At 36.0% G+C, this 72089-nt stretch overlaps 2 protein-coding genes and 1 long non-coding RNA gene across 5 annotated transcripts; 1 reads left to right on the top strand and 2 right to left on the bottom strand.

Moving 5' to 3' along the window:
* Positions 1–36560: 36560 nt before the first annotated feature.
* On the top strand, positions 36561–48202 carry LOC140822986 (ABC transporter G family member 36-like). Of its 2 annotated transcripts, XM_073184035.1 has the most exons (23): positions 36561–36790; positions 36972–37381; positions 39066–39275; positions 39368–39452; positions 39983–40142; positions 40400–40476; positions 40566–40619; positions 41302–41392; positions 42702–43003; positions 43227–43825; positions 44088–44248; positions 44359–44468; positions 44550–44703; positions 44792–44947; positions 45030–45205; positions 45317–45649; positions 45747–46037; positions 46171–46254; positions 46349–46482; positions 46568–46795; positions 46887–47058; positions 47544–47798; positions 47877–48202. In XM_073184035.1, exons 2-23 carry the CDS (start codon positions 36993–36995, stop codon positions 48147–48149), a joined length of 4494 nt encoding a protein of 1497 aa, XP_073040136.1. In that variant the 5' UTR covers positions 36561–36790; positions 36972–36992; the 3' UTR covers positions 48150–48202. The 2 variants fall into 2 exon arrangements, with proteins under 2 accessions (XP_073040136.1, XP_073040135.1); XM_073184034.1 differs by having other exon boundaries at positions 47544–48202.
* On the bottom strand, positions 42950–48839 carry LOC140822988 (uncharacterized). 2 transcript variants are annotated; one of them, XR_012116086.1, is made up of 8 exons: positions 48722–48839; positions 48200–48309; positions 47975–48128; positions 47560–47796; positions 46881–46975; positions 46334–46458; positions 43628–43818; positions 42950–43087 (listed from the first exon to the last, which is right to left on the bottom strand). It is a non-coding gene; the product is annotated as an uncharacterized lncRNA (long non-coding RNA). The 2 variants fall into 2 exon arrangements; XR_012116085.1 differs by lacking the exons at positions 46334–46458; positions 46881–46975 and having other exon boundaries at positions 48200–48306; positions 48722–48832.
* Positions 48840–53232: 4393 nt separating this feature from the next.
* LOC140824139 (uncharacterized mitochondrial protein AtMg00310-like) lies at positions 53233–54030 on the bottom strand. Its single transcript, XM_073185738.1, has one exon. The coding sequence runs from the start codon at positions 54028–54030 to the stop codon at positions 53233–53235; it is 798 nt and encodes a 265-aa protein (XP_073041839.1).
* Positions 54031–72089: the final 18059 nt, after the last annotated feature.

Below are 72089 nucleotides of genomic sequence, written 5' to 3' on the forward strand. Positions count from 1 at the left end.
AACTGGTTGAACAAATGACTTTTCAAGAAAATCAGTTGAGGTTTTCTGAATAGTAGAAATATAGGTAGATTGAAAAGTAAATAAAAAAAATTTTGTTTCTGAATATTCGGAGATTTCAAAACTCTTACGTCACATCTACTTTCTCACAGAAGGTTTGTACTAAATGACTTTGGTAATTACAAATAATTTGAAAGCACCCACTTCCATAGGAGTTAAAATAGTTGTTAGGATCGATTAGGTGAGTGACAGTGTTTAGAAGGGGGAGGGGGTTGAATAAACACTGATAGGATCGATTAACGTATCAAGAGTGTTTAAAAGGGGGGGGGGGGGGGGTTGAATAAACAATCACAATTAAAATTGATCTTTTCGAATTTTGAGTTCAGTTTGGTGACAAACTGATTCTCGGAATCTTGTTGGTCGATGACAATCAGTTAAACTAAAGTAGTTGCGAAAAGTAACTGACTGAAAGATAGAATACAAAACTGAAATGAAATGCACAAGGATTGTTTCTGGATGTTCGGAGATTTCAATTACTCCTATGTCACCCCTTCTATCTCAAGGATAGGATTTCCACTAAAAGACTTTGATCGAATACCAGATTGTACTGAACCACTTCAGTTTGGACTTATCACTGCCAAAAGCTGAAACTCTTAGTATTACAAAATGTTCTCAGTGCGTAACTTATTTTAGCACTATCGAATTTAATGATTATTACAAAGTGCTAGTGAGCTCAAATTGTAGCCTTGACTGCTACGAATAAATCAAGTAAGAGTGAGCTCAGATTTTGGCAGAGTAACAACAAGCTTTGAATAGAGTGATCTTGTTGTCCTTCAGCTGTTCTTCTGTCATATTTATAAGCTTCCCTTCCAACGGTAACTTGAGATATATTTGAATCTTTGTATCTGTTGATTGCCACTTCATTATTCCTTGGTAATTGTTTGATTCATTTATTGTAATGCGGCGTCTTAATTGCTTCAGCCGAAATGCGTTGTTCTAAGCTTTATTGATTTAAGTGCGGCGTTTCATATTCAGTTGCAGTCTTCCATGTCTCTTTGTCGGTTGAATGTTCTTTCCCGAGACATGTTTAGTTGAGGGATGCTTAGCTTAAAAGCATACGGCTGAATGTATTATCTGTCGGTTGACGTGTTCCGGATTTGCTTGGGAGGAGAATAACTGAATTGCGTTTCAGTTGCGTAGATTAGTTTATTAGATTAAGTTGCTGAGTTCAGTTTACTTGATCAGTTACTGAGTTCAGTTTACTCGATCAGTTGCTGAGTTCAGTTTACTCTATCAGTTGGTTCGTATTTTCAGTTGGTTCATATTTTGTCAAACGCCGGAATTTAGTTTCCAACAATTTCCCCCTTTATGGTGTTTGACAAAACTAAGTAAATAATAACTGAACGTCTGAACTCATTGTAGATAAAATAAGAGATTGATCAACTGAATAATGGACTACACGAATCTGTAGATATTTTTCTTCAACGAGAAGATTTCTTTTGTTGTTCTAGAATCTCTTTGATCTCTTCCCCCTTTTTGTCAAACAACTCCATCTTCATAGATAATTTTCGAACGTCAGTGGAAAGAATTTTGACATCTGAGGAGATACTTGAGACAGCAGATTGTAAAGAAGTCTGCAGCAATTCCATTTGATTAGAAACAGAAGTTTCCAATCGCTCAACTCGTTGACTAATTATATCCTGAGTTGTAAAGAGACTTTGAGCTAGACCTTTGTTATTCTTCATCTCATCCACAATTCGGGTAAGAGACTCCATGTTTGCTTGAATGGCTCTCAGTTTTGCTGAATCATATTCGATTGAAGAATCCAATTTGACAATATGAGAAAATTGTGTGGATTGAATTTTCTTGATTTCAGTAATCATCTGCTGCATATTGTGCTGCATATTCTGGATTTCTTCAAGGAAAAAGATCCATTTCTTTGGATTGAAGAGGAGGTGGCTGATCAGATGTTCTTGGTTCATGTGAGACTTGATCAAAGACCACCATGGTCCTATCATATAATATCGTTTCAGAAACAGTCTGTGCTTGAACATCTGTTTCAGTTATTGCTACTTGGACTGGAGGAGATGAGGATTGATGTTGATCAGCAATTGGGATTTCCTGCTGAATAAGATCTTCAGTGAGAGGGTCATGAACTGATACATCTATTTGATAGTCCTATGATATTCGTGCTGGTTCATCAGTTGGTAGTTTTTCAGAAGAAATTAATAATGCCTCCATATTTTCAGTAATCTGTTGATTTGATGATTGAGTAGGCATCACTGTTTGCTCCTTTAGTTCAGAAACAGCAGGCTGAACTGGTGCTTCTGTTGAGATGGGAACCTCTTGAGTGATTTGATCAGTTGAGTGATCAACTTCTTCAGAAATGGGTTCACTAATCATAGATTCTGTCACCACTGATTGAATAATTTCATCAATGTTGGCAAAATTCAACTCGGCTTCAGAGTACAGCTGATGTTCCACAGCAGATGATTGTGGCACATCCTGAACTGTTTCTTCAGTTGTAACAATACTTTGTTCTGAGGGGGGCTCTTTCTGCTGAGAGGAGGGTTCTTCTTCTTCTTCTTCTTCAGAGGCTTCCTCAGGAAGAACTAACTCCTGATCCATTTCCCACACTTTTATCTGAGCTTGCAAGCTATTGAGATCTGTATCTAGCTGAGTGATCACAGCTCGATCATTATAAGCAGTTGAATTGGTGGGAATGTAGTTTGCCTTCAATTTTTCAAGCAGTTGAGATAGCTTCTTAGCTCGAATTTGGTCAAAAAAAATAGGTTTTCCTTTCCAAAGCCTGAACAATTGTGGCAGCTTTGACCATCTTGAGGACAATTGCTTCCGGTTTGATAAACTTGTTCAGCTGGGATTTTTTTTTCAGCTGCTTAGAAAAAATCTGAGTTCTGTAAGCGGTCCAGGCATCATAGGATTGAAGTTTTGATGCTGCAAAATTATTAACATGTTCCCAAACAAGGTCAATATGAGTTTGAATGGAATTGGATGGCCTGGGCTCTTCAATAAATTTGCCCTTGACTTTTTCAATACTGAGGATGTGTTGAATTTCTAATCCAGTACGGGTAGTATCCACCAGTTCTGTAATCTTTAGACCTTTGGGTCTGGCAGGTGCTAGAACAATAGGACGATTGATATGGATTAGAGGAGCTTTGATCCTAACTGTTTCCTTTGTTGCATCGGCTGAGATTTCTGGTGGGATGATCTTCAGAGGAACTGCTTTGATAGGCTGTTGGGCATTCGAAGATTTCAGCCTTTCAGTAGGAATAGATTCTACTATGGTTGGTAACTTTGTCCTTTGTGTTCTTGGTTTCTTGGCAACTTTTGGAGAGGGCGTCTTCTCGGAATCAGATTCACTGATAATCAGTTTTCTTTTAACTGTCTTCAGTTGAGCCAATGTCTTGGCCTGTTTAACTGATTTGGGAGCAGCCTGTTGCATCCCAATCTCCTTCTTGATCTTCACTGATCAGGAGAGATATCTAATTTAGTCTTGGGTGGCAGAACATTCTTCCCATTGAAAATTTTGAATTTAGATAATCGCTCCGAATCATCAGCCACCAACCCTTTGACTTTCAACAAATAGCTCAGCGGCACTGTAAATCCTTTGGATTGCTTGGTGGAGGAAAACATATTCTTCAAGATACTGAAAATAAATTGCTTCCAGTTGAATTTTCTTCCAGCCATAATAACTGTAATAGCTTGAAACTTTTCCAAAGTCAGGGCAGCATACGATCCTGCCTTAGCCAATAGCCCTTTGGCTACGATATCAGCAAGCAACTGAACCTCGTGCTTCAGTTCCTTCTTAGGATCGGAAACTTTGATTTTCCATCCATCAGCAGAGAGTGCAGTTTGCATTCTTCAATATCTGATGCTTTAACATCAGCAAGGTGTACCAGTCCATCAGAAGGTAATGAAAAGATTTCTCCGAAAGAATCTTCAGAAATGGTCACCAACTGACCATTAATAGTGGAAATGATGTTTCCTGGAGTTCTTTTGGGTAAATCTCCTGCGAGTTTTGCCCCAAGAATATCCTCAGCCCAGCTGATTCAAGCTTCAGAAATACATTTTTCACATCGACTTCTTTGACTGATAAAGCTGATTCAAAGTTGATTGCCATAGAGTTCAATATATGAGCAGGGATCTGATTTGCCATTGCTGAGAGTAAGGAAACCTGAAATTTTGCGAAATACAAGCTCTGAGTGTATGAGTTTGCTCTGAGAGATGATGTACGCGTAAGAAAGAAAACTGAATTGAAGCGGAGAATTATTTATATGTATCTGACTGTTTAAATTCTGGACATGTGTCAGTCCATCAAAATTTTGAATAAAAAAAACGTGTGTACGTGTGCTGTAAGCGTGTGTACAATTTAAACGGTTCAAATGCTTCCACGTTTTTAAAATAAGATACATCATTAGATAGCAGACAGTCAAGTCACTTGATTTGGAATATAATATGGTTAATTAGTTAACTTATATGAGAAGATTAGTGAAATACCCAACTGAACGATCAGTTGTAAGACTGTGTCCTTTCAGTTGAGAGTTTACTAACATTTGTCTTCTCAGTTAACCTCTTCAAACCATTATTCCCCCTTAATACATGCATATGATAATTAAATTGACGATATAAAATAAATTTAAAGGTCAGAAAGATTATCGTTTGCTGAAACGTTGACGGCCCTTCAGCTTCCATGATTTTCGGCTATAAATAGAAGTAACACGGTTAGTTTCAGTCATAGTGGTGAAAATATTCAAGACAAAAAGAATGGCAGATACGAGTAGCTCGAGTGCTTCGCCGTTTGCTCTGGAGACCAGGAAGGCTGTGATAGAAGATGAAGTCTTCTATGAGAGTCTTCACTACTAGGAGAAGTTACAGAAGTTTGAGTTCCTGTATAATACTGGAGAGGCTACCACTCCCGAATTGGTGGCACAGTTGAAAAAAATGAGGGAGCACTTGAACATAGCTGTGTGGGTGGACATCTTTAAGGATGGTCATATCTATCAGCTAATGCTTCGAAAGGAACTGAAAATCCTTAAGCGCATAGTTGTTTCTCACAGCTTTGTCAAGACATCTACCGCACCTTTATCCTCTTGGTTGAAAATGTGGATAATTATTGTAGAGAAAAAATATGATGAAGTAATCCGTGCAAATGTTTATGGTTGAATGAAGTATTTATATTAGCTTAACTTTGTTCTTCTCTTTCCTGCAAATGATAAATTTCATCAGTTGTTATATATGAATTGCGAACTTAAACAGATGAACTGATGAAAGACTAACTTATAGAAGTTGACTATGAACTGAAATCAGTTAAGCATTAAGTAATAAATGACAAACTGATATCAATTGATAATGAACAACTGATAAATAAGAAGCCTGCGTAAATGAGAAAAACACTTCGGTTGACTTGAGACTCTTTGGTTTCTTCAACATTTAATGTCATCTGTCTATAAATAATATGAGAGAGATAAAATGTGAGACAATAACAGTTCAATATGTCGGATTCAAGTAATTCTGATGCATGCAGCAGTACACATATTCAAGTTATTGAACAATTAACTCCTTATTTAGAAGAGTTGAAGAAAACGATGGAGGAATATGTCTTGACGAAAGTGATGTCAACATTGTTCAAAATTCATGATTTGCAGAGGGTAAGTAGTAGTGGTGCTTCTCCTTCTCGTGCTCAAGCAGCAACAGCAAGAAAATACATTAATCGCTTTGAAGTCAGGCATGTTACAGACCTGGTTGATGACAATGTTCTGTTACATGCAATGCTATGGAAGGAATGACATGTGATTGAGAAGATTTCTACAACTGGATCATTTTCTAGAATCCGAATTTATGAGCTGAATAATTGGATTACAGAATGACAAGATTCAGTTGGTTCTAAGTTATCTTCTGTAAGATGGAATCGATTTTATTCTAAATAAAGTATCATTTCCAATTTGTTTTTATGTTCTTGTTTTCTGCAAATAAATTTATTAGTAAAACATTATCAATAATAATTTTAAGACAAGTCAATTAAACCAAGAATATTGCGAAAGTAAGAAAACTTAGTCTCGGGTAATGGTTTGTTGAAGATGTCAGCTGCTTGTTGCTCAGTTGAAATATACTCCAGTCTAATGTTTTTCTTCAAAGCATGATCTCTAATGAAGTGGTGCCTGACATCTATATGATTGGTCCTTGAATGAAGAACTGGATTATAGGTGATGACAATTGTGCTCGTATTGTCACAAAATATGGGTGATTCATTTGTAAATACTCCATAATCTCTGAGTTGTTTCAGGATCCAGATCAGTTGTGCACAACAACTGCCAGCAGCAAGGTATTCTGCTTCAGTTGTTGAGGTAGCTATGGATGTCTGCTTTTTGCTGAACCAAGAGATCAGTCTGTCTCCTAGAAACTGACAAGATCCACTTGTACTTTTACGATCAAGCTTACATCCTGCATAATCTGCATCTGAATATCCAACTAAATTGAAAGTAGAGTCTTTAGAATAACATAGCCCAACATTTTTTGTACCCTTAAGATATTTCAAAATTCTTTTAGCAGCTGAAAATGTGATTGCTTAGGATTTGCTTGAAATCTAGCACACATACAGACATCAAATACAATATCAGGACAACTGGCAGTTAAGTACAACAATGAACCTATTAAACCTTGATATAACGTCGCCTCAACTGATATTCCCCCTTGATCAGTGTCCAATTTTACTGGTGAGCTCATGGGAGTATTTGCAGCTGAACATGATTCCATGCCAAATTTCTTCAGCAGCTCCTTTGTATATTTAGTTTGACTGATGAATATACCAGTCTCCAGTTGCTTCACTTGCAGTCCAAGAAAGAATGTCAGTTCACTCATCATGCTCATTTCAAACTTATCCTGCATTAGCTTAGCAAACTTTTCGCATAATTTGGGATTAGTTGACCCAAATATGATATCATCAACATAAATTTGAACTAATAAAATGTGATTATTCTTAGAAAATTTGAACAAGGTCTTATCAACTGATCCAACAGAAAAATCATGATCAGTTAGAAATTTTTAAATAGTTTCGTACCAAGCTCTGAGAGCTTGTTTAAGACCATATAAGGCTTTGTTCAAATGATATACATGATCGGGAAAGTTGTGATTTTCAAAACCTGGGGGTTGTTCAACATATACTTCCTCTTGTAGTTGACCGTTTAGGAATGCACTCTTTACATGCATCTGATAGACCTTGAAGTTCTTGTGTGATGCATAAGCAAGAAAAATTCTGTTTGCTTCCAGTCTTGCAACTGGAGCATACGTCTCATCATAGTCAATTCCTTCTTCTTTCCTATATCCTTGTGCCACTAATATTGCTTTGTTGCGTCCAACTGAACCATCCTCGTTCAGTTTATTTCTGTATACCCATTTTGTACTTATAATAGTTTTTGAAATTGGTCTTGGAACTAAGTTCCAGACATTGTTATAAGTGAACTGATTTAGCTATTCTTGCATTGCATTTACCCAGTTAGGATCAACAAGAGCTTCATCAATTTTCTTCGGTTCTAGTTGTGAAACAAAGGCTGAATAGATAAATAAATTTAGCATTTGATTGCGATTTCTTACTGGATCAGATGGATTTCCTATTACCAGTTTAGGTGGATGTGATTTTCTCCATCTGTACTCAGTATTTGTTGTATCAGAATTTCTTCAGTTGGTAACTGAACACAATTTTCAGTCTCAGTTGGTGCTTCTCAACTGGTATTTGAATGTTATCATTATGCTCTATCAACTGATCATCAGCAATGACTTCCTACACATCTGATTGGTCCAGTACTTCTGGTTCAAGTGTTTGAAGTATGTTTTGATTGCCATGACTTTCATTTGTGTCATCATCTTCCAAACTGATATCTGTAAATCGATCAACTAGCTCAACTTGATCTGTTGGCTTATCAGTTAGTTCAGTTTCATCGAAATCAACATGAGCAGATTCTTCAACATTTAGGGTTTTCTTGTTGAAGACTCTATAAGCTATACTAACTGATGAGTATCCAAGAAATATTCCTTCTGCAGATTTAACATCAAACACTTTTAAAGAATTTTCATCATTATCAAGAATAAAACATCTGCAGCCGAATATTTTGAAATAAGTAATTATACTTTTTCTTCCATGCCAGATCTCATATGGTGTTTTCATATGATTTTTATTAATCATTGATCTGTTCTGAGTGTAACACGCAGTGTTTACTGCCTCTGCCCAAAATCTTTGAGAAATACCAGAATCAGCAAGCATTGTTCTAGCAGCTTCTTTAAGAGTCCGATTTCTTCTCTCAGCTACACCATTTTGCTGAGGAGTTCTGGCTGCTGAGAGCTCATGCTTAATTCCAACATTTTTTAGGAAATTTGAAAGAGTTTGATTGATGAATTCAGTTCCTCGATCAGATCTGATTCAATCAATTCCAACTGATTTTTCATTTAAAAGTCTTTTGAAGAGCTTTATTAGTTGCGAAGCAGTATGGTCTTTAGATTTGAGAAAAATAACCCAAGTAAATCTTGAAAAATCATCTACGACTACCAAGTTGTATTTCATTCCTCCTAAGCTCATGACTGGTATAGGACCAAAGAGATCCATGTGCAACAGTTCTAAGCATCGGGATGAAGATTTACAGCCCTTGTTTTTAAAAGAGGATCGTATTTGTTTACCATAGTGACATGCTGAGCAAAGTTTTTCTTTTGAAAAGTCTATTTTGGGCAAACCAATTACAAGTTAATGTTTACTCAGATAGGCAATGGATTTGAAGTTTAAATGATTGAGTCTCTTATGCCACAACCAGTTTTTAGATGATTTGGAAGCAATAAAACAAACTGGTGCATAAGTTTGATCATTCCAACTGACTTTATATGTAATTTTACAACGTTTGCCAGTTTGTATGATTTCATCAGTTGAAGTTTTGACTGAACATGAGTTTTTGTCAAATTGTACTAAGAATCCACTGTCGCATAACTGACTGATGCTAATCAAGTTATACTTCGGGTTTTCTACTAATAGAACATCTTTAAAATAAAGTTACCATGGATAATCTTACCTTTACCCACAGTTCTACCTTTGGAATTGTCCCCGAAACTGATGTTTGGACCACTGTATTTGATCAGTTGAGATAACGTACTTGCATCTCCTGTCATATGTCGCGAACATCCACTATCCAAATACCCTATTGAGTTCTTGTTTGTACCTGTTACCTGCAATCACACACATAATATAATTTGTTACCCATATCTATTTGGGTCCTGAGCTGATTAGTCCCTTAGGAACCCACACTTGAATTAGTCTAACATACTTTCCAGTAGCTGTACTCCAAATGGTTTTTCTCTTGGCTTTTGTGTGCTTGGTGTGTAGTGTACAGATGATACAATATTTGTTTTTGCTTTATTCAACTTATTGTTCAGTCTATATCTCTTCTGAACTGGCTTGCAGTTATAGTAATTGAAATAGCTATTCGAATAGTTCTTCTGAAACCTCTTTGATGACTGACTTTGTGAATCAGTTGAGAATTTTTGACTATAACCAATCCCATATCTTCTAGCCTTACTCATATTCTTAGTAGTTTGCTCAATCAGTCTACTGGGCTCAATTTGTTCTTGTACCACTGCTGCTTTGACAAAGTGAATGTATTTCTCTTTGTCTATTTTTAGCTTTCATTGAGTATCATTTGGATACATTTCTCCTTGAGTGTTGAACCCTAAACAAGTTTTATAAGAAACTGATTTTTGTGAATTCTGCATCTCATTCAGTGCAGTAGATGACTTGTTCCAAGACTGAATGAGCTCAGTCTGTTTTGAGTTTTCAAGAATCAACTTTTGGATTAATGACTGATTTTTGTCTCTCTCTGCTTTTAACTCAGCAATTTATCTTTTTAGACTCAACCCATCAACTGATTCATTAGTTTTGGTTTTATTGTCTGTGGGATCAGTTTGCTTTGCTTTGATTTTTTCAAATGATGATGCAAGCTTTTGATACTCATTTACCATGTCATGTAGTGTTAGAATGAGTTATTCTCGTGTGAAATCAGTTGAGTTGAAATCAAATACATGTTGGCTAGATGATTCTTCTTCTGCATTATTAGCCATCAAGCACTTGACTTCCTCATCATCACTAGAGCTGCATGAGCTTTCTGGTTCTGACTCCTCACTGTCAGTTTCTGCCCATTTAGATTTGTTTTCTTCAGCTAAGAGTACCTCATGTTTCTTTCTGAAAGACTTCTTATCTTCCTTGGGTCTTCTTTTGTGTTCATATGATTTATTTCTTCTATCAGTTGAGCCTTGACTGTCCTTCTTGGGTTTAGGACAATCATCAATAAAGTGACCTGATTTGCCACAGTTGTAGCAGGCATTTGATTCATCTTTGGAGCTGTTCTTTTGGTATGGCTTCTAGAAGTTTCCTTGATTCTTTCTCATGAACCTTCCAAATTTTTTGATGAACAATGACATATCATCACTGCTCAACTGATCAGCAGATTTCTCGACTGAACTGATTGGTTTTGTTCTGACAGCAGCTAGAGCAGTTGTGGCTGCTGAGGTAGATGGTTCTCCTTCTCTGGTCTGCAGCTCAAATTCATAAGCCTTTAAATCAGCAAACAGATAATGAAGTTCAATCTGATTCAGATCTTTGGACTCCCTCATTTCCATGGTCTTGACATCCCATTCCTTGGGAAGACCTCTCATTACCTTCAGTGCAATCTCTTTGTTGGTATACACTTTTCTAAGTGCATTTAACTAACTGATGATACTGCTTACTCTTTCATCATACTCGTGCATTGATTCTCCAGCTTTCATTTTGATGTTATCAAACTTTTGAACAGCAACAGAAAGTTTATTTTCTTTGGTTTGATCATTTCCTTCAAACAGCTGGATCAGCTTTTCCCAAATGTCTTTGGCTGTCTTACACATATTTATTTTGCTGAAGGTTGCTTTGTCCAGCTTCTTGTACAGAATGTCTTTAGCCACATTATCAAGATTTTCTTTTCTTTTATCTTCAGTTGTCCATTCATCTATGGGATTTTCTATTCTTTGTGGTGCCCCTTCTGTTATGGAAACTGCTGTATTTGTTTTTATAATCTTCATAGGTCCATCAGTTATGACATATCATCTTGTGCAGCTAAATGATCTTGCATTCTGATTTTCCAATCATCAAATTCTTCTCTGGAGAACATAAGAATTTTGTTGAATGAAGTCATGCTAGCAAGTTTATAGATCAAAAGTATTCAAGAACAAGATTCAACCGCTTTGATACCACTTGATAGGATCGATTAACGTATCAAGAGTGTTTAGAAGGGGGGGTTGAATAAACAATCACAATTAAAACTGATCTTTTCGAATTTTGAGTTCAATTTGGTGACAAACTGATTCTCGGAATCTTGTTGGTCGATGACAATCAGTTAAACTAAAGTAGTTGCGAAAAGTAACTGACTGAAAGATAGAATACAAAACTGAAATGAAATGCACAAGGATTGTTTCTGGATGTTCGGAGATTTCAATTACTCCTATGTCACCCCTTCTATCTCAAGGATAGGATTTCCACTAAAAGACTTTGATCGAATACCAGATTGTACTGAACCACTTCAGTTTGGACTTATCACTGCCAAAAGCTGAAACTCTTAGTATTACAAAATGTTCTCAGTGCGTAACTTATTTTAGCACTATCGAATTTAACGATTATTACAAAGTGCTAGTGAGCTCAAATTGTAGCCTTGACTGCTACGAATAAATCAAGTAAGAGTGAGCTCAGATTTTGGCAGAGTAACAACAAGCTTTGAATAGAGTGATCTTGTTGTCCTTCAGCTGTTCTTCTGTCATATTTATAAGCTTCCCTTCCAACGGTAACTTGAGATATATTTGAATCTTTGTATCCGTTGATTGTCACTTCATTATTCCTTGGTAATTGTTTGGTTCATTTATTTTAATGCGGCGTCTTAATTGCTTTAGCCGAAATGCGTTGTTCTAAGCTGTATTGATTGAAGTACGGCGTTTCATATTCAGTTGCAGTCTTCCATGTCTCTTTGTCGGTTGAATGTTCTTTCCCGAGACATGTTTAGTTGAAGGATTCTTAGCTTAAAAGAATACGGCTGAATGTATTATCTGTCGGTTGACGTGTTCCAGATTTGCTGGTGAGGAGAATAACTGAATTGCGTTTCAGTTGCGTAGAATAGTTTATTAGATTAAGTTGCTGAGTTCAGTTTACTGGATCAGTTGCTGAGTTCAGTTTACTCGATCAGTTGCTGAGTTCAGTTTACTCGATCATTTGGTTCGTATTTTCAGTTGGTTCATATTTTGTCAAACGCCGGAATTTAGTTTCCAACAAACACTTTACGATTTTCGAATCTTTTCGATGAGGTGAATCAGTTTAGTGAAAAACTGAATTTGAAATGAAAAATAATAAGCACAAATTGATCTTCAATAATCTGATATAAAACTTAAACATGTGCTAAGAAGTTTTAAAGCAATTGGGCTTTTAAAAGCTTAAATATTTGAACTTATGTCATGATTCTTGAGAGCCTAACTGATTTACAAGTTCATCTATTTATAGACTTGGATCAAACAGCTAGTAAAATCCAATGTTATATATGTTCCAAATATGGTAGCCTTTAACTATAAGAATTTGAATTTTTCACGTCACCGTCTTTTCTGACACTTCGTATACTGTAGATAGTGTTCGCGTATTTATCATAATTCAGAGACTATTGGTCTTCAGCTATCAGATCGATAGATCTAGATATCAGTTAAGCTTAAAGCAAAAATTTATCTTATAAAATTTTCAATTTAATTTGTGTTCGGTTTAGCTCATTATTATTTCAATTTGACTCAATTTGTTAAATCATCAAAACTTAATTACTTCAACATTTGTGTGTGTGTGTGTGTATGTGAGAGAGTAGGTGCCCGGCAAGCCAACTTGTGGCTCGAGCTTTATTGACTCTAATGTAAAACAATCTTTATTATAATAATATTTTACGATTTTATTCGATTATAGCATTATACTTTATCTGTATACCCATTCAATCAGCATAGATAAAGTCCTTGATTATAATTTAATACAAATGAATCGTAATTCGATGTTGAAACTTATTTGTAAACACTATATAATCTAAATTTATTCCTAGTCGATTCAGCCATCAAAAACATGGATAAAGGTCGCTTGAGCTGGAGACTAGCATATGTGATGTTGTCTACCGCGTTTCTTGTTAAGGGCATAGAGATGTCCAAACATACAGATGGGTAGTCATATGATGATTATACCGAACTACCCTCCCTCGGACTTTCCAATTGGTTATCATTCATCAAGAGGATAAGTCTGTGATTGTAATTGTACACTATTAGTCTTTACGACCTGAGACAACACTGAGGCTCTGTATGCTAGGACTGTGCTTTGACTCGTTTACCGACCTCAGGAGGGTCATCAGGTGGCGAGATTAGGTACAATTGCGACACATGTAGGAGCCAGTGCATTGTAGTTAGGGATTCACCACTCACCTATGAGTGTGAGTATCCTATGTAATCTGATGAAATAACAATGCGTGGAATATCTGGCCAGAGTATGAGATGTACGTTGAAGAAAGAGTTCTCCAATGGTACATGCGATGCCACTATTATATGTATCAAATATTTATCGAATTAATACGCAACCCTCGATGAACCAATGGTTGGAGATTAGATCAGGATATATGAGATGAAATGACCGTACTGTACGTGAATCATAATCGACTGGTTCTTGCAAGCACTATCAGTGATACCTAGGGGATCATGGGGTGATGCTACTAGACGCTCTTACCATGATCCGATGGGTGCAATCAGAAATGAGTTCTGACATTCTTGAACAATGAGTTGATGAAAAGAATGAGGTTAACTAGGGTAAACCCGGATAAGAATAAATGTTATTCTGAATCACATGGAGATGTGAATCCACGGTTAGCTGTATCCCTGAATCATTGAGGGTCACACAAGCATCAGAATTGTGTTGCCGTTGAGATAGTCAAATTTCAAGGAGTTGGAATTTGGCGACTATAGTTTGATGGATATCAAACAGGAAGCTTATAAAGAAGTTTATAAGCTGATTCCATAGAATGAAAGAAATGGAAATTAGCATGATTGCTAAATAGGGAATGAGAGTGGAACTGCCAGTTTTGTGAAGAAGTTCACTAAAACTGGCAGCTGCCTAATATGGTAAATGAAAATTTTGATATTCGAAATTTCAAATTTTGTTATATGAACAAGATTTGTATCTTTTGTACATCGACGCTTTCTGATCGTCGATCGGAGTTATAATGAGTTCAGAATCATTTATTTAGTGAATTGAAAATTTACTAATTAAACGATTTTGATAGTAGTGATGACTACTAACATGAAAAAATTCTTATAAATATTCTAGAGGAGTCTAGAATTAAAATTAACCAAGGAGTTAGTTAATAAATTAAATAATGGTTATTTAATTTAATATACATATACATGTATATATTTTATATGGTGATATAAAATATGTGTTATGATATTATTATATCATGTATTATTAAATGTTAATAAATACATTAGATATTAATTATCTGAGAATTTAATTATAATAAAAATATAGAGTCCTTGTGGGAGAGAGACTCATAATTAGATTAAGAGTCCCACTCTATAAATAAACCATAAGAGGGTATAATTCATGAGAGATTTTGTTTTACATAAAATTCACAAGAATTCCTTCCCAATTATAAGGTAATCTCACGGCCAACTTCATTGAAATTTGGAAGAAAATTTTGGCTAAAAGCAAATTAGATTTGCTTAAGTATGGATTAAGAATCCATAATATTTGATTAAGTATCAATTAGCAAAAAAACATGATTTTTTAATGATAGAACTCTCGGCCATCTCTTAAAAATTGAGGGGGAAAATTTGGCACAAGTTTCTTCCACCGTCGTGCCGCTTCATATCCGGATTTTGGAAATTCGGAAGCTACAATCTCAATACATAAATCTTTTGCGATTTCTAATGCAATACAAGTGAGGAACAAAGCTTTCGATCATGGACCTAATTAGGCGATCAAAGGAGAAGAGCCGTTCATAAGAAATTACAAGAAGGGCTATATCCGCCTAAACACCGGAATAGTTTGGAGTCCAGCGTTGAGAACGCAAGTGTATAATTCTAAACGCCTTATGAATGGTTTTAGACACACGACACCCAAGAACAAAATTTTTAAACTTCTGTTGCATTTTGGGTGCGAGAAAACGATTGTTGAGGATCGAAGTTGAGTTTAGAGGGGGGGTGAATAAACTCTACTCGTTTTTCGTTCTGATGAAGTACTAGAATCCTGTTAAGAATAGTAGTTGATCTTGTGCGTATACTTTCACCTAATTACAATGAAAATGTGCGGAAACAATATGATGAAGTAGTAGAAAAACAGTAAAACAGTAGGCAGCAGTTGTTTATGGAAGTTCGAAGATAAACTCTTCTACGTCTCCCCTTCTTCTGTTTCCAGAAGGTATAACTAAAAGACTTTGGATATTACAGTACAACTCTTGTACAAACCCACTTCAGAAGGACTTACACTTCAGCCTACTGAAACTCTTAGTTTCTCAACTCACAAATGTGTTAGAGTAGGTGCCCGTCGAGCCAAGTGTTGGCCGAGTGTTCACAATGAAACTCTATGAATAAGCAGTCTTTATTTTAATAATATTTGAAATTATTACTTTGGCAAATCTTTATCTGTATACCCATGCTAGCTGCATAGATAAAGCCCTTGAATATACAGTATTACAAATATGAGTTTCATGATACTCATCATATGAGCATCTCATATTCTTTCTACTATTTGTATATTCAAGGGCTTTATCTATGCAGCTAGCATGGGTATACAGATAAAGATTTGCCAAAGTAATAATTTCAAATATTATTAAAATAAAGACTGCTTATTCATAGAGTTTCATTGTGAACACTCGGCCAACACTTGGCTCGACGGGCACCTACTCTAACAATAATTAGGCCCACCACCAACTAGGTAGATCCCCTCACAATTTGCACTAGAAAAATGTGAGGATTTTTCAAAGAGAAGTGTAGTGTTCCTCAACAAATTGAAGAACACACAAGAAGAGAAAAATGGAGAGAAATTGGGAGGAGAATTTTCGGCCAAGTTGAGTGGAATGGAGGAGGGAAGAGTTCTCTTGTATTCAAAACTCTTAATTAGACACTAGTGGACCTTGTAGAGTCCAAATAATTAAATTAATTCAAGTGTTGGATTAATTAAATAATATTGAGTCTTGTAGAGCTCAATTAAAATAATTATTTAAACTAGTGGGACTTGAGTAAATTCAAGTAATATTTAATTTGTCTCAAATATGTTTGAGATAATTAAAATTTAGTCCATGGTTTTTTATTTGATAGAAACCATATAATATATGTGAGACATGCTAGGGTTTGCATGCTTGGGAGGTGAAGAGTCTTGAATGCATGGGAGGTGAAGAGTTGGGGAATACTTTTGAATAAAATATTGGTTGGCATGCAACTTTTTGTATCAACTTTTTGCAACCCCAAGACTTGATTCTCCTCCCTCATTCTACACTCCATATGGCCGAAACCACTCCACCCCTTTCTCTCCAAGATTTTTCTCCATTTTGTTCTTCAAATTGTTGAAGAATAAAATACTTCTCTTTGATAAATCTTCTTGTTTTTCTAGTGCAAAACAAGAAGGGATTTACCTAGTTAGTGGTGGGCTTGATTTTGAAGGAAAGAACTCAAAGAAAAGGAGGAGCTTGTAGATTTCTTCATGCCATTCAAGAGCCAAGTTGTTTACAACTTGGTTGGTGCCATCATCAATCTCTTGAGATTGATAGGTAACGATTTTCTAACACCCTATGAATGTCATTATGTGTGTTTTATTGTATTTGTTGCACAAAAGATAGGGGTGGCCGAAATTTTTGATTATAAACTTGATTTTTAAACTTCCGTTGCGCTTCCGGCCACCGTAACCGGTCCGCTTTCAAGTGGTATCAGAGCTAAGGTTACTAGTTTTTGTGCAACATATACAAGATATTATATTGAGGGCGATTTCTAACCGTTTGAGATGAAAATTTGCAACAAAACCGAGGCCTTCTTGTGGGGAATTTCGGGCAGCATGTTGCTGCCCGTTTCGGGCAGCTCGGGCTGCCCGAGGGCTGCCCATTTCGGGCAGCAAGGGCAGCCCGAGGGGCTGCCCGAACAGCCCCTAAAGTTTAACAAAAAAAAAATTTTTTTGCATGTTGGCCGGAATGTTGGCCGGAATCCGGCGACGGAACTCCGGCGACGGCGATGACGACTAGGGTTTCCAAAAGTGTTTTGGAATATCAAAGTGTCATGGGCCTTGAGTTGTTGGGCCATTAGATGGTCAACATATTTGTGAATTTTAAATGGGCCAAAATGTTTTGGTGAAAAATAAGTTTTTGGGCCCTTAAGTTTAAAATTACAAAAGTTGCAAATTTTTCTCATAAAATAAATAATTGAAGTTGGACTTTAATTATTTATAGTAAATTGTAATTTATAAGAAATTCGGTTATAAATAAATTAATTGGAAAGTAGACAAAGGTGTTTGTATACTTTGTTAATTTAGTTTATAATCGTGGCGGTTAGTGATTGGTTCAAGATATATAATATTGGATCAATTAATTATTGTGATAATTAATTGATGGTGTATGATATGTGATATTATGCATGAAGGATGATCAAAAGCCCAAGCCCAATTTCCTAGGTGTATGCTAGGATATTTGTGTTGTATGATTGTAATAATTATCAATTTAAAGTGGGCTTGGTTTATGGCCCGTTCCCACCCCATGAGATGTATCCCTATGTGCCATGGATATTTATTTGTAAATATTAGAATAGGAGAAGATCAAGATTGGAAGATGGTGGCCTTGGTGATTATGAAGATCGAAGACATGTAATATTGGATGCTAATGTAATAGTATAGTTGCATTGCATCCCGTGCATTTACCCTAGGATTGGACCTAGGCCCGTGTTTGGCTCACACGGGCCATTAGTACTTGGGGCGATTGATCATCCTTGTATTGTTTTCTATTTATAATATATGCATGATATGTTATAAATAATGAGTATGTGCGTTATTATTATTATAATAACAAAGTTGCATGAATCCAGCAAACATACGATCAAACATGGCGACCTTTTAAAATAAAATTAATGATGAGACCTTTCAAAATTAAAAACCCTCATTTTGAATAAGATTCAAAATTAATATCAAGCCCGAAAAGGGGAATTATAAATTTGTTTATAATTTCCTTGTCTTCCATCGACAATGGGTGCATGATGAACGCTACCCGTACTCGGGGCTCGGCTCATATTATTGGGGGGGCCCTGGGTGCCGGAAAGCTGTGACATCCATTGACATGGTGATGTGAACTACGTGGAACTCCCATGATTTCGGCTCATATTATTGAGGGAACTCATGGCGACCGTCCATTAAGGTTCAACATCGATGGGTAAGGCTTGACACGTGAAGATGAACGACGTCATATTATTGGGTCCTAATCAAACGTGAGACAAAAGTTTACGTTAAGGGTTGCATTGTGATGCAATTGGAAACTACCTTTTAGGAATTGTGATTGGCTGATATTATTCGGGATCACAATTCGCTAATTGGACCTTACGTACCTACTGAGGAAAGGAGTTTCCCGTTTTCACTAGAGGGTAGTGAAAGATGTCAAAACAGTGGGAGTAAATATTTATAAAGTTAAAGTCCATACTTTATATCTTACCAAATATTTAAAATAGTCATCAACATTTATCTGTTTTTACTTTTCAGTACAAATCGACAATGTCTTCGATGCGCAATTCGATATCTATAATACTCGACAAACACATATTAACTGGACCTAATTACCTCACTTGGCTAAGAAATTTGAAAATAGTCTTAAATTCGGAAAGGGTAACATATACACTAACTCAGTCGCCCCCTGTTGAGGCTCCGACTGACTGCAATCCTGAGGAATTGCAGGCTTACAAGGAATGGTGTGACCATGACTTGATAGCCAGGTGTTATATGCTGACTTCTATGAACGATGAGCTACAGAGGCGTTTTGAGGGTGCAAAGAGTGCTGCTGACATTCATTTGCATCTCAAAGAGCTCTTTGGAGAGCAAACGCGTCCTCTTAGGCATGCTACCGTCAAGGAGCTGATCACTTTGCGCATGCGAGAGGGGACCTCGGTCCATGAGCATGGCCTAAAGGTGATCGGGCTCGTGGACAAGCTCGTTGGCATGGATCTGATCCTGCCTTCGGAGTTGACCACCGACATGTTGCTGTTATCGCTGCCTAGCTCATTTGATCCTTTTGTGGTGAACTACAACATGAACAAGATGGAACCGACCCTTGAGGAGTTGGTGAACATGCTTGTTACGTTTGAATCCACCATCAAGAAAGAGAAGTTGGTTCTTTATGTGGGTTCTTCATCTGGTACGAAGATTGATCCACATGGGAAGGGAAAGAAGAGTTCTTTCCAACGTCCCGAGAAGAACGTGCCCTTGTTGAGGCAATCTCCGAACCCTGTTGAGGCAGCCAGACCAGTTAAGGCTGACAAGACTAATGATGTATGTCATCACTGCAAGAAGCCTGGACATTGGAGGCGTAATTGCAAAGAATATCTTGCCCAGAAGTGTTCTGGAAACGGTATGTTCTAAATTTAAGTAAACATTTTAATTAACTCTACTTCTTGGGTATTAGATACCGGTTGTGACTCACATCTCTGTAATGGGTTACAGGTGATGGGAAGAAGTAGGAAGCCTAAGGAAGGTGTGACCTTCTTAAGGATGGGCAATGGAGCAAGAGTTGCTGCCAAGGCTATTAAGGATGTTTACTTATTGTTGAACAATGACTTTAAGTTAATTTTAAGAGATGTTTTGTTTGTATCTGTTTGATGTAAAACATTGTTTCCATTTCTATTGTGATAAAAATGGATATTCTTGTTTATTTAGCAAAGGTGTTTGCAACATTTACAAGAATGAATGTTTAATTGGTACTTGAGAACTTGAAAACGATCTCTATAACTTAAAAGTAAAAGATATTCTACTAAATGTCCATTCAAATGCAGATACCATATGAGATATGGATGGGTAAGCCTCCCAAATATTCTTATCTTAGAATATGGGGAGCCCTGCTTATGTGAAGCAGGTAAGTGGGAGATAAATTGGATTGTTGATCCATTTTATGTTACTTTGTGGGATATCCAAGGAATTAAGTTGGATATCATTTCTATCATCCCCAAGAAACAAAAGTGTTTGTTTCTAGGAATGCAACCTTTTTGGAAAGGGATTTTCTATTGGATAGAAAAAGGCAGATGATAGAACTCGAAGAGGTTCGAGAGAAACCCACAATTATAGAACCCACACCCGATGAGCCAAGAGAGGAGATACAAGCTCCTAGCAGATACGAGAAAGTCTCGAGACCACCTATGAGGTATGGTCAGCTTCTTGAAGAAGGCCATGATGAGCCTAACCATGGATGTGATCCATGGACCTTCAAGGAAGCGTTATCTGATACCAATTCATCCAAGTGACTTGAAGAAATGGAATCTGAGTTGAATTCCATGCATTCGAACCAAGTATAGGATCTTGTGGATCCACCTGAGGGAACTGTTCCCATAGGGACTTGGGGCGGATGGGAAGGTATTGACTTTCAAGGCGCGATTGGTGGCAAAAGGATGTACTCAAAGACAAGGAGTTGACTTTGAGGAAACCTTTTCCCAGTCGTAATGTTCAAGTCCATAAGGATTTTGCTAGCCATAGCTGCATGGTATGACTATGAGATATGGCAGATGGATGTTAAGACAGTCTTTCTTAATGGGGATTTTAAGAAAGTGATTTACATGTCTCAACCTGAAGGGTTTACATCTATCGGAAGTGAGCATATGGTATGTAAACTTCAGAGATCCATTTTGATCTAAAGCAGGCATCAAGGAGTTGGAACCTCAGATTCGACAGTACAATCAAATAGTTTGATTTACTAAGAATCATGAGGGACCCTATGTGTATAAGAAGGTCAGTGGGAGTGTTGTGACATTCCTGGTGTTATATGTTGATAACATTCTACTCATTGGGAATGATGTAGGAATGTTGCAATCAACAAAGATATGGTTAGCGAGTAAGTTCTCGATGAAGGACTTGGGTGAAGCATCTTTTGTATTGGGTTACAGATCTATTGAGATAGATCGAAAAGATGGCTTGGTCTCACCCAGTCCACATACATGATACCATCGTGAAGCGGTTCTCGATGGATGCGTCCTTGAGAGGACATCTACCAATGTGTCATGGCGTGTCCCTATCCAAGTCTGTCTCCTGAGACTGATGCAGAGATAGTGACGATGACACGCATTCTGTATGCTTCGGCAATTGGTAACATCATGTATGGGATGATATCTACACGTCCTGACGTGGCGTTTTCACTATGTGTAGAGAAAAGATATCAATCGAACCCCAGTCTTCCACAACTAGAAAGCTGTGAAAGACATCCTCAAGTTGTTGAGAAGGACCAATAAGTTGTTCTTGGTCTATGGGGGTAGAGAACTGAAATTGGAAGGCTATACCGACTCTAGCTTCCAAAGCGATATCGATAACTCGAAGTCAACCTCTAGTTTTGTATTCATGCTCAACGGTGCTGCTGTCTCTTGGAAGAGTTCCAAGCAAGACAATAATACGGATTCCAGCACAGAGGCCGAATACATTGCTGCATCAGATGCAGCAAGAGAGGCTGTTTGGATAAGGAATTTCGTCCAAGAGTTGGACGTCATTCCTAATGGAATTGCTCCTATCCCGGTGTTGTGTGACAACACGGGAGCTATAGCTCAAGCAAAGGAGCCAAGGTCTCATCAGAAATCCAAACTAATACTGAGAAAGTACCACATCCTCGGAGAGATTGTGGAAAGAAGAGTAGTGTCTATTGACAAAGTCGGCTCCGCAGATTATGTTGTTGATCCACTAGCTAAGCCTTTACCTGGACCATTATTCGACAAGCATCGCGAATCAATGGGTTTTAAGCATATGGGTAGTTGGCTCTAGTGCAAGTGGGAGATTGTTAGAGTAGGTGCCCGTCGAGCCAAGTGTTGGCCGAGTGTTCACAATGAAACTCTATGAATAAGCAGTCTTTATTTTAATAATATTTGAAATTATTACTTTGGCAAATCTTTATCTGTATACCCATGCTAGCTGCATAGATAAAGCCCTTGAATATACAAATAGTAGAAAGAATATGAGATGCTCATATGATGAGTATCATGAAACTCATATTTGTAATACTGTATATTCTAAACGGTTCCTAGTCGATTCAGCCGCCACTAAGAAGGATATAGGCCGCTCGAGTTAGAGACTAGTATCTGCGATGTGAGTACCATGTTTCATTGGTAGGGGACATTGTGATGTCCGAACATGCAGATAAGTGCTCCTGGTAGAGTGCACTGAACAACCCTCCATAAAAGGACTTTCCAAGTGGTTCTCACTTATCGAGTGGAAAAGTCCTGGTTTATGGTTGTACAGAATTAGTCCTTATGACCCGGGACAACATTGAGACTCTATGTGCTAGAATTACACTTTGACTTGTTTACCGACTCTCATGGGGTCATCAGGTGGCAAGGTTGGGTGTTCTGTCGAAACACATAGGAGTCGATGCATTGTAGTCGGGGATTCACCGCTTACCTTCGGGTATGGATATCCTATGTGTTATCATGTGTATGTAGATCGAAATCTCTGGCCAGAGTATGGTTGTAATTATGAAAGGTGTTTCATAGATTGCACCATCGATGCAACTACGACATGACACATAGTATCGATTCATTGACAACTCTCGATAAACCAATAGTTGTCGAATCGATCGGGATATATGAGTTGAAGGGACCGTACTGTACGCTAACCATAATTGAATGGTTCTTGCAGGCACTATCATGTGATACCTAGGGAATCACGTAAGCGATGCTGCTAGGCGTTTAACGTGATTGGTTGGGTACTATCAGACTTGAGTTCTGACGTTCTTACTATCAAGGAGTTGATAAGTAAGAATGGAGCAATTGGGGTATGCTCGAATAAGGACATGTTTAGTCCGAATCACATGGAGATGTGAACCCACGGCTAGTTGTATCAATGAACCATTGAGGGCCACACAAGTACTAGCTTTGTAAATCCCGATGAGAAGTAAAAATAGTTCAATGTGTTGAACGGCTTATAAAGGAGTTTATAAGCGTAAGGAAAATTAGAAGTATGACTTCTATAAAGGAGAAAATAGTTCAATGTGTTGAACGACTTATAAATGAGTTTATAAGTGTAAAGAAAAATAGAAGTATGACTTCTATGAGAGAAATGTAAATTTTGATTTATGGAAGTGTTCCTAAATTAAAATTTGGCCAAGAGAATAATGTAATTGAAAATTGTGATTTTCATAAACATTATTATGGACTAAATCAAATTAATTCAAGTGTTGAATTAATTAGACACTAGTGGACCTTGTAGAGTCCAAATAATTAAATTAATTCAAGTGTTGGATTAATTAAATAATATTGAGTCTTGTAGAGCTCAATTAAAATAATTATTTAAACTAGTGGGACTTGAGTAAATTCAAGTAATATTTAATTTGTCTCAAATATGTTTGAGATAATTAAATTTAGTCTATGGTTTTTTATTTGATAGAAAACTATATTATATGAATGCATGGGAGGTGAAGAGTTGGGGAATACTTTTGAATAAAATATTGGTTGGCATGCAACTTTTTGTATCAACTTTTTGCAACCCCAAGACTTGATTCTCCTCCCTCATTCTACACTCCATATGGCCGAAACCACTCCACCCCTTTCTCTCCAAGATTTTTCTCCATTTTGTTCTTCAAATTGTTGAAGAATAAAATACTTCTCTTTGATAAATCTTCTTGTTTTTCTAGTGCAAAACAAGAAGGGATTTACCTAGTTAGTGGTGGGCTTGATTTTGAAGGAAAGAACTCAAAGAAAAGGAGGAGCTTGTAGATTTCTTCATGCCATTCAAGAGCCAAGTTGTTTACAACTTGGTTGGTGCCATCATCAATCTCTTGAGATTGATAGGTAACGATTTTCTAACACTCTATGAATGTCATTATGTGTGTTTTATTGTATTTGTTGCACAAAAGATAGGGGTGGCCGAAATTTTTGATTATAAACTTGATTTTTAAACTTCCGTTGCGCTTCCGGCCACCGTAACCGGTCCGCTTTCAAAATGTGCGTAACACAAGGTTCTGAAAAGACTCTTTTCAGATTACAAACTCTTCTTGATGAAGTATAGATAGTGTAGTGATAGTGAAGAGTGTGATGATCAGTAGCACAAGATGATCTTCAAATGATCAGATAATTGCTATGAAGCGTGTGCTACTTTTCTTTTTGTTGAACTTTAAGAGTGATTTCGATTAAAAGCTTTGATCCTTGAAAATCTGTTTTTGTAACCTTGCTTTTGAGTAAGGTTTGTTACCCTTATATAAGAGCAACTGAGTTCAACGTTCATAAATCAGAATATTCTTCAGATAGTCTGATAGAGTCAGCTATATTGCCAAAAGAAGTTCCTGCAACAAGACTGTAGAACAATCAGTTCTGTTTTATACCAAAATGGGTAAGGTGCATTAAATGATTCAGTATAGCAATTAATGCCGCAATTAATACTAGTACTTGGAACCCTTAACGGTAATATTAAAGAAGTAACGTTAGCCAACGTCTTCTACTGGTTTTGTATAACTATCTCTTCTACTGATTTAGTTTTACTAGATCAGCAGCTACTGATAAATTAGACGTTTGATCTGGTCTGCTGGTCTACTGGTTTTAGTTATCATCGCCCTGGAGTAGGAAAGTCAGAAGGTGGCAACGAAGTAGCCGGTGCTGCTTCTTGAGTGGTTGAGACTGAAGGTATAATAGATTCAATGACTTCTTCAACCGAAGCCAATTCATGCACGGACAGCAGTGATGATGTCGGGATGTGTCGAGTCGGAGATGCAGGAGTACTGAGAGCAGAAGCCTTTGGGGAGGCTGTAGTCCTTTCCTCAACTGACTGTTGAAATACTGGAATAAGACCGACATGATAAACAGTAGGCTCTCCAAAGCCTTGTTCTTGAGCAAGAAGTTGCTCATTCATCTGCTTCAATTTTTCAGAGAATCATGATAACATTTTGATCCTGAACAGCGGTAGGAACAGCAGGATCAAAATTGGATTGAAGAATTTGCAGAACTGATTCTAACTTCTGACATTTCAGCTGAGCGAAGACAAAATCCCTTCTTCGCAAGGCCTCGATGATATTTTCTGTTTTGGCCAGCTGAAAAACCTTCCTTTCTGCATTCATCATTTTGGCAAAATTTCCTTTTGTCTTGAAGTAACTCAAGGAATGGAATAGTCTCACATGATGCCATTCATCAAAAAAATTCATGTCATCATTAGCAGAGGTCTCAATCTCTGCGAGATGAAGATCAACGCCAGTAGCCACAGTGGTTTTGTGACTAATAACAGGTGGTTCTTCCACCATTTTTCCCTTGCCTTTGTCAGAAGATGACACAGGCACGATTGGTCGGAAAGCAGAAGACCCGCTTGCTGGTTCCCGAAAAACAATTCCAGATGTTGGCTTAAAAGCTTGAGCAGAAGGAGGTGCTGAAACGGACGTAGTAGCAAGTGCAGTTGAAGAAGCAGTGGTCCTAGCAGAAGGGACCGCTTCTGGAAAGACCTGTCGAATAGGTACTTTCTCAATCTCAGACAGTGCTGCTGTCTTCTTAATCTTAAGAATTGTGGGAGATTTCTTCTTAGCTGGGGTTGGCACTGCTGTTTGAACACCAGCAGCAGACTCTTCTGGTGCTGTGTCATCTGAATCCAACGAAATGATCAATCGTTTCTTTGATATTTTCTACTGAGGTTTTGGAGTCTCAGAAGCAGTGTCCCCAATTTCCTTCTTCATCGCCACAAATTCTGCCACTGTTGGCTTAGGCCTTAAAGCCAACACATTCGCTGCATCAATCATGGTGATGGGAGTCGCATCTAGATCACTGGTGGATGCAAAGCCAGCATCCTTGAGCAAAACGCTAATTTGAACCGCGAAACCAGAACTTCGCCTGACAACCATGTCCTTCATGATTCTGAAAATAAAATGACTCCAATCCACCTTAATCCCCTTGGTGATGGCAGTCATAACTTGAACCTTTTCCTTAGTCAACTTGTCGAATGTTCCAGCCTTGATCAAAATAGCTTTGGCCACAATATCGGCGCGAATCTGATACTCGATTTTTAGCAATTTCTTGTGACAGGAAGGAGACAGTTCTTCTCCAGAGGCTGAGAAAGAACTAAGCGCAATAGACATATCCAGCTTAGAAATGTCAGAGAGTTCAGAAACACCTGCAAGTGGAAGGAGGAAGACTGCTCCTAGATGAGCGGCATCAATGGAGATAGAAGCATCTCCTTGAGTATAAACAATCCTGCCTTCATGCACTGTGGCTTTAGCATAAAATTCCAGTAAGGCATTTTTGTAGATGACTGCTGGTATTGCTCAAGATCCTGAAACATTTTCAAGAGATTCTCATCCTTGAGGTTGAGAACCGAAGCAAAGTTAACTTGATACGCGTTAAGAGTGTAAGCGTTAGCCATTCCTGTATGCAGATGAGATCAGACAAATTTGCAGTAGTTAGTGAAAGTAGAGAAAGCAGTAGCTGAATAGCGATAGATATGAAACAGTAAAGGTAAAAAGGTTAAATCTAAAAGAATATATACAGCCGTCAGATAAACATAAAGACACGTGTCAGTATGTTCTTGGTTGAGTGTTCGAAAATTTTGCAGAAACTGTCAGATATTCAAATAATTTGAAAATTTTGAAAATGAGCGGGCTGTCCAGTTGGTTACTGAAAATCAGAAGGGGATTTGTCATTTTATGATAACGTCTGCTGGAAGTTTCAGGGTGCTGAGAATATTTCAGCACTTCGACAAAAAAAAACAGCAGACTCGAAGTTTTATCGAAAAGACAAACATCCTATCTGTTTTCTGAAAAGACGTCAAATGGTCATAATTGCGATAAGTGACGCTTGGCCATCTTTCAATCTGAGCCGTTGAAACTGAACAGTCGCAACTTGCGATTCACAAGAGTCTTTGTTCCCTCTATAAATACCTGCATATCTTGAACGAAGCTAAACAGATGAATGTAAAATGAAAACTCAAGTAAAGAAAGAGTTAGGGTTAGATTCAGGAGTCGAAGCAAAGCTGTTCAGAGAGGAGTTTGAAGATGTCATTCTTCACGTAATGATCCTTGAAATACACTCCTGGATTTCCAGTATCCACCACCAGACGGATTTGATGCTTTCATTAGTATGGATATGTTGCATCCATTTCTTCCAGAAGCATGCTGATGCAATTAGAGAGTGCTGGTGGATTGATGATGATGAAATCCCCTCTGATGCCCTGTAAGGCATCTAAAAAATAGATTAATTCTAACAAGACCCAAGCTTGTTAGATTCTTTCTAGGCCTTTCTTTGCTTAGAAAGTCTTGTTCGTGTTGAAGTGCTTATTAAGCAAATTCCAGAGAACTACTGAAGTCAAAAGCTAAAGATAACGCTACTGGATAAATAGCATTTAAGATCTATCTACTGTTTTTACTTTTGCATGATGTAATGTACTGGAATGGTTTCTAATAAAATTTCATTTTCAGCACTTGACTATACTCTACTGCTTTTCTTCAAGTTCAGTACGATGAATAAGCGAATAATAAAAGTTAACCAAGATAATCAGAAAGTAATTAAGTTAAATCTATTAAACCAAGAGAGTTACGAAAGTAAGAAAACTTATTCTCTGGTAAGGGTTTCGTGAAGATATCTGCTGTTTGTTGATCAGTAGAGATATATTCCAGACGAATGTTTTTCTTCTGCACGTGATCTCTGATAAAATGATGTCTGATGTCTATGTGCTTCGTTCTGGAATGAAGTACTGGATTTTGAGTGATTGCAATTGCACTGGTATTGTCACAGAATATAGGTGATTCGGAGGCTTGAATCCCATAATCTCTCAACTGTTGTTGAATCCACATTATCTGAGAGCAGCAGCTTCCAGCAGCCAGATATTCTGCTTCTGCAGTAGATGTGGCTATGGAAGTCTGTTTCTTGCTAAACCAAGATATCAGCCTATCACCAAGAAATTGACAAAAACCACTTGTGCTTTTTCGATCTAGTTTGCAACCTGCATAATCAGCATCTGAATATCCAATAAGATTTAACGATGAGTCATTGGGATACCATAAACCAACATTTTGAGTTCCTTTTAAGTACTTCAAAATACGTTTAGCAGCAATATAATGAAATTGTTTGGGGTTAGATTGAAATCTAGCACAAATGCAAACAGCAAACATGATATCTGGTCTACTGGCAGTTAAATATAATAATGAACCAATAAGACCTCGATACTGAGTTACCTCTACTGGAATACCACTTTCATCTTTATCAAGCTTAATAGATGAGCTCATTGGAGTAGAAGCAGCAGAACATGCTTCCATTCCAAATTTTTTCAGAAGCTCCTTGGTATATTTGGCTTGATTTATAAAGATTCCAGTTTCTGATTGCTTGATTTGTAGTCCTAGGAAGAATGTTAATTATCCCATCATACTCATCTCAAATTTATCCTGTATCAATTTTCCAAACTTTGCACATAATTTGGGGTTATTTGACCCAAAAATGATATCATCAACATAGATCTGTACTAAAAGAGTATGCTTATTCTTGACTAAAGTAAACAAGGTTTTATCTACTGCTCCAATGGTAAAATCATGATCAATAAGAAACTGTGATAGAGTGTCATACCAAGCTCTAGGTGCTTGTTTTAGACCATATAGTGCTTTGTGTAATTTAAATACATGATGAGAAGAGAAATGATCGATAAAACCTGGAGGTTGTTCCACGTAAACTTCTTCTTGTAAAAGACCATTGAGAAATGCACTTTTCACATTCATTTGATATACTTTGAAATTTTTGAAAGCAGCAAAGGCTAAGAATATTCTGATTGCTTCGAGCCTTGCTACTGGTGCATAAGTCTCATCAAAGTCTATGCCTTCTTCTTGTCTGAAGCCTTGAGCCACCAATCTAGCTTTGTTTCTGACCACTGTGCCTTCTTCATTAAGTTTGTTTCTAAATACCCACCGAGTTCCAATGACAGCTTGGTGAGATGGTCTAGGTACTAGAAACCAAACATCATTACGCTTGAATTGATTCAGCTCTTCTTGCATGGCTTCAATCCAACTAGGATCCAGAAGAGCTTCTTCAATTTTCTTTGGTTCATCCTGAGATATAAAAGCAGCATGCATATATTCATTAAACATTTGCCTTCTGGTTCTTAAAGGCGCTGCTGGATTACCAATAACCAATGATGGAGGATGGGACTTTCTCCATATAAACGGATTTAACTGAGCATCTTCCTGATTTGATACATTAAGATTGTTTTCCACAAAATCAGTAGTAGGCTCTAGAACATCTTCTGCTGGTATTGGTAGATCCAAAGTCTGTACTTCTGGTTCCACTAATGGAATGTCTGGTTCTGGATTTTGAAGATCCTTGGTATTAGCTTCTACACCATCTTCGCTATCAATTTCCAGATGAATCCTGTCTAACCTGTTACTTAAATCAGATATGTTAGAGATTTCAGCACTGCTGTCTTCATCGAAGACAACATGAATCGATTCTTCAACATTAAGAGTTCTATTGTTGAAGATTCTAAAAGCTCTGCTTACAACAGAGTAACCAAGGAATATCCCAGCATCTGATTTAGAATCAAATGCAGTCAAATGATTTTTGCCATTATTTAGTACAAAACATTTGCAACCAAATACATGAAAGTAAGATACGTTAGGCTTCTTCCTTTTCCATATTTAATACGGAGTCTTGTTGTGTCTTTTGTTGACCATCGATCTGTTTTGCGTGTAACAAGCAGTATTGATAGCTTCAGCCCAGAAGCGCTGAGAGATGTCTGCATCTGCTAGCATTGTTCTAGCTGCTTCTTTTAGAGTTCTATTTCTCCTCTCAGCTACTCCGTTTTGTTGAGGAGTTCTGGCAGCTGAATATTCATGATGAATTCCCTGTTCATTCAAATATATCTCAAGATACTTGTTAGTGAATTCAGTGCCCCGATCACTTCTGATTTTAATGATGGTGGTAGATTTTTCATTTTGAATCCTTTTCAGAAGCTTGATCAAGAGACTACTGGTCTGATCTTTTCCTGCGAGAAAGATTACCCAAGTAAATCTAGAAAAATCATCAATAACAACAAGAGTATACTTCATTCCCCCTAAGCTCATGATGGGAATTGGGCCAAATAGATCCATATGCAGTAGTTCCAGACATCTTGAAGTTGATTTGCTATCTTTGGTCTTGAAGCTGGATCTTATCTATTTCCCAAGCTGACAAGCAGAACAAACATGATTTTTAACAAAATTAATGTCAGGTAATCCATCAACCATATTCTGCTTTTTGAGATAATTGATTGACTTGAAATTCAGATGATTCAATTTCTTGTGCCATAGCCAATGTTTATTGCTAAGAGAAGCAACTAGGCATGTAGGAGTATTGACATGATTTGAGTTCCAGGAGACTCTGTAAGTGTTGCCTTCTCTCTTTCCGGTTAACACAGTAGTTTCAGCAGAATCTCTAATTATGCATGAATGCTTCTGGAAAGCTACAGAATAACCATTATCAAAGAGTTGACTAATGCTGATAAGATTGTAACAGAGGTTGTCAACTAGTAACACGTCATTTATAGTGATGTTACCATGGATAATCTTACCCTTACCCATGGTTCTACCTTTTGAGTTGTCTCCAAAAGTTATTTTTGGTCCAGTGCAACTCACTATCTCAGAGAGTAGGTTTTTCTGTCCAGTCATGTGTCTGGAACATCCACTATCCAGATACCATGTAGAGTTACTGATTTCTGCTTCCTTCTTCTGTTCCTGCAAACACAAATTTTAGTAACTGGTACCCAAATCTATTTGGGTCCAAGCCTTATCAGTCCTTTGGGAACCCACATTTGTACAACTCTTGGGGACTTTGTAATTCGGATATCCAAAGATGTGTGTGCAACAGAAGATCTGTTATTTCTAACGGTATGCATATCAAAATAGTGTTCTTCCCTTCTGTTTCTGTTTTCCAGTCTGTATCTCTTCTGAACAGGCTTAGAGTTGTAGTACTGGTAGTTTTTAACCTTCATAGGATGTTGTCTTCCAGAGTTGAATTCTCTTCTGAATCTGTAACTCTGGTCAACTTTTTCCTTAGGTTTAACGTAACCCAGACCATAGTGCGTTCTTCTGTTCGTTACATTTACATTCCTTTCAACTGAAGCAGTAGGTACTACTGGTTCCTGTACCATGCTGGATTTCACAAAATGAATATATTTCCCTTTGCACATATCCAGTTTTGGCTTGGTATTCGTTTCAGAAGATCCTTCATCATTACAAAATCCGAGACCACTCCTGTCTCCAGACTGTTTTTGTGTAATTCTTGCATCTTTTCCAATGAAACAGAAGACTTATTCCAAGCATTTACCAATAGCGACAACTTCTAGTTCTCAGAAAGCACCTTCTAGGTAATCTGCTTTGGCTCTTTCATTCTCAGTTATCAATTTACTCATCTCAACTTGTAAATCATTACAGCTGTCTACTTGCACGCAAGTTAACTTACTGTTCTGATTCTTTAAGTCCTGATTTTTGATCTTAACTTCCTCGAATGATTGAGAAAGTCTAGAATACTCTTCTACCATGTCATGTAAAGCATTAATCAGATCAGTTCGTGTAAATTCGTCGGAGTCAAAATCAAATACCTCTCAAGATGTCGAGGTTGAGTCAGTGTCTGCCATGAGACATTTTACTTCTTCTGAATCACTGTCACTGGAATGGCTTTCTGAGTCAGATGACTCAGAGCTAGAGTCCGCCCACTTGGATTTGCTTTCTTCTGCAATCATCGCTTTTCGATCTCTTCTGGACTTTTTGTCATTCCTTTTGTGATCCTTTCTCTTTTGGTCATCCTTCTTTGGTTTAGGACAATCTGCAATGAAATGACCTATCTTTCCACAGTTAAAGCATCCCATATCACCAGATGGTGAGTCTTTCTTGAAGTTGCGATTGGGACCCTGATAAGTTCGATGGTTCTTCTTCATGAACCTGGAGAATTTCTTTACAAGCAGAGACATAGCATCACTACTGATTTGTTCAGCAGTCTTCTCCAGAGTATTGTCAGTGATCACAGTCGGTAATGCCTGAGGTACAACTGCAGCAGCAGTAGAAGAGGTAGAGGCAGTAGCAGTAAAAGCAGTAGCAGTAGCAGCAAGAGCCTTGGTTCGTAGGCTTGAAGGCTCTTCTCCACTTCTCACTTCCAATTCGAACTCGTAGGCTTTCAGATCTGCAAATAAATCGTGCAGCTCCAATTTGTTCAAGTCTTCGGATACTCTCATAGCCATTGTTTTAACATCCCATTCTCTAGGTAATGCTCTCATCACCTTGAGGGCTATTTCCCTGTTGCTATGCTCTTTACCCAGAGCAGCTAGCTCATTGACCAGGCTACTGAATCTTTCATCGAACTCGTTTAGAGTTTCACCAGCTTTCATTTTTAGATTTTCAAACTTCTGCATAGCTACAGACAGTTTGTTTTCTTTTGTTTGCTCATTCCCTTTGCATATCTGGATGAGCTTTTCCCAAATATCCTTTGCAGTAGAACACATCTTTATCTTGCTGAAAGTGTTCTTGTCTAGATTTTTATACAATATATCTTTCGCCACATTATCAAGATTGGCCTTTTTCTTATCTTCACTGGTCCATTCACTTCTTGATTTTTCGACCATCTGTGGTGCTCCGTCAATGACAGCAATAGCTGTATTAGGCTTTAAGATTCTCAGTGGACCATCTGTGATGACATACTACATGTCATCGTCTTGTGCTGCAAGATGTGCTTGCATTCTTATCTTCCAGTCATCAAAATCTTCCTTAGAGAACATAGGGATCTTGCTGAAATGTGCCATTTGTTGTAGTTTTTCACAAACAAGAATAACCTGCTCTGATACCAATTGTTGAGGATCGAAGTTGAGTTTAGAGGGGGGGTGAATAAACTCTACTCGTTTTTCGTTCTGATGAAGTACTAGAATCCTGTTAAGAATAGTAGTTGATCTTGTGCGTATACTTTCACCTGATTACAATGAAAATGTGCGGAAACAATCTGATGAAGTAGTAGAAAAACAGTAAAACAGTAGGCAGCAGTTGTTTATGGAAGTTCGAAGATAAACTCTTCTACGTCTCCCCTTCTTCTGTTTCCAGAAGGTATAACTAAAAGACTTTGGATATCACAGTACAACTCTTGTACACACCCACTTCAGAAGGACTTACACTTCAGCCTACTGAAACTCTTAGTTTCTCAACTCACAAATGTGCGTAACACAAGGTTCTGAAAATACTCTTTTCAGATTACAAACTCTTCTTGATGAAGTATAGATAGTGTAGTGATAGTGAAGAGTGTGATGATCAGTAGCACAAGATGATCTTCAAATGATCAGATAATTGCTATGAAGCGTGTGCTACTTTTCTTTTTGTTGAACTTTAAGAGTGATTTCGATGTAAAAGCTTTGATCCTTGAAAATCTATTTTTGTAACCTTGCTTTTGAGTAAGGTTTGTTACCCTTATATAAGAGCAACTGAGTTCAACGTTCATAAATCAGAATATTCTTCAGATAGTCTGATAGAGTCAGCTATATTGCCAAAAGAAGTTCCTGCAACAAGACTGTAGAACAATCAGTTCTGTTTTATACCAAAATGGGTAAGGTGCATTAAATGATTCAGTATAGCAATTAATGCCGCAATTAATACTAGTACTTGGAACCCTTAACGGTAACATTAAAGAAGTAACGTTAGCCAACGTCTTCTACTGGTTTTGTATAACTATCTCTTCTACTGATTTAGTTTTACTAGATCAGCAGCTACTGATAAATTAGACGTTTGATCTGGTCTGCTGGTCTACTGGTTTTAGTTATCATCGCCACAATACAATTCATTTATAACAATTTCCCCCTTTGTGGTGATGCCAAAACCTAATCAGTAGAAAGTTGTTAAATAAAACAGATAATCATATAAACTGAATGATAATTGTCAATAAGGATTTAAAAGTATCAATTGATTCCAATATCCCTGAAAATAATTTCTTCAGACGGAGGCTCTTGATCTCTTCTGTCAGAAGGTTCAGCCTCATCTTCTTCTTGATTTCCTCTATCTGCCCTATCTTCCCCCTTTTTGGCATCAGCGGCAACGACATGAGCAAAGAGGTCATTCAATCGGCCTGAGATATTGTGAATGCCATCGGTTAGCATTTCCAGATACGGGGTCTGAGAAGAAATGCGATTATCCAGTGTAGCGATAGATTGATTTTGAGAATCAATCTTGGCATCCAAAAGTTCCACAGAAGTAGATAGAGATCGAAAGTGATCATCATGCTCAGTGAGTCGAGTGAGAATACTATTTTGATCACTGATGAGGGTGGCGTAAGATCTCGATATAGCTTGTCTGAAAATGGAAGTTTCAGCATACATCTTGTCTGTGGTCTCCTTAGTGAGATAGAGGTGTTTACCCATTGTTTCTCGGAAGGATTTAGCACCAGTGAATTCCGCAAGGTTTTCACAAGACATACGCTTCACTAACTCAGAGATGTTGTTGAGATCGTTTTGCAGACATAGAATTTGATGTTCGAGATTTAATGCATCGAATTCCGGGGAGGGAGTGCGTGCAACCATGCGTTGTTACTGATAATGCCGCAATTAATACTAGTACTTGGAACCCTTAACGGTAACATTAAAGAAGTAACGTTAGGCAACGTCTTCTACTGGTTTTGTATAACTATCTCTTCTACTGATTTAGTTTTACTAGATCAGCAGCTACTGATAAATTAGACGTTTGATCTGGTCTGCTGGTCTACTGGTTTTAGTTATCATCGCCACAATACAATTCATGTCTAACAACGATGTCCCAATAATATATATAGTTGCATTATCTCGAAGCTAATTTGGTATTAAGCTCGTTACATTTGGTTCTGGATAACATTGTTGTTTGGGTTCCTGAGGACAATTTCATTTATTCCTTATGTATAATTTTTAACGTACGTCAAATTGCATTAATATGCTAAATTTTTTAGTTGACATATTATATTTACGTATAGTTTTTTGAAACTATAAATAAGAAAAGTATTCTATGAAAGATGTCGAGGAGTGATAATTGTCCTTGTTGAATAGAGAGAGCGAACCATGACGCTTGGACTGCTATGGAATTTAAAAGATTTAAGTTATACCATTATCATCAACTATAACTTTTGGTAAAGCAGCAAACACTCGTTCCTATAATTGGTATCAGAGCCAAGTTCATGTGTTCGATTCCCAATGATTGCAAGGAGTCCAATTATTGGAAGAAAGATTGTCGAGGTGCAATAATTGTCCATGCTAGGTAGAACAATCGAACTATGACGCTTGGGCTGCTATGCAGTTTAAAAGATTTGAGTTATATCATTACCATCTGTTATAACTTTTGGTGAAGTGACAAGCGTTCGGTTTTACAAAAGACCTATTTTTCGAGGATGAATTTAATTAAAAAAAGATTATTTTTTATGTCACAAATAAAAAAGTGGAACTCCAATCTTTCATGTACAAAGTTACCCTTGAAAAATAGAGCTTATAAGAAATATACGATGCTTAGTGTAAAAAAAAAATTCTTATGTCAAAAATATATTGTGTAATATATGATGATTTGAGTCTTTTATATCAAATATATTTATTTTCATTACAAGTATGGATCGAGTCAACCTTTTATATAGATATAAATCAGTGAAACCGTTGCAGCAAAAGACCTACTCTAATTTAAATGGGATAGAGATTTTTAAAATTAAGTGATCATGCAGTATAGTTGCTACTGTTAATAAGAAATCAAATTACAAGTATTAAATAAATCTTTAATTATGTATTTTATAATAAATAAAACTTGACTAAAATCAATATAGGTAGCATCTGATTTAAATATTTCAATATATATTTGTCACTCGATATTTATTATTTGAACAATAGATCGTCTATTTTTATCTTTATTAAAATTCTTTGGCTTCAACAAAATTTTATCAAAAAAAACCCAATAGATCTATCATATTTTATATAAAAATTATTATTTCAATGATTACTAGTATTATTTATCAATATATTGTTATAGAGGCATGCCGTTTTTTCTTTTTTCTCACGACACATGCCTTTTTTTTTTGTGCATTCAAGAAAAATAGCCCTATTTGGGAAAATATTTAAACTGTAAAATTAAGGATTGCCAGGGTACCGGAGTACCTACTCCATACTCCTAGCAGGAAAAGAAACAATACGAAAAGGCAAAAAAAAAAAAAAAATGGAAGAAAAATTTAAAGACGTTGCAAAAAAAAAAGTTGGTAGACAAAATAAATTTCATTCATTCAGTTTTCTGTAGGTCCCAAACAATCCATCCAATTCAACACCAAACCAAACCCCTCTGATTACTGTATAAAAAGACCAACATTTTCATGCACACAACCAATCCAATTCTCTCTACTTAACCATAACTCCAACTCTCTAGCTCTTTTGAACAAAAGAGTGACTCCTTCAACCATTTCAAAACCAAATTAAGTCCTTACTTCTATATCTATATTTTCCATCTAGATACATATCCCTAGCTAGTTCTTCAATCTCGAGTGGTTAATTTATTGATCTAGCTAGCTGATTGTTTCAAGTTCATTAATTCCCTAGGCCAAGTGATTGGAAACAAGAGTATGCATTTGATATGTTTGTTTTTACTCACTTACCCTGATCGTTATGATTGTGCGTATGGTTTTAAATTTTATTTATAACTTGCCCAAATTTTTGCTCTTTGAATCTACAAAATATGAACTACGTACTTCATTTGCTACCATCTATTAGAAAACTTCTTAACTAATAATCTAAGCCACAGGTGAGAAAGAGCAAAGCAAACATGGACGTGGACTCAATGAGGGGGTCGAGAAGGCAAAAGAGTGTGAGTAGGAGCATCGGGAGGAGCCTGAGCAGGGCTGCCAACTGGACCTTGGAGGAGGTTTTTGCCTCCGGCTCAACTCCGAGGCAAGCCAGTAGAGCCGAGGAAGACGAAGAAGCCTTAAGATGGGCTGCTTTGGAGAAGCTACCGACCTACGACAGGCTGAGGCGAACTGTCCTAAAATCTCTAGTGGAAACTCCCAATCATGGGAACGTTAAGGTTGTGCACAGGGAAGTCGATGTGAGGAAACTTGGTCTCAATGAGAGGGTAGAATTCATCGACAGATTGTTCAAGTTTGCGGAGGAAGATAATGAGAAGTTCTTGGTGAAACTCAGGAATCGTATCGATAAGTAAGTTTTATCTTTTGCTGAATTATTAACGATCATTACAAATGTTGGTAATCACTTGCTTTCTTACTCCTCAAGTTCTAAACTAACGTGTGTGTTACATTTCTAATTTTTTTTTTCTTTTACTATTTAATTATGACACTGAAATTTTTATGAAACGAATTTTCATTTTTTTAAAAGATTATTTTATGTTTAGAAGGGCTTATTCGGTACTCCCAGTACTGGAGCAATTGAAAAAATATATATTTTTGTTTTGGCTTAAAAAGCTAAAATTTATAGTTTACTGTTTTTGGATTCTCAATGTTTAAGTTTTTAATTTTAAAAATTACAGCCAAAAAAAGTATCATATCCTAGTAATAATTTGACAAAAATTTGTGTGAGACGGTCTCACGGGTCGTATTTGTGAGACAGTCTCTTATTTGGGTCACTCATGGAAAAATTTTACTTTTTATGCTGAGTATAACTTTTTATTGTGAATATGGGTAGGGTTGACCCGTCTCACAGATTATGATCCGTGAGACGGTCTCACATTAAACTCACTCTAATAATTTAGGAAGCAATTCAGCATACTTTTGAATAATTGAATTTATATTAATTTCTATGATTTATGTCTCGAGACTGTCTCATGTCTATATCCGTAAGACGAGTTAATCAGTTCATATTTATATAAATAACATTTTTGACATAAAAATAATATTTTTTAAACACTAAATTGTGTATAAAATTCTCTCATAATTTTTTTTTTGTAATTTATAATATCTAAAAAATTAGAGTTTTTTTTTCAAAAAAAATTATTTATTTCGTAGGACAGTTGTGTTTAGAACTTGGTGGGCCATTGTGAATCGTGTCAAAATTCAATCATAGTTGAGTTGGTTTAGCTTTAGGTACAAGTACGCTGAATACAAGAAATATTCTAATTTACGTCATCGAATCAACTTTATCTGTGTTATATTATTATTAACCATAAAAATCCGTATATTAATGATATTTAATAATCTATAAAATATATCAAATTTTGTATTTCAAAATACTTCTTGCTCAATTTTTTTATTTTTTGGAAAACAACTCAAACAAAAAATGAACTTTATCAAAATTTCTAAAAGTTGATAATCGATTTAGTGATGACCAAATCAAAAAATAAAAATAAAAAATTCAAGTCCCTCGTAGCATGCATATCATGTAATTTAAGTCAGAATAATTTGGAGCTAAACAAGAAAAGGAAAGTTGCATACAAATTTAGTGACGTAAGCCAAAAACACAGTTAGTTTATACACACACACACACACACACAACGGGGTTAGCCGTCAGAGAATTTCTTGTCTAATCTAACTACTATTCATAAAAATGAGATTTGAACTCAAGGCTTGTAGGATTTTGGGTTTTACCTTTGCCACTAAACCAAGAAGTTATTATCCTTTTTCGGTACCTAGTTATTCGATGAAGTGTGTGTTGAGCGTGAAACGCGGACAAACGGATTAATGTTATTTTAAATTAATTTATTAAAATTAAAGGGTATTGATATGAGCTCGAGCTAAATTGATACTTGACAAAATCAAATTTGTGGACATGAACGAAATTAATGTTAGGTCCCTAAATCCCGGGATTTTTTTTTGTTTGTTACAGTTTATTCTTTTAATTCTTGTGTTTGGTAATTTTACTATGTTATTTAAGTTGTAATTCATGGCAGAGTTGGGATCACACTACCTACTGTAGAAGTTAGGTTCGAACACTTGACGGTTGAGGCCAACTGTTTCGTGGGAGACCGGGCTCTTCCAAGCTTGCCGAATGTCGTGCGTAACATGGCCGAGACAGGGCTGAGTTGCTTTGGCATTAGGTCGGCCAAGAAGACAAAACTTACCATACTAAAAGATGCATCAGGCATCATTAAACCGTCGAGGTATATATGTAGTTATGTACTGAAAATGGGTAATCTGTAGATTGATTAATATTAATACTATACAAAGTAACAAGTATTTTTTGTGTGCACAGAATGACCCTTTTATTGGGACCTCCATCTTCTGGGAAAACAACTCTTTTGTTGGCTCTGGCCGGAAAATTAGATCCTACTTTAAAGGTTTGAGACTTATAATTTACGAGAAATTGAGTTACATATAAAATCTTAATTGTGCACGCCCCTATTTTATTAACCCTCCTATTTTCCGCCACTTTATTGTGTATATTTCTACCTGAACAACACCCTTAAAAATGCTAATTTTGCATGGTTTGAGCTTATGATCAAACGAATAAAAACAACCAGACCATTTAAAACTTTTTGGTGGAAAAACTCAAATCATTTATATCTTGATATGAAATTAGATTTCTGTGCATGTATTGCATTCTCTCAAAAGACAATTTCTGTCATTCCTAAATCACTTGCACATCGATGCCCATTATTTATAATTCATCTAGCACTCTCTCGGGCTCATAACCTAACAAGTGATTCAATATTGAATTAATTTTAGTGACCACATATTCCACTCCGATTCACATATTCGTTCACCTTAATATTCAAATTTTTGTTTTACTAATACTTCGAATTTGGTATCTCATTGCGGCATGAGCTTACCTTCGAAATTATTCTTGTTTATTAAAAATGTTGAACAGACAAGGGGTGAGATCACATACAACGGACACATGCTCGATGAATTTGTGCCGCAGAAAACATCAGCCTACATTAGCCAGAACGATGTTCATGTCGGAGAAATGACTGTCAAAGAAACCCTGGATTTCTCTGCCAGATGCCAAGGGGTCGGATCACGATATGGTACTAACACAATCGCTTTGACCCTTTACTAAAATAACATCAGCAATCTCACAATAGTTTCCAGTTACTTCGTCGTAGCACACACCTCTTCACACATCTCAGGATTTTTTTGTTTTACACAACTTTCACAATTGGTACAGAACGTGTTTTCATAGCAAACATATATAATTTCAAGCTACGAACGAATTTCGCACGAGATATATATCAGTATAACAATGCAACGGGGTTTATATTTAATGATAATAAAAATTGAACAGACCTTTTGAGTGAGCTTGCCAGAAGAGAAAAGGAAGCTGGCATATTTCCTGAGGCAGAAGTTGATCTTTTCATGAAGGTAATCTAATATTCTAATTAGATTAAACAGTGTGGTTAAGCAATATATCAAATATCATTAAGTTCTGCGTTTTCTTTCTTTTTCATCAGGCAACTGCAATGCAAGGAGTCGAAAGCAGCCTCGTCACAGATTACACACTAAAGGTAAGAAAAACAAATATTAGGAAAACACATTATTTCCAAGATTTTTCTTCAACAATTAAGCACATTGCGGACAGTTAACCCTGCCATACTAAGAATTTGTTGTCAATTATTAGCATAAAAACTAATATCAAATTCGGACAATCGGATGGAGTTAGGACTCCAATGTGAGGAAGAGCAGAACTTTTATGTACTTAAAAAAAAAACTCCTACTATTGTGTAATTTTTGAAAACATATTTGTTTTATCTCTTAAGCCACGTCCTACTTAAGTCGAAATTCAGTAAATCCCATTTTGTTTTGCTCTGCTATGTTCATCCAATTTAACCAACGAATAAAGAAGTCTATATATTTGATAAGGATTAGTATAAGATAAGGTTTAGGAAGACCAAACGATCAGTTTCAACGAATATATTTTTGGGCCTTTCGTTTTCAAGTCGCAGCTTAATCATGTGTTGGGGTAAGAAGTCTCACCTCACCTACTCAGCTACTCTATGTTACGACTTTTGTTGGACTTTGTTAAGAGGCATAAATTGACCCTTTTAGGTGAAGTGGGCCATTGATTAAGTACAAGGGTTTTGGTCGGTAAACAAACCTTAAATTAAAAAAAAAATACAAGAAATATGTGAAATTTTATGTATGAATTTCTGCTAATATTACCTCGGCAAATTTTGAATATATATGCAGATATTGGGGCTAGATGTGTGCCGGGACACCATTGTGGGAGATGAATTGATAAGAGGAATTTCGGGTGGACAAAAGAAGCGTGTTACCACAGGTGATTTGCGTGTTTAATGCACATTTTTAAACCATTAAATCTAATTTAATATGGAGTATCCTAAGTTCAAATACAAATTGCATACGTATATACTAAAAGTTTACACTTCGAAAAATTAAATAAAGTTTATTTAAAATATACAACTGATTTCAAATAGATAGTACAGTTGGTCAAAAAAACAAAAGATCAGTATGACCTAAATTGTAATGTTATTCTTCTTAATTCATTAAGGAGTAAAGATATGGATAACGTAGCTGCTAACTAGATCCTATAGTGGAAATTGTTAAACACCATCTACCAAAAGCATGACAATGAGAAAATAATCCAATTTAATATAATAAAGTCAATATAAGAAAGTAGACCTAACACAATAGGTCCACTCACTAAAAGAACAAATCATATCATATTGCTCAAACATGGAGTTCGCATTTCCAATAATTAAACCTCACGAAACAACTCTTCTAAATCAATTTCACCTGATGTGTCGTATGAGCTACAAATTATGTCGTCACCAACCTTTCTGATGCAATATGAGGTGTTTGTGAAGGGGAGAGGGTGGGAGACGGGAGCTTGATTAGAGTTCAAATAAAGCTTCAGCTTGACAGAGTTCAACTCGAGTTCCGTCTCATGCTTCCCGTGTATTTATGTTATTATTTAATATTTATTATTATTAGATTGAAGACTACAATTCTAAGCCAAAAATTGTAAATGCACTAGAACCTTATATAGTTAATTTTACTGGGTTGAAAGAAAAATTTAATATTTTCTAACTTCTGGAAACATTGATCCTGTTCAGCTAAATTCAGATGCAAAAGAAGTTTTGAGCGTAAGTTGAGATGTAACAGTCATATTACAAACCAGTCGGGACTCGGGCTGCTCATCTATAGTATTAGAACCAACTAAAACTCAAATGGGGTCACAAGCAACCTAGACAAAACACAATTTAAAGGGATTTTTATTGGGGGGTAAACTTGCCTAAGCCACCAATAATCAAGGTTCCTTTCCAGGACTTACTAAATCATGAAGAGACATTCATGCTCAATAAACTTTTGTACCTGAGCACAAGACACTAATGAATTATGTATTTTTTAGATTATAAGACATGACAGAGGGGGCATATGACAATTTAGCAAGTCCAACTGTCGCCAAAACTAGACATCATAGCAGAAATGAGTCTCTTTAAGCTTTCTTTGATGTTCGATGTGACAAATTTAAAAAATGGCAACTTGTATAAACTAAAAATACCTGGTGTAACGGAACTGAACCTTTGAGTAAAGAAGTCACTGATTTTGCTTTGATTCTGATGCAGGAGAGATGATTGTTGGGCCAACAAAGACGTTGTTCATGGATGAGATATCGACCGGTCTAGACAGCTCCACAACTTATCAAATTGTCAAATGTTTGCAACAAATTGTACATCTCACAGAGGCGACAATCTTTATGTCCCTTCTTCAGCCAGCACCTGAAACATTTGACCTTTTTGATGATATCATTCTGTTATCAGAAGGCCAGATAGTTTATCAGGGACCCAGAGAACATGTAGTTGAGTTCTTTGACAGTTGTGGTTTCAGATGTCCAGAGAGGAAAGGAACTGTCGATTTCTTGCAAGAGGTAAAGCACGACCGTAGAGATGGGTATAGGATTTTTATAAGCAGGCGACTTTGCTGCTCGCCTCCTTGTGGGTCCTACATTCACCTGCATTACCTTAAATTTGGAAACTTTAAAAGTTTAATGAGCCAAATGCATGAAACTTAAAATTATTCTGTTAGATGATACGCATGATTCTGATATATAATGTCAAGACTTACAAATGTATATTCCAAACTGGTAACAGGTGACATCGAAAAAAGATCAAGAGCAATATTGGGCAGATAGAAGCCAACCATATCACCACATTTCAGTAGGTGAATTTGCAAAAAGATTCAAGCGGTTTCATGCAGGCTTACGTCTTGAAAACGAACTATCTGTCCCTTATGACAGAAATCGAAGTCACAAAGCAGCTCTTGTGTTTAAAAAGTACTCAGTCCCCAAAAGAGAGCTTCTCAAAGCCAACTTTGATAAAGAATGGCTTTTGATCAAGAGAAATTCTTTTGTTTATGTTTTCAAGACAATCCAAATATTCATTGTGGCCATTATCACATCAACTCTGTTTCTACGAACTCAGCTACAAACAAGGAATGAACAAGACGGTGCTATCTACATTGGTGCACTATTATTTAGCTTGATATGCAACACCTTTAATGGTTTCTCAGAACTCGCTCTGACGATCCAAAGACTTCCAGTCTTTTACAAACACAGGGACCTTCTTTTTCACCCTCCTTGGACTTTCACTTTGCCAACGTTTTTGCTAAGGATTCCAATATCCGTGTTTGAGGCTATTGTGTGGATGGTCACAACATACTACACTATTGGATTTGCTCCTGAACCTAACAGGTAATTTATGTTTCACTTGTTTAAGGTCACAATGAAGTAGATGTAAATCAGTAATCGTGAAATCAAGTAAATTAGTAACCAGGCATCAAATATGCACCCCGAAAAAAAAACTCGATAGATTTAAATGACGAGGACCAAAACCAGAAGGTGTTCGTACTTGGAACATTGCAAGAAATTATCTGTGGAGTGCGTATCAATTATAAAAATACACATTTTGAAAAATAAGGCCATCTGATTCAGAAGATATTTGTTCCATTATCAGGTTCTTCAAGCAATTTCTATTGATATTTGTTATCCAACAAATGGCGGCGGGGTTGTTCAGGCTGATAGCAGGAATATGCAGAACAATGATTATGGCAAACACCGGGGGTGCTCTAACTCTTCTACTCGTGTTCTTGTTGGGTGGTTTCATCCTTCCTGAAAGTTAGTGACCAGCCCTAATCTGAAGAAATATAATGGTTACATGCAACATAAATAAAAGTAAAACCGATTCCTTGGACTTATCTTACACTGCTATTTGTTTCCAACTGCAGACAAAATTCCAGACTGGTGGGGGTGGGGTTATTGGGTGTCACCCCTAACCTATGGTTACAATGCCATTGCAGTGAATGAGATGTTTTCTCCACGATGGATGAACAAAGTGGTATTGTAAAACTATATATTGCTTGCAAACTTTTTTTCAGTTGCTCAAACATAACATAATGATATTCCACGCCACATGCAGGCCTCAGACAATACCACAAGACTGGGCGTGGCCATATTGAGAAATTTTAATATTTTCCAAGAAAAGAACTGGTATTGGATAGGTGTTGCTGCCCTAGCGGGGTTCACAATACTTTTTAATGTTCTTTTTACATTTTCTCTCATGTATCTTAACCGTAAGTTCTAACGCTCTATTTAATATGTGAGATAAATAAATAAATTGTCAGTGACAATTATTCACCAATTTTGTAATCGAAAAAATAGCTCTAGGGAAGCCACAAGCTATCATACCCAAAGAGCAGGCGACGGAGATGGAAATGGGCCATGAAAAAACAGAAGATGAACCAAGACTTAAAACAACAAAGTCAAAGAAAGATTCTTTTCCCCAGTCTTTATCTGCAACTGATGGAAACAACACGAGTACTGTTTGCGAACCATACATCATCATAAAATCATTTGATTAGACATATATAATACAGATTTTTTCTCTTTGTTTCATCAGTGGAAATGGCGATCCGACGCATGAGTGGTCGTTCCACCACATATGGACTAACAAGAAACGAAGATTCAAGCCTTGAGACAGTAAGAGGTGTTGCCCCAAAGCGAGGAATGGTTCTACCCTTCACACCTCTTGCTATGTCCTTTGACAGTGTAAACTACTTTGTTGACATGCCGCCAGTAAGTACTTGTCACATTATTCTCATCAGATGATTAACAATCTCTATATCTCCTAAAAACCAGCTGACATATTAACTGATTTCTTTCTAACAAACATGTTCCTTACCTCAGGAAATGAAGGCCCAAGGAGTCACAGAGGATAAACTCCAATTGCTTCGTGAAGTAACTGGTGCATTTAGGCCAGGAGTTTTGACTGCATTGATGGGTGTTAGTGGAGCAGGAAAAACTACACTAATGGATGTTTTAGCGGGACGAAAAACAGGTGGATATATTGAAGGTGATATCAGAATATCTGGATTCCCAAAGAATCAAGAGACCTTTGCTAGAATTTCTGGATATTGTGAACAAACCGATATCCATTCACCTCAAGTAACTATCCGCGAATCTTTGATTTACTCTGCTTTTCTCCGGCTTCCTAAAGAAGTTAGCAGTCAACAAAAGACAGTAAGTGTTTCTGAAATCCTTAACATAGTGTATATATTTTTGGGGAAAAAACAATTAAGTATGTAACAAATTCAATCATGTATTTAATTATTTTCAGGCTTTTGTGGATGAAGTGATGGACCTAGTTGAGCTAGACAACCTCAAGAACGCCATCGTTGGGATCCCAGGTGTTACAGGACTGTCAACAGAACAGAGAAAACGATTGACAATAGCTGTTGAACTTGTGGCGAATCCCTCCATTATATTCATGGATGAACCAACATCGGGTTTAGATGCACGAGCAGCAGCTATTGTGATGAGGACAGTGAGAAACACAGTGGATACAGGGAGAACTGTGGTTTGCACAATTCATCAACCTAGTATTGATATCTTTGAAGCTTTTGATGAGGTAAATACAAGTGTTCCGTTTATTCCTTACCCCTACGTTGTTTGTCCCCCAATTCTCCACTACCAATCCTTTTCTCTATGTATCAATCTAAATTTTTATCCATTTTGATATCTTCTGTGTTAATATGCATTAGTTACTTCTTATGAAACGAGGAGGCCAAGTAATCTATGCTGGACCATTGGGCCGACATTCACAAAAAGTCGTTGAATACTTCGAGGTACATCATACATCACATCTTGAAAGCATTATCCATCACAAAAGAATATTTTTATAACAAAAAAATCTGCCCCGCGCACCCCATAATATTGTAGGGAATTTCTGGAATCCCGAAAATCAAAGAGAAGTATAACCCAGCAACTTGGATGCTTGAAGTAAGCTCAGTCGCTACAGAAGCCCGACTTGGATTGGATTTCGCAGAACACTACAAATCAACAGCCTTATATCAGTATGTGAAGAAAACTTCAGCTCTATATATTTAATGACCCATAAGTTTTTTAACTAATCCTACACACTTTTATATCTCTTCCTAGGAGAAACAATACTCTAGTAAAAGATTTGAACACAACAGATCCTGGGGCAAAAGATCTGTACTTCCAAACCCAGTATTCACAGCCTGCATGGGGTCAATTTAAGTCCTGCCTCTGGAAGCAATGGTGGACTTACTGGAGAAGTCCAGATTATAATCTTGTCAGATATTTCTTCACTTTGGCTTGTGCTCTCATGGTTGGGACAATCTTTTGGAGGGTCGGCACAAAAAAGTTTGTCTCTAATAAATGGTTATCCACAGTTATTAATAATAAAGATTAAAGGCAATTTTCTGATTCTGCCTTTCTTATCTTATACCTTCAGGAACAGCGACACTGATCTTTTGACAATCATTGGAGCCATGTATGCTTCAGTATTATTTGTTGGAATAAATAATTGCTCGACGGTACAGCCTGTAGTAGCCATAGAAAGAACCGTTTTTTATAGGGAAAGGGCTGCAGGAATGTACTCAGCATTACCATACGCCATGTCACAGGCAAAGATTCTATTAAACATAATCTTACACTTTGCTTGATTTTGTTTTAGCATCGTTGAGGGGATAATTTCGGGAAAATGATTTTGTTGAAATATTTCGGGTAAATAAGTTGTATATGGTTATAATTTGAGGGAATGTATCATGTTTTGGGATAGAAGATAAGGTAGTAACATGAAAATTTGTGGGAAGTGATAAAGTTGAATTTAAATTAATTATTATGTTTTGAGAAGTGAATAAGAAGGGTAGGCATGTTTTCTCAAGAGAGAAAAGAATGATGCGTTAGATTTTATTTTGGGGATGGTTTTAGTCATCGTGGAATATTAAAAACTATGAACCTTTCCATTTTCAATACACATTATTAATATTACTAAAATCGTTCCAATTTCAATCTAATGATCGAAATAAAAGTTGCAAAGATGGATTTCTAATTCCCAAGACATAGTGACACGTATAAAACTAAGAGTTCTTTGTTCCCTTACATGCAGGTCATAGTTGAAGTACCTTATGTACTTGTTCAGACGACATACTACACTCTTATAGTGTATGGCATGCTCAACTTTGAGTGGACAGCAGCGAAATTCTTCTGGTTCTACTTTGTCACCTTCTTTTCCTTTCTCTACTTCACATATTATGGAATGATGACTGTTTCCATCACACCAAACCACCAAGTAGCAGCTATTTTTGCAGCAGCATTCTACGCACTGTTCAATCTATTCTCTGGCTTCTTCATCCCAAGACCTGTAAGTTATTGCAATAAACTTAAATCATTTAAACCAAACAAAGATATTGTCACGAAATCTTTTTCCTATATTATTCAGAAAATTCCAAAGTGGTGGATATGGTACTACTGGATTTGCCCTGTTGCATGGACAGTATATGGACTAATCATAGGCCAATATGGAGATGTGCAGAATACCATTACAGTTGCGGGGTCGTCGGCACAACCGATGATTAAAAATTATATTCAAGACCATTTTGGATATGACCCTGACTTCATGGCGCCAGTAGCAGTGGTTTTGGTTTGTTTTACAGTTTTCTTTGCATTCATGTATGCTTACTGCATCAAGACACTGAACTTCCAAATGAGGTAAGAGTATATATGATACACTTGAATAGCTTGTAAATATATTTTTGGAGTTACCTTGAGCGTGAAAAAACAAGGGCGGCATTAGTTTATGCTGAGACGATATAATAGGAACATTTGATATCTTCTCCCTGGCCCAAAATTGGCAAGGTTGTCTTCATACTCTACTACGGGAAAACTACCATTATATTACCAAATTTTGTCAAATATGTACTACCACATATTGTAATAATCAACACCAAATCCCAAGTCTACGTGAACAAAGAATGCTAAAATATCAACAGTTTACATGAGACACCTTCTAACGACCTATCTAACTAGAATCACCCCGACGCTAAATTTCAAAAGGCAAATATATCAGAATCATTCACTCAAACTTGAAGATTCAAAAAAAAAAAAAAAATACACCACTTCATAGCTAATGCAATGAATCGGAGCATTAAAATCGCAATCTTACATTACTACAATCACCACTGAGCTCGCATAATCAATCCATAAAAATGAACGAATCCGAAGTATTAATAAAAAAGATTAGTACGAGAATCTTAAGAAAATAGCTTCCAAGAATTTGATACTTACATTGAATATTCATCTCAATTCGAGGTCATCGATTTTTAAAAAGAAAAAATTGGTGAAGCTCGTTTACGTTTGGATTGGAAAATTAACCAAAACTCGTCGCAGTGTCCGGTTGGGTATATTTAGAGAAATAGACTTGGTCAATTTTATTTTTTTAAAAAAATAACTTTAGTGAACAAAACACTACATGAGGCTCTTTTTTTTAAAAAAATTTTACCAGGCTTAAAAAACAAAACAACCCGTTTGGTTGTCTACCGCCAAAAGGGGAAAATCTTTAGGGCAAATTTAGTCATATAACACTCAACAAAAATAAATTTAAAAAACTAACACTCACTTTTGAAATGTCTATTTTACCCTTATTTTAAATATTTTCAAATATTTTTTTTTCTTTGAACCTAAACTAACGTTTTCTTCTTCTTCCTTTGGGTTGCTCATTTGTTCTTCTTTCTTTTGAGTGATATGATAAAAACAAAGTGAGTAAATTCGTGTTTTATATCATATTTACTATATTATGGTACGTTTTCATTGATAACTAATTAGATGAGCGTGTGTTCGAACAGCCGGGTTATTCTATTCCACCTCTTAGAAAGAAAAGAACTTGGCCTCAGATGAAATTACGAAATTAAACATAGTATGAAATAAATCAAAAATGACTGAGGCGACCGAATGGCGACTGCGAGCGACCGAATGGCGATTGAGTTATATAGTAAAAAATAGTGAGCAAGTTCATGTTTTATATGCTACTTAATATATAATGATATATTTTTATGGATGAGAGATTATAAGACGAAAAATAGTGTGAAATAAGCTAAAAAGCGATTGAGGGCGACCGAATGATGATTGAGTGATATGGTAAAAACAAAGTGAGCAAATTCGTGGTTTATATCACACTTACTATATATATTATGGTACGTTTTCATGGATAAGAAATTACGAAATTAAACATAGTGTGAAATAAGGCAAAAACGACCGAGGGGCACCGAATGACAACTGAGTTATATAGTAAAAAATAGTGAGCAAGTTCATGTTTTATATCATACTTAATATATGATATATTTTTACAGATAAGAGATTATAAAATGAAAAATAGTCTGAAATAAGCTAAAAAGCGATTGAGGGCGACCGAATGACGATTGAGTGATATGGTAAAAACAAAGTGATCAAATTCGTGTTTTATATCTTATTTATTATATTATGGTATGTTTTCATGTATAATAAACTACGAAATTAAACATATTGTGAAATAAGGCAAAAATTACTGAGGGCGACTGGGAGCGACCGAATGGCGACTGAGTTATATAGTAAAAAATAGTGAGCAAGTTCATGTTTTATATACTACTTAATATATTATGATATATTTTTATGGATAAGAGATTATAAAATGAAAAATAGTGTGAAATAAGTTAAAAACAATATTTTCTAGTACATCAAGTGGTTCTATTAGATCACTCCGTTAATTTTTGTATTATGACATTATTTTTATTTTTTTTACACTATCACTCCATTATACTATACTAAAATACAGTAAATAGACCCCAAACGTGAAGTTGCTCGTATTTTCTATTATAAGAATCATATATCACTCAGTCGCTCTTTGAATTATTTTACGCCACTTTTATATTTTATACTCACACGATTATAATATATTATAATATAGTAAATAATCCAAAATACATTAATTTGATCACCTTTTATACATTGAATAGTACAAAATATCTTCGATTCATTCATACTAAATCATTAATGCTCAATTACATTAAAAAAAAATACATCCAACCATCCACTTTCAAAAAATAATATTTTTTAGTAAAAGTACAAAATAAACAATAAAGATGTCATAAAAATTAAATGATTTAACATATAATCGGATGACATAACATATCAAAGTGGGCGACTGAAAACAGAATTGAGCGACTGGAAACACAATTAGACGACTGAACCCATAATGTTTGGGCGATCGAACAATTAAGAATGAAATATATGCAAAATTATATTTATAATATATAAATTGTAATAAAAACTGGTAAATCGATAAAAAAAATTGAGATGAAATTAGAACTTACACCTGATTTAAAATCTTTGACAATGTTGAGAAAAATTGAAACCTTTTTTAGGAATACAAATGACTACAATATTCCCTTGCTTAATGTAGAGGAAGAAAAAAAAATTGAAGAGAAGACCAATGACTGAAGGATGAAGAAAATAAGAATCGTTGTGAGAAGGATGAGAAGAATGGAGAGAACAAGAACTCATTTCCTTTCTCCCTTTTTTTGTTTTGTATTGTATGCTTCTTTTGATTTTTTAATTAATTAATTTTTTTTTTAAGTGGATGTTATTTATCAAATTTTGAATTGTAAATGACTAATATTTAAAATTAAAATTTGCTTAGGGTTAGATTTTAAAGTGGCCCACGTTCTCCCCTTTCTGTTTTGTATTGTACGCTTCTTTTATTTTTTAATTAATAAATTATTATTATTTTAAGTGGATGTTATTTATTAAATTTTGAATTCTAAAAGGCTAGTATTTAAAATTAAAATTTTCTTAGAGTTAGATTTTAAAGTGCCCCATGTTTAAAAACTAATTTTTTCATTAGTGTATTTTAATTTTATATATAATAAAATTTATAATTTAATTAAATAAAAAAATTTACTTGACTAAATTTTTCCATCTTTCCCGACTCAATCCTAGCTTCACAAAAAATCTTTTTCTTCTCAACCTTCCATCTTCTTATTTTTTGGCTAACAATTAACCACGAGTCTACAAGTTATTTGTCTACAACAAATCCAACAAGAAAACCAAGTATTGATAAGAAATTTATTTTGAGATATGAAATTTATTGGATCTCGTCAGTGTTCACGACCCAAGGTGACGAGAGCTTCACCCTGACCGTGAAGCACGGCTTTCACGACCCTGGGTCGTGAGCTTCACGACCCAACAATTGTTGGGTCCTGCTTCAAAACTTTGTTGGGTCATGAAGCACAAGTGCCTTTGGGTCGTGAAGCACAAGTGCTTCACCTTTGGGTCGTGAAGACCTAGGGTCGTGGGCTTCACGACAGGGTCGTGACTTCACGACTCACCCGAGGTCGTGACTTGAAGACTTCACGATCCCTTCACGACCCATTAATTTTAAATTTTTTTAATTAATAATTTTTGTTTTGTTTTAAATTTATACAACTAATAATCTTTTTGTTTGTTTTTTTTTATAGGTTTATTTTTTGAATGCAAGTTAATTTTAGGATCAACATACGTTGAAATCTGGAAGAAGATTGTATCATTTTTTTTTTTTGACAGCTGAAATCTAGTAATTTATTAAGAAGAAAATAGGTCCGCAATTACAAGTTTAATCAACCACAAAGGAAAAGATCCATGCTCCCAAACAAAATGAGAGGAGGATGAAAAAGCAAAAGCATCAACCGAGTGAGCCACCCGGTTAGCCGATCTCCTGACATGAAAAAGATGAGGGCTCTCGAGTGCCTCCATAAGTATGCTAATATCCGCAGCAATAGAACCCACATAACTAAGATCCTCTTCTGGCCTTGTGACTGCTTGCACTGCAAGAAGAGAGTCCGAGGTGATTTGATGAATCTGAATGTTGTGCTGCCTAGCGACTTTCAAGCCAACCTGGATGGCAAGAAGCTCGGCCGTTGTAACAGATTGGGCCTTGTCAATCAATTCTCCGAAAGCCAAAATCGGTTGTCCCTCATGATCACGAATAACTCCACCGATTGCGCAACTAGGATATCCCTCTTTATAAGCTGCATCCACATCCAACCGGAATTGGTGAACTAACGGGGCAGACCAAGTGTTTTGAGAGCTGATCAAAGTTGAATCTGTGCCGCTCATAAGTGAATCACGTGCCGCACGAAATTCCTGGAGCAGATTTTCACACCAATCGGCATCCAATTCTCGAGCCTTGCCATTACATTCATGAAGATAGCGAAGCCTCTCATTCCAAGTGGCCCAAGTACGCATGATAAACAGTTCGAACTCAGGTTTACTCAGCTTCTCCTTCATCCCTAGAAATATATCAAACACGTCTAAGTGGCGAAGCTGCTTAAGAGACGACCAAATCCAGCTTCTTTTCCAACAAGATTTCACAGCCGGGCAAGAAAATAGGGCATGACTGTAGTATCCAAGTTAAATTGACACAACGGACACCTTCCAGTAACCGAAACATGATGTGTAAGTAGGTTTTGTTCCGTTGGGATAATATTATTAAGCGCTCTCCACCAGAATATTCTCACTTTTGGAGGAATCGATAATGACCACAGGAACTTCCACCAGCCCTTTTGGAGAGGGGCCGAGCACGAGGATGGCTGTTCATAGAGGCCCTGGGCCGCCTTATACCCATCTCATACCGTATATATACCTTTCTGGTCATATTTCCAAAATCTCGTATCCTTTCTACTTGTCAGAGTGATGGGAATGGAAGTGATTTTCTGAGCAATAAGTGGAGAGAAATTCTTTTGGATCAGAGGCATGTTCCATCTACCATCCACCATGAGAGACTTCACTTAAGAAAATGAGGCATAGTCTGGAATCGGTGCTAGGCAGGTTCTAGGACCCGGAAGCCAAATATCCTTAAACGTATTAATACGAGCCCCATCTCCCACCTTCCAACACAAACCTTCAGCAAGTAAAGGCATGCTCCACATCAACGCTCTCCAGATGGAAGAAGGGTTGCTGCCCAAATCGGCTTCCATAATATCCTGATGGCGAAAATACCGGCCTTTCAAGACTCTGGCCACCAAAGATTCAGGTTCGGAGATAATGCGCCAAATCTGTTTAGCTAGTAAGGCCTGATTGAAAGTCTCCAGCTGTCTGAACCCCAAACCACCCATGCATTTCGGCTTACACAAGGCTGCCCACGATTTCCAGTGCATTCTCTTTTTCCCTGCGTCTACTCCCCACCAAAAATTAGAGCTTTCACGCTCTATTTCTTCACACACCGATTTGGGAATACGAAAACAGGACATAGCAAAAGTGGGGATGGACTGGAGCACCGATTTGATCAATGTTTCCTTACCCCCTGCCGAAAAAGTTTTGTTTCCCCATCCTTGAATTCTCTTCGCTACTCTCTCTACCAGGTATCTGAATTGCAGTTTCTTACTTCGTAAAGAGACGGCCGGGAGGCCCAAATACACTGAATGGGCGTGAACCACTGGGATAGCTAACACAGACTTAATATTCTCAGCCAGTGGCTCATTTGTATTCGGGCAGAAGGAGAGGGAGGATTTTTCGAAATTAATAAGCTGTCCTGAAGCCTTCGCATATGATAACAGACAATTATGCACCGCCAAACAGTTCGCCATTGTAGCTCTGAAGAACAAGAGACTGTCATCAGCAAAGAACAGATGAGTAATAGATGGGCAGGAAGAAAGAGACTGTCATCAACAAGAGACTGTCATCAGCAAAGATTGTATCATTTTTAAATGAGAAAGAGATAGAATATTTGGTGCAATACACTCAATTTGATAATTTAATTTTATGTGATAATGATTATAACAATTTCAATCAAAACTGGGTTGAGGGTTATGACTCGTCATAAAATTGGGTCGAGTCGTGACCCAATTTTTTGGGTCGCGTGGGTCGAGAAGCATAATTTTGGCTTCTCGACCCATAAAGCTAGCTATATATATATATATATATATATATATTTATATTTTAATATATTGTAAAATCTATATAGATTTTAATATATTGTAATAGATGGATCGAGAAGTATATTATTATAAAATTTGTTAAAATTTTTAATATAATTATAAAATTTATAAAATTTGTTAACGTTTATATACAATAAACATTAATTTCATATGCTTTGATATACATTCATTACATTAAAGTGAATATGTAATGAAATTTATATGAATTTTTTTAGTTCTATTATTATAAAATTTGTTATGAATTTTAGTGGAATTATAAAAGTTGTTAAGATTTTTAGTCGAATATAAAATTCAACCCACATTGTTAGAATAAGAGATACATTCTTCTATTTGTTATGAATTTTTTAACTACCATACTTAAATTATAACATATAACTAATGTTTACACAAATAAATTTTTTTATATATATTTACATACTAATCATATATAAAGTGAATTATATATTATAAAATGATCAAAACTCAAAAATATCAAAAATTTCCTACCCACTCGACCCATCTCGACCCAAACTCGACCCAAACTCTAAACCCTAAACAAAACCTCTAACATTTTTAGTCGAGTATAAATTCAACCCACACTGTTAGAATAAGAGATACATTCTTCTACTTGTTATGAATTTTTTAACTATCATACTTAAATTATAACATATAACAAATGTTTACACAAATAAATTTTTTATATATATTTACATTCTAATCATATATAATGTGAATTATATATTGTAAAATGATCAAAACTCAAAAATATCAAAAATTTCCTACCCACTCGACCCATCTCGACCCAAACTCGACCCAAACTCTAAACCCTAAACAAAACCCTAAACAAAACCTCTAACATTATCACTCGACCCACTCGTCCCAAAATTGAAACAATTTACCAGCCGCACGACCCAAATTTAAAAATCTACTACACACATTACAATTTTGTCCACTCGACCCACACCAAAATTAAAAATTCACCACAAACACATTACATATTAATAAAATCAAATCGATTGTCTCTAAATTCAAACAAATTGTATATTATTCAATTTTATCTTCTACTAAATTCTCCTAGATATGGAAATCTGTTTTGTTTTTTCCTTCCACGTCTTCTCTTGATCACATGTGGTATAACCTACAAAACATAGATAAGATTATTATATTATAGACAATAGTATGAATTAAAAAAAATATGCTATATTATAAATATGTTATTATATAGACGTATTATGTGGGTCGAGGTGCACTGTGCACACCTCGACCCACTGCACCTCGACCTACTCGAGACAATAGCCAGAACTATCACTCTCTACTCACACTCCACTATTCAAACCTAGCACATACGATTATACTCGAATCACGCTCCAACCACCTTCTCGACCCACACAATAAACACGTTCCTCGACTGTAAATACTCACACTAATTCCTCTCACAAAAATTCTAAAAAAAACAATCAGAACTAAACTGAAACAAAAATAGCAATACAGAGCATTCGAGTATATACTTACTTCTCTACAAATATTCAAATTTTCAAATGATTTTTTATTATTTTGTCGTGAAGAACACAAAAATAACGGGAATAAATGAAAAATCAAATCGAGGAGGGATATATCAATTAAAAAAATATTTTTTAAAAAAGTAAAATCTAACTAACTAATTAATGACCTAATAAATGAACTCACCTAATTAACAGCAGTCAACTCTCTTTTTTCGATTTAAAAAAATCAAAATCCCATTTATTTAATTAAATTTAAAATGAGTCGTATATTTTTTATTGTCCCGTTGTCTACTTGAATTAAGCCAAAAACCAACGTTTTTACAAATCTAATATATATTTTTGTAAAATTAAGAGTGATGAAAATAAGAGATTGATGGTAAAAAATAAGAGAATATAAAAACTATTGTGTGATGATGTAGGTAATTATGTATTTATTTTTGTATAATTTTCAAAAATATTCTATAAATAGGTTTCTCAATTTGTGAAGAAAAATATAATTGAGTAAACAAAATTTTATAAAGTGTGTAGTTTAATAAATTTTGTGAATTTGGGATTTTTATTTTTAACAGGTTATCAGCATGATAATCAAAGGTTCGGTTCTCCATATTTTTCCAAGCTCCAAAATACAAGCAAAATGTAACAATATTCAAAAGTAAAAATATTTACGTTACTGTTTATTAATTTGTGTTGTGTATATATTTAATATATAATATCATGTTATTATATAAAAAGAATATATGACACCTCATTAAAATAATGTGATGTGATTATATTATTACACTGCTTATATAATTTTATTGTGTTATTGTTTATGTGATGTGATTATATTATTACACTGCTTATATAATTTTATTGTGTTATTGTTTATATATATATATATATATTTATATATATATATATATATATTTTATATATTTTTATTGTGTTATATAATTGTAGAACTCGCTTACGTATAAACCATGCATAATGACTACTATTTAAATTAAAAGCGATTTTCAATTATTTATGGAGTGTTTAATTCATTTTAAAATTTGTTAAATCATGATCAGCTATTTTACGTCGCAGAAGTTTAGTTTTATCTTTTCAGTTAAATACGCGAGACCGGACCGGAGTTTGGAGATTGGAGAAAAGATTAATAATAAGAGCATATTCCAACATTTAATTTAAGCCAAGAAATAAATTATTTTAATGATAAAGAATGTTTTAGGATATTATCTAATTAAATAAACTTAAGTTTATAACTAATTCTTTTATGTTTAATAATTAATTAAAAGCCTAAATTAAAAGTTGTAATCAATTGGGATAAATTAATCTAGATCTATTTTTATTTAAGAAATTATAACCTAACATTTTAGTAATTCGTTTTAAGACCAACTATGCCTTGCATGAAAACTTTATCCTAATTTAATGTATTAAGTCACTAAAATATATATATTGGATGTTAAAAACCTAAAACCTTTAAAATCCATGAATTTATCAACAAAATTCCTTGCAATTCTTAGCAAGTTCGGCCACCCCATAAATCAACCCATTTATGATTAGCAATACTCCATCCTAGTCACCCTCGACTGCCCTTCATGGAATAAATAATTTCCTCTCATTTAACTCACCATTTAGTGATAATTTAAGCACCATTATGCTCCTAATCAAACCACCATCCTAGCCTATCCATCTATAATTAACGTACAGCAAGAAGGAAGGGGCATTTGAATTGTCAATCAATCCCAAGACTTGCACCTTCCATCTTATTACATAGCATTACCCCTTTTATTTTCCTAGTAGACTCCCCTTCATTTTTGAGTATCTTTTTCCCTCTCCTCTCATTCGAAATCTCCAGCAGCTAGAATCGTGTGTAAACCAGCAGCCAAATCGTGAATCAGCAAGAGAATTAAGTGAGAAAGAAAAAACTCCGTCTCCGCCGCGCCGTGCCGTCGTATAGTTTGCGTTCTTCCTTAAAAGAATTTCCAGGCATGTTTATATGGTTCATTGCTCTTCAATCAAGTCTTATAAGTATTTTTAAACATCTCATGTTCATGATTTTAACAGCAAAACCGAAATAGGACAGCACCATCTCACAAAAATCTGCACAGAATTTTCGTTCACTTCATGCCTCACGGTTTGCATGTTTTTGAGGATTTCAGGGTGCGGTTCGATTCCAGGCTCCCAAGGTTGCTTGTAGTAATGTTCTAGGGTGTGTTAGGATCAAGTTTGATCAAGGGTTCAAGCCCCAAAACCATGAGTTTGATGCTCCAATCAGCAAGCAAGAAACACATGCCATAGTGGGGCTTTCATTTACTGTTATTGGCTTGCTTGGAGTAGTGTTCGAGTCATGGCTGGCCTAGGGCCAGTATCCATGGCTAGGACCCTTACCCAACAAGCATAGGACGTGGTCAAATCGGCCTTAAGAGGCTTTAACCACGTCCCAAGTCGTTTGGACAGAAACAAAACATGTGCCATTCGGTTTTCATTTCTGGGTTGTGTGTGTGAGTGATTTCGGTTTTTATGAGGATGGGTGGACCTTGGTTGGCTCTTAGCCTTAGCCATGGTTCACACAACACCTCATGATGTCTAGATCAAGCTATGGTCAACCATATGGCCACTGGAATGATGCATGACAGCGAAAAATTCAGAAACATCACAGTACAGATTTTTGAGTTTTCGGTTGAAGCTTTGTGTTGTCCTAGGGTTTGCTTGGATTGTGGTTAGTCAAGTGCCCTTAGCCATGGTTCAAGCCATACCTTAGGATGTGGGTAAGAGGCTCTGGTCGGTGGTTCATGCCACAATAGCCAAAATCCTTACAAATGAAGCCACGGAAGCGCAGCTGCCGCTGCTGCATCTTTCTGGACAGCAACTTTGGCTTCGGTTCAGAGGTGGGTTTCGAGTTCTTGCTTGCTTTTAGCCTATGGCCTTAGACTGGAAAGTACCTCAATGAGTTAGGAAGGTCATGTTTTTGGCCGTTCGTGATTTGGTTAAGTTTAGAGGTCGTACGAGAATTTACGGTGCGATGTGCCAAAGTGACTCTCGAAAGAGCATTTCATGTTTTTGGCCTCCATTCACCAAATTTCGAGTACTGTAATATTAGGATCATTATTTCATCATTTTAGGGGTATTTTAATCATGGCTAAACGATGGTTTGATGTTGGTTCGGGTTGGTACATAGCCAAGATTGAATACTAAGTTAGTTGGGCGTAATTGTTTCGTTTTGGATTCAATTACGAAGTCTTGGTCAAGTTAAGTTATTTGCATGTTCTCATGTTAGATTTAGGTCGCAGCGAGCCTGAGAACGATCCAACCCATTTGGTAAAAATAATACAGGATATTTAATTATGTTATTTAATTATATTACGTGCAAAAATATAAAAATTTATTTTTGAGATATATGCGATATTGCTTGTGTCCACTTGACTTCATGGGATAACAGCTTATCATGGGATTATTACTTCACCCGGTGGTCACTTACCGGTTCAGTTCAGTTCATTTATTGGTACGGATATCCAGTCCAAGAGCTGTGATGATCTCTACCGCCCAATATACTGTGGTATTAGTCTGATCAGACGATTCAGTTCAGTTCAGTTCAGTTCATGGGCCACTAGCGTAGAACATATTCTCAACAGAAAAATTATTACATGTTATTTCATGACAGGGCTCTACGGAGCAAACATTTCACTTATGATTTTCAGTTCAGTTATGCACGTATTATAATTATTCATGTCATGATATTTTTACCTTGCATGAAATTTTATTATTATTACTTGTTATTTACGAAAGATATGTTGTGTCTTTAGACTCACTAGACTTGATTGTTGTAGGTACTGATGAGGTCGGGACCGGGGGCGGGGACCAGTGAGCCATCTTGGGTCGGCAGTAGTAGGAACCTGAGGACCTCATGCTTCAGTTCATTTACTATTTTTATGCTCAAACATTTTTATCACGATGGATTATTTTAAGTTGTATCTTGAAATAAATATTTACTTCCGCTGCTATTTTTTTTTTATGTTTAAACATTTTATCAGTTTATTTTGATGAATGAGGCATGTTATTTACACTTAAAGAGAAAATTTAAAATTATTCCGCAAATTTTCAAATATGAATTTCGAGCCTCTACAATAACAATTATATATGTATTTGTATAATGTCACAATATTATATTAAAGGAGTCTCTGACACTTCATCATAATATTGTGATGTAATATATAAAATTATTTAGACATGATTAGTATTATATACATCATATTATTACCATAAATTTATATATACATACATTATTTTTTTACGATTTTGTAACGGTCATAAAAGGCTAGTTTTTACTCTATATATGATTTACAAACACATGCAATCACTCCAAACTTACTTTTCCTCCCTAAAAATTTCTTTCATCGAAGAAGAAGGAGATGAGTCTTTCAAGGTTACTTTGTATAATTATTTTGGTTATTATACTCACTAGTCTTGTATTATATATATATATATATATATATATATATATATATATATATATATATATATATATATATATATATAAATAGGATATTCACTAAAATGCTTTTATTAATTACAGAATTTGTAATAACCCACTTCAGTTTTTGTCTTAGACACTGGCAAACTGAAACTCTTAGTATCTTTACAACTTTTATCGATACTTAACATATACATTTGTTAAGCATAACTAATATAAAAAGATCGAATAAGATAACAATGAGTGCTTGTGTTGGTGCTCAAGATATGCCTTAAAGCTATGAATTAATTTGATAAGCGTGAGCTTCTTATAACTGATATTTAAAAGCTTTCAACTCAAGAATGAATGTATGCGCAAAACTCCCTTTCTCAGCTATTTATAGGCTTTGCTTCTCAACGGTAATATTGAATACGTTCAAATAATTATATCTGTTGATTTGTCCTTAGTAGACATGTCATCATTCTTCTGACAATCGTACAATGTGGCATTCTGATATGCGGCGTTCCCATTACAAGTTGCAGTTTGCTCTTGTACAAATTGTCGCTTGATGGATACGCTCCTTAACCGATGACGTGTCAAGCTGATTCATCAGTTGACTTTCATAGTCCATTGATGAACTGATTGTGTAACTCATAATTCAGTTTTCTATGCAGCTTTTTGATGAACTGACTGTGTAACTGATCGTCCAGTTAACTACACAGTTTTTAGCTTTTATCCATTCAGTTGCCTTTGATAGTTTAGCGCATTAATTAACAGTTGGGCAACTTCAGTTCAAGACTTTTCAGTTCAGTTACGTTCTGATTCCAACAATTTCCTCCTTTTTGGTGTTTGACAAAACTTAGAATTCAAGAACTGATAGGAACTGAACTTTTTAGATAAAATAATATTTTATTTTCTAATAATTTTTCACTGTACAGATTCGTACAAAGAATGAAAGAATATAAATAAAATAATAAATGAACGTCTTCTGACAAATAGTCTGCCAAATCAAAGAATAAATGAATAGAGACTGTCTTCTAACTGATTTTCATTTCTTAGCTCTTTTATCAACCGATTGTTGATAGTTGGTTGACTTGGTCTCTTCTTTGATTGCTACGAGCTTTTTGGCAACCCGGCTAATAAATTCACAAATTTATTTAAACAAAAACATTGTTAATATTTTATTAAATCCTAATTAAAACTAATGGACTTAATTTAGAGGCTTGATAGGCCTAAAAGCCTTGATGTTAATTAATTAGTATTTAAAGTGTTAAATTAAACAAAACCATACACTTTTTGGCATCAAAGAAATCGGCCGCACACTCCATAAATTCTGAAATTTCTCTCCTCTCAAAACACCACACACACGAAACTGTACACACAAGTTTTGAAGAAAATTCTAAGGGCAAAGGAGAAACAAGCCAAGGTTGCGATCCGTTCTTCGTCGTCAACGGTTTTTCGTGTGTATATAACGCAAAGGCACGCCGTACATCTCCTTTTTCTCATCCATCATATCATAATATTGTTTAAATAAAGTATGCATGAAGAACTTGAAGCCACTTTTCTGTATTTTCGAAATTTTGCACTTATAATTTTCAAATTCATGATTTTTGGATGCAATAAATTGTTCAGGCATGTTAAGGGGCTGCCATGATGTCAAGTTATGTTTAAACAAAGATTTTATGTGATTTAGAGCCACACACAACTCAAACTCACCACAGGAACAAGCAAAACAACTGTAACCGTGAAGTTGCTGTCAAGGGGTTTGGGGTGATCGGGTTTCATGAGGGTTTCGGTTGGCATGGCCTTGGCTTGGGCCAGGGCTCGGCCAGGGGCTGTCAAGGGTCAGGGCGAGAGTCCTAGCAAAGATAGGACTCGAGTAGGGGCTGGGGAAAGAGTCATAGCCATGCTAGGACTCTACCCGAGAAGCAGCGGCAGTTGTGCATGGGGTGCACAGCTTGCTGTGAGGGAGGGGCTCGGTCCACGGCTCAGGGGCTGCGCTAGGGCGTTCAGGGTTTGGAGCGCCGGCTAGGTCCACAAGTCCACAGACTTAGAGTCCAAGCTTCATCAAACTCTGGGCCAGCATGGGGGTCTTTAGAGGGGTCACATTTTTGGGTTTGGCTTGGGATTCTTAGTGGTCTGGTCCAGTAGGGTACTTTAGGATGTTTGGATCAACATGGTTCGGGGGTAACTCGTGAAAATCGAGAGTTGGCTCGGGGTCGAAGTTTAGGTGTCAAATTAGGATTTTTAACTAATAAAAAATTGACAAACGGCTCACGGGGTCGAGTCATGGTTCATAGGAACTAAAATAATATAAAAAGACTAAATTTTTAATTTAGGAATTTTATATTAAAGTTTGGGATTTTCCGGGATTAAAACACTGTCAAAACAATTAATTAAAGATAAATGAAAAAGTCTAATATTTATGCTAAATAAAATTATGACAAAATTCTTGTAAGCTTAAATAATTATTTGGGACATGTTAGAGTCAAGAAATCAAGAAAAAACTCAAAAAGAAAGTAAATTGTCAAGTTTAGGGGTAAAACGGTCTTTTTACACCAAAAATTAGTAAATGTCATTGCAGTGCTCTAAATGCTATTTTTACGATATTATGATTATTTTTATATGTTTATGAAATTTTCATGACTAAATTATGATTTTTTAAATGTCCATGGGATTTTTATGATTTAAGGAAGACATTTAAAAGACATGCTGCATGCTTGGTTTCAAAAATAAAAATATATGTTATGCATGATTTTATAAAGTGATGAGAATGTAAACATTGAAGGAAGTGAAGTAATTGTTACTAATTCGTTAATGTTGGAGATATCGTGAGGGTGACGGTCCCAGTGGGAGCCCGACGATCGTATTTTCATCATTACGAATATGTGGTAACGGTATGTGGTACCGATTTGTGGTAACGATAAGAATGGGATATCGTGAGGGGAAAAGACCCCAGAAGGAGCCCATTTATGGGGAAAGGCCCCAGAGGGAGCCCATTTGTGGGAAAAGGCCTCAGAGAGAGCCCCGACGATCGTATTCTATTCGAAAGAGGATAGGTCAGGGCCCAGTTGACCGGTGAGAGTGTTGCTGGTGTTCCCCGCCGCCCAGTACTGCGGTTTCATGTAGATGGATCCATCGAATTTTTAAGGTTAAGGAAATTCAAAATTAACGATCTGAATTCAACAAAAGGAAAAGGAAAAGGAAAAGGAAAAGAAAATATGTTTATCATGAAAAATGTTTTATGTCATGTCATGTTGAGGAAAAAGGAAAAATGTTAAGGTTTATGTTTTGCTTAAAGTTCATGTGTCATAAAAGGTTGACGAAAATGTTCATGTTTGAAGTTTATGCATCCTCATGAAAACGATATTTTAAGTACAAGTATTTGTCACTGTTATATGTTGACTGTATTACGTATTACTTGTTACCAAGATTATGGTGTGTTGAGTCTTTAGACTCACTAGGTGTGATGGATGCAGGTGAGGTTGAGGGAGGTCTTGACGGATGATTTGTGGACTGAAGACGCACACAACCCGAGGACCAGCGCTTCTACTTTTTCCGCATTTACGATTTATGAATCATGATTTATGTTAAAGATTTTAAGACTGTTTATTTATGCTTTTTGAGAGGTGTAATATGGGCTATACTTTTCAAACTTATTGTTTTTTAGGTTTGGTAAAACAGTTGACGATTTCATTTTATGACTGTTGCACTTGATTTAAAAATGTTAGATGGTTGATGTCTTATTTTAAATGGGTAAAATATTTTATAAAAAAATATTTTCATGGGGTAAAGGTACATGGCCGAAAAATTGAGTGTTTATATAAAAAAAATTCTAGTACTTTTAAAGCAATAAAAAGGGCAGACGTCGCAGCTTCAGTCTCAGTTTGAGCTAGTTCAGTAAAAATTTCTTCAATTGGTTCCTGAAGAATGTCTTGAGCAGAGGGAGAGGACTTATCAGAACTGGAGCTATCTGGCTCTTCATTCGGAACTTGCACATCTTCAATTTGTTCTCAGTGCAACTGGGGCATTTCAAATTTATTCTGTTGTTCAGTCGTGGCAGCCGACTGAACTAATTATTCAACTTCTTCAAATATAGGTTCTGAGGCTATTTGTTCTGTTGTAGTCTTGTCTTCAGCTGGATGCTCAGTTGTAAGGTTCAACTGCATGTCGGTGGCAACCGACTGGATAGCTTCATCAATATTTGCCAATGACAACTCAGCTTCTGTATACAACTGAAGACTCACTGAAGGAGATTTCGGAGGAGCATGAGATTATTATTAAGCATCCTTAGAAGTAGAAGGAGCAGTTACTTGCTCTTAACTTTGTCCAGCAACTGCTTCTTTGGATGGCCCTGACTGAGTTGTAGAAGGTTCAGCTTGCTTCGTTGATGTTGGGCTTTGGGAATTATCTGGAATATATAATTGTTGATCCAATTCCCAATTTTTGATCTTCATCTGCAAGGATAAGAGATCCGAGTCCTGCTGCTAAAAAACTGCTCTGTCATTGTAGGAAGTTGGACTGATCGGATCATAATTCTTTCTTAGATGAGCTGTGGCTTCAGCTATCTTCTTTACACGCATCGGATCAAAGAAATAATCTCTCCTCTCCAGTGCTTGAGCAATAGTGACAGCTTTGACTGTCCTTAGGTGTAACGTACCGTACTTTTAAACTATTTAAAATTTTTGGAAAAATAAAAATTTTCTTAAATACAAAATAAACTTTCGATTTTGGTCATAAATCAATTGTTCATCCAAAAATATTTGCACTAAAAGAGATCACCAATAAAGTTTTCTAAAGAACAATATTTGTTTAAACATCGTAAACAAAACGTGAAATCAGAGTAGTTGAAACATTGCATAAAAACTTAAAACATGGGCGGTCCTCGAGTTTAGCCTCCCGCTTAGTCCAAGCCGGCTCACTGGTCCCCACCTCTCGTCTCCTCAAAGTCATCCTCACCTGCATCGATCAAGTCTAGTGAGTCTAAAGACTCAACATGTATAAACTTGAAATAACAATTAATACGTAATAAAGCCACATGCATATTTAAAATAGAGCGTACATACTTGAACTTGAACTTGCATACAAAAGCTTGAACATACATACATATCATAGACGTGCCATCAATGTAAAACTTTTCTTAAACATGCTTGCATCGTACATACTTGAACAAACATAAACTTCATCATTTTGCGTAGAGATATGTTTCAAAGCAAGTGATCCATACATAATTGCGCCTGATCAGCCTAAACCACGGTACTGGTATGGCAGGGAAATTCCACTACCACATACATGAGATCCCCGTTCATGATTTAATGGGTGGATTGGTCCCTGGTCATGCTTTACCGCTTTTCAATCCTGATCTAAACCTGGTCATGCTTCACCGGGGTGGAGAGGTCCTCGGCCACGTTCATCGACTTCCAAACCTGTTCATAATTTGGTCACTAGATATTTAGCATACCTCAAAAACATAAAAATATTTTCTTTTGCACGTCGAACATACTTACTTGGCGTTGAGGGATTCGTTGGATCTCGCTTGGAGCCATTGCTGCACATACTAACATAAGTTCCAATACTTATCTTGCATAGCTTAGACGTGTAGTCATGCCCACACCAAAAAATGACCAATTTCATTATGACGTTCTAAATCTCTCGGGGCTTGACCTCGTTTAATTATCGTACTAAATCATGACATCAAAACCCCAAAACGATCCCTAATAAAAATAATTTTTAATTTTTTTTAAAAGGACACGGACCCCGTGTAAGGGTCCGTGTAGATGTTGTAAATTTGCATTTTGAAGGAAAAATTGACACGGACTCCGTGTCGGGGTCCGGGAAAGGGTCTAGATAGCCTCTGAACTTGCAAAATGGCGAAAATTCACGAACTTATTGATTCATTCTTCCAATCCAAGCCTAGGGACCATGAACTAACACCTAGAGACTCATCCTAGGATGTTATTACATTGATTCTAACTCGTACAAACACCCCAAACGTCCCCAAGCATCGACAAGCAACTTCAATACAACACTAACCCGTAATTCGACATCGTTTCGCTTCTTACGACTTCTATTACATCCCAAGCCAATCCCGACCCAAACGTACCACCAAATAAGACCTAAATACATCCCATAACATATCTAAATGCAATAGCACAAGCCCGGGGGTGCCCAACGAAGCCTGCAACTATAAAACTTCAAGAACACAACAAGAACGCATTTTGAGAAAAACGTAGTTTGAGCAGTCCCACGAAGACGATCATAACTCACTCATTTTTTATCCAAATATTTCAAACTTACTTTCCAATCTAAGGTATCAAAAAGTTCTACGTTTTATATGTGGAAAGTTTTGCCAGAAAATTGACCGAAAAGTCTTAGTATTTAAAATGACAGCAAATTTCGAGTTTTCAGAAACATAAGAACATATAATATAACAAGATCGATGCAGAAACAAAAGATTATTCATACATTTGATCTTTAAAATTACCGAACCGACGATACCGAAGCGGGAAAGATGCGAGGGACGATCTGGGACAAACGTGACACAATTTTCTTGAAGAAAAGTGTCGAGATTTGCTGAAATTTTTGAAAAGAGGGGGCAGCTGCTGAGTTTTCTTAGAACCATAGGTTTTATTTTGCTCTCAAAAATCTGAAATGAGATGGAATGAAATGTGTGTGCTGATGGTGTGTGTAAAAACTTGTAAGTGTGTGCGAGTGTGTGTAACGTGTGTGATTAATTAGGGATAATTAGGGGCTAATTAGATCAATTAAATAAATAATAAGCAATTTACATGATAATTAAAATATCAATTCTCCACTAAATTACTAGCATCCCTAAATTTGAAATAAAATACACATGCCTTAGACTTTAAAAGTTTAAAAATCACCTAATAAATTAAATTAGGCTTTAAAAATGCTAAAACTTAATAAATCATTTAAAATGTACCATTCTTAACTTAAAATATAATACCACGTTTTAAAATTACGAAAATCGTCGCCGGTCTCTTTTCCTCGATCCTGCATCGAATAATCGTCTAAAACATGAAACTCAAGAAAACATTTAGCGTGCATCACATAAAAATAAATAATTTAAAATAATGCAAATTAAATAGATCATGCAACGCTATAAATCATTTAAAACTTAAATCAATAATTTAACAATTAAATAAATGCACGAGCTTTACGTGTACTGATTTTTGGGTTATACATTAGGACTATTGTTTCCAAGGCGATGAATTTATTCAAAAATGATGATTTCTGCAAAAGCCTGCCAAACAATTTAGTCCTAAATCTGACTTATTCATAAGAAAAATTCAACGTCGATTAAGAGAACTCATTTATTTCAATCCAGATGAGATCGATATGAGTGTGAATTGGGTTGGTTGGCCTGAGATCTTCAATTAACTTGCCCTTGCCTTTAGTATCAGTTAGGGCGTGAGAAATGCTCAGCCCTAAGGTGGTGGCAACCACCTTTTCTTGAATCTTCTAAGAATGTAAACACCGATATATTAGATCGAATTTGGTTATAATCAAGTGGAAAATACACGAAATAATCATACGTTAAGAAAGCTAATCAGCTTAAAGCTTTTAAATTGTGTAAACTGATATAAGGGGATCAGTTCTTGTATATATCAGTTCAGTTGTAGTGAGAACTGAATTGATAACAACTCGAACTGATCAAACAAGTTTGAAAAAAATAGTTAAACAGTTAATAACAAAAGATATATTTATGAATGTTCGGGGACTTCAACTGCTCCTACGTGACCCCTTCTTCCACCTCGGTTAGGTTCCACTAGAAGACTTTGATTTATACAACACCTTGTACAAACCTACTAAGCCTTGGATTTACACCACTGCCTAACTAAACTCCAAGCTTAGATTGAAGGCAACACCTTCCAGCCCACATTTTTTTGACGTCTATGTGTTAAAGACTATATACACAAGTTTAATGTCTTTGTGCAAGACTCACTCAACTTATAAGTACACTAAATTTCTGTATGTGTGAGTGATTGTGTGTGAGTGTGTGAGAACTGATATATGAATACAACATAAAAGTGTTCTCACACATTGAAAATTTGGCTTCTAGACTAAGCACTTGGCATGCCCTATTTTTCCTTGGATTTTCAAACATTTATATTTTGATGATCTTGGTGTGGTATTTATAGAGACAATATGACCGTACACCAAGTGTCACACCCTTCTTCAATTCTTACCATGATTACTGATATTTGTACTTGTAATCAAAATAGTGTTTGAATGATATACCTATAGTATGAGGCAATTCTAACAAGAGGCATCAATTTGACGGTTTATAAAAATTTTGGCATGATGTCCCTATATTCTATAAAAGCCAAAAACTCAAATAACAATATTTATACATACATATAATCATACTCAAACATATTCTGTATCGTTATACGTATAATCATAAACATTGTGAAACTTGTTTCAAACCCTGACATAAAGTTCACTTTAATACATATGCGGAAGCTATATAATAAGACGTCCAGGTTCTTGTCGAGGTAAGGCACGTCACGAGCATCCATTGGCAACCGGAATCCTATGTATCTTCATTACCTGATCCTGTAATACATGAGCTACGTGAGTTTATAAAACTCAATAAGTTGGCACTTATATGTATCAATATGCATAGAAAGAAAATACATATCAAGTCGTGATTAACAATGTCATATCATACCATATATTCATGTTCATTTTTGTACTTGAGCCTCATTAGTTGACTTGTACTACTGTGCTTGCTTTATTATATAGCTACTACTGTGTTGGACGTCAGGGAGCACTTTTGACAACCCCACGCCCCATGAACATATATTGGCCAATAGGTTTGGTGGACTTAAAACCACCCATGATGTCAACAAGCTCTATATCATATAAAATCAGTCATTTTCTTTTCATGTTCATGTTCATGACATAGCACCTATCTTCAATATTCATGAGTTTCTTTCATATTTAATACATAACAATGGAACATGATGCTATGTTTTCATCAATAAGCATAATAACAATGTACATATAGCAATAAACAATGCAAAGCATTTGAAATTCATAATATTACTCATGTATTACTTAAAGAACATGCCAACTTATTGTCCAAGGGTATGAACACTGGTTTGAGGCGATGTTTCTCGTTATTATGCTATCAAAATCCAATCACTATATCTATATGGTCTTCTACATTTATAACAACCATTAAAAAGATGAAAACATACAACTCTAGGATGCTCTTGTGATGGAGAACTAATTTCTAACTTCAAAATGAGGAAGAAAATGAAGAAAGGAGTTTTTGGAAGAAGATTTCTTGGATTGCTTTCGAGTTCTTTGTTGTTAAGGAAAGGGAGGAACTGATAAAGATGTCTAGAATTTTGAAGTTTATCCTTTAATACACTCACCGGCGCTCGGGTGGTAATATATTACCGCTTGAGCACCAAACATTCTACCCATAAGATGAAAATTTCGTGCACTGGCGCTCGGGCGGTAATATCTTACCGCTCGGGCGCCAACCATTGTCCCTGTACACTGCTTCACCAAAACTCGCTCCAGAAACGTCTTTTCCTTTAATAATTCGAAAAGGTAGTAAACATGAAAGTTGTAGCCTTATGTCTTAGCTTGAATCTCCAATTGATTTCATATCATTTTAAGGTCTGAGTATAAAGTTATGCTCAATCTACCAAAAATGTGTCATTGTAGGAATAACGATACACACGACACACTTCAAGGCGCTTTTAGCTTGTCTTCCGCAATGATTTGGACAAAAGCCAAAACATGAAAGTTGTATTCTTATATATTAGATTTCTAATGGTTGTAACCTCACACAATTTGGATCAATATCCAAATCATTATGCTAAAACCCGTAAGAACTGTCATATTTTCATTTCATTTCCTGCAGTTCCATACCAACTTTCATTACATTATTTCACCTACACATCTTACTATACTATTTAGACATATATACATTCTCAATGCACTATTGACAATATAGAAATGAAACACCCCACTCCCATGACAATAAAATTTAAACAAATAAAATGCGCGGAAGCATTACGTTTTAAAGGGAAAATTAACAAACTTTTAAACATAACAATTCCCAAAACTATCATCAAAATAATTTAAAAAGCCACCACAACTATGTTTGATTCATTTTTTTTTTCCAAAATACATGATACCTATGGCTACTAATGATCACTACACCAAAATAAGTGTTCCATGACAAAAGTTTTCCCTTATCTTACCATATGACTTCTTCTACCTTTGACAATTGTTGGAACTTTTCAAGTTTGCAATCTTGATTTTGATGGTAAAAAAACTTGTTAATTGTGTTACTAATGATCTACCTTAGTTGTGCAGCATCTAGGATCATCTACGAGTTTTTACATCGCAAAATTGAAGACCCAACTGATCGCTCAAAATGAATCAGTTCAACTGGCTACATCATTTGAGCAATACAGCTGATTGACCAGTTGATAGGTAATTCAGCAGGAAAACCTCAGAAGCCTGGCCAGCCGAAAGAGTGTTCAATTGATGAAGAAACCCAGCTGATCTGTGGGGACCCGGGCTCTAACTCTTTTCTTTGGGATTAAATGGATCATTAATATAAAAAGTGGGTCAAATTTTTGCTTTACAACATTAATTCTAATGTATGTACACAAGCACAAGTTCTTTATTTATATTACATCATACAACATATCTTGTTCTAGTACATTCATCTAACTAGTGTTTAATACAATAAAGTAAATACAGATAGTCCAAGTCTACTAAAAACCACTAGTCCTCTGGTGCGCCCGTAGTCTCCACGCTATATCAATCTCGTCTCTGTCTCGACCCAGATCCTGCCCCACCTGTTGTTATGCACACATACAGACATAACAACAGCCGGAAACTCCGGTGAGAACAAATCCCAGTATAAACATGTATACATGCATATATCAAACTAAACATGAAACATGCTATAATGAATGTCATCCATATAAACATGCAATGCAATGCGAATCAAACCATGTCTGGACTCGACTCGACTAGAACTCTAGGGATCCCGGTGTGAATAAGACGATCTATCACCTACCCTCCAAATCGGGGTGACGGTACCTATTATTCCTAGACTTCGGCCTAATCTGTATCCACATCTACAATAGGAGACGAATCTTCTCCTAAGCTGTGATATCAACCGAACATCTAGAAGTTTGACTGTTTCTGTCAAGACTCCCTATCTTAAATGCAATGCATAACAATCTGTAAACAATGCATAATCATCTCAAAAGATTTGAACACAATTCTATAAACAAATCACAATCATAATTCAAGATAAATAATAAATCTAGTATGTGATTTTGGTTGGGAAACTCAAATGAGATCTCATTTGAGTTGTATCTCCCCAAACAAAAACATGCATTATACCTTTCTTGTTGCTAAACCCTTATCGATGTCGAGGTTTCGATGTCGAAGTGAGGTATGATAAATCTGAAATGGCAATGTAAAGATGCATTCTATCAATATACAACTCCAAGCAATTCATATGTAATCCATATTCAATCTCGGTAACAATCGACGGCATAATGACGTAGTTTCTCAATACTAATCAATCTAAATCGCATCATATATCAATAATCAATAACCTCAATTTATATTCATCATAATCTACACATCCTAAGCTCATATCTCTTCTGAATTCTCTATATTTCTCATTCAAGACATGCTGAAAATCATAACAAATGCAAACGATACCATTTCTTCAATTCGTTTGCGAATATACAATGCGTACTATGTCAAGAACACAATATAAC

Source organism: Primulina eburnea, chromosome 2 (genome assembly GCF_022965805.1).
Source record: "Primulina eburnea isolate SZY01 chromosome 2, ASM2296580v1, whole genome shotgun sequence".
NCBI lineage: Eukaryota > Viridiplantae > Streptophyta > Magnoliopsida > Lamiales > Gesneriaceae > Primulina > Primulina eburnea.

Bases quoted from the DNA above. Each gene is read 5' to 3' on its own strand.
- LOC140822986 (XM_073184034.1), top strand. From the start codon at position 36,993: ATGGACGTGGACTCAATGAGGGGGTCGAGAAGGCAAAAGAGTGTGAGT. The intron at 44,249-44,358 runs GTTAGTGACCAG...TTCCAACTGCAG, and splicing joins TGGTTTCATCCTTCCTGAAA to ACAAAATTCCAGACTGGTGG. The intron at 46,255-46,348 runs GTACATCATACA...ATAATATTGTAG, and splicing joins AAGTCGTTGAATACTTCGAG to GGAATTTCTGGAATCCCGAA.
- LOC140824139 (XM_073185738.1), bottom strand. From the start codon at position 54,030: ATGGCGAACTGTTTGGCGGTGCATAATTGTCTGTTATCATATGCGAAG.